The sequence below is a fragment of the Coregonus lavaretus genome, assembly GCF_964263955.1.
Source record: "Coregonus lavaretus genome assembly, chromosome: 13".
NCBI lineage: Eukaryota > Metazoa > Chordata > Actinopteri > Salmoniformes > Salmonidae > Coregonus > Coregonus lavaretus.
The window spans coordinates 47,055,986-47,116,933 of NC_140000.1; the positions used below are offsets into that span (position 1 = coordinate 47,055,986).

Consider the following 60,948-nt stretch of genomic DNA (forward strand, 5'->3'; position numbering starts at 1 on the left):
CCCTAATTGACCTGTGTGATGTCTCTCAACATGGTGACCCCATCCCCTTGCTCAGTGACAGACTCTGTGATGTGGCCCCCAACCTCCAACCTCAGTGTGAGACCCTGTGATGTGACCCCCAACCTCCAACCTTAGTGTCAGACCCTGTGATGTGGCCCCCAACCTCCAAAGTCAGTGTCAGGCCCTGTGATGTGACCCCAACCTCCAACCTCAGTGTGAGACCCTGTGATGTGACCCCCAACCTCCAACCTCAGTGTCAGACCCTGTGATGTGGACCCCAACCTCCAACCTCAGTGTCAGAACCTGTGATGTGACCCCCAATCTTCAACATCACAGGGTCTGATGCAACCAGTCAGGATGCTCTCGATGGTGCAGCTGTATAAGCTTTTGAGGATCTGAGGACCCATGCCAAATCTTTTTGGTCTCCTTAGATAGGTTTTGTCGTGCCCTCTTCACGACTGATGTGGCCTGTAAACCAGGAGATTCCTAACACGACTGTGGTCGGATGGTCGGGGGGCCGGAACATAATTACATTTAATTTGTAGACCGCAAATTGACCGCAAGAACCCCAAACACATATAATATTTGACTAAAACATCATTTCAAACCTTGCACACAGGAAACGGTTGACCTTGAAAAACCCAGCAGCGGTGCAGTTCTTGACATAAACCAGTGCGCCTGGCACCTAATACCATACCACGTTCAAAGGCACTTCAATCTTTTCTCTTGCCCGTTCACCCTCTGAATGGCACACATAAACAATCCATGTCTCAATTGTCTCAAGGCTTAAAAATCCTTCTTTAACTTGTCTCCTCCCTTTCATCTACACTGGTTAATAAAGGGAAAAGAAAAGCATTTCACTGTACTTGTGCATGTGACATAAACAAACTTGAAACTTCATTGAAGTGGATTTAACAAGTGACATCAATAACGAATAACAGCTTTCACCTGGATTCACCTGATCAGTCTGTCATGGAAAGAGCAGGTGTTCATAATGTTTTGCACTCTCAGTGTACATCAGTATACCATTGATAATGTCTAACTCTACTTCTCTCAAAAATACAGCCTAAACATATCGCTTCCAAGTCATGCTGCAGCTTATCACAGCTATCGATGCGCTACAGCCTTAGCTATGCCAGCATTGATGCTGCTCCACCACCGGCTCTGTCACAGCCAAAGCATGTCATTAACAGTGTTGAGGCAGGGGTGGGAGTGTTGCCTCTGTGTTGTTGCCTGAGGTGCCACAGAAGCAGATGTCAAGGTTTGGAACCCAGGGTCTGGCGTTAATGTAATCATGATTATGATCCTGATGCCAATTAATAGGACCTGTGTCAGGGCCAGTCAAGTAACTTTAGTGGGGCTGAGGGGGGCTGTGTTGTGACGGGGGACGGTGGGGTGAGGGGGACGGTAGGGTGAGTGGGGTTGGTGGGATGACGGTGGGCAGTGGGGTGAGGGGTACGGTGGTGTTTGTTCTTTACTGGTTGCCCTTTTCTTGTGGCAACAGGTCACAAATCTTGCTGCTGTGATTTCACACTGTGGTTTTTCACCCAGTAGATAAGGGAGTTGATCAAAATTGGGTTTGTTTTCAAATTCTTTGTGGATCTCTGTAATCTGAGGGAAATATGTGTCTCTAATATGGTCATACATTTGGCAGGAGGTTAGGAGTGCAACTCAGTTTCCACCTCATTTTGTGGGCAGTGTGCACATAGCCTGTCTTCTCTTGAGAGCCAGGTCTGCCTTCGGCGGCCTTTCTCAATATCAAGGCTATGCTCACTGAGTCTGTACATAGTCAAAGCTTTCCTTAATTTTGGGTCAGGTATTCTGCCACTGTGTACTCTCTGTTTAGGGGCAAATAGCATTCTAGTTTGCTCTGTTTTTTGTTTGTTCTTTCCAATGTGTCAAGTAATTATATTTTTGTTTTCTCATCATTTGGTTGGGTCTAATTGTGTTGCTGTCCTGGGGCTCTGTGGGATCTGTTTGCTCTCTCTCTCTCTCTCTCTCTCTCTCTCTCTCTCTCTCTCTCTCTCTCTCTCTCTCTCTCTCTCTCTCTCTCTCTCTCTCTCTCTCTCTCTCTCTCTCTCTCTCTCTCTCTTGCTCCCTCTCTCTCCTCCTCTGGTGATTTGTCTAACCTTAGGGCTGTCGTGATAACAACAGCTCGCTTTGCAAATTAGAAAAACTCCCCCATATGAGAAAATCTAAACTCATATTAATGCAGTGTCAGGGAAGCCTGATGGTGCCCGATAAGCGGCTGAAAGATTGTCGCTCTCCGCGCTACTTTATTTAAATGTCACCCACAATGTTATCTACCCAGCCGCTGCCACACACTGTGAGTTTAGAGTTTCACAGTGTTGCTCTCATCGGGTTACAATGCCACAGCACTCGGGGAAAGCAGACCTTCTTAGTGGCATCTGTCATCTACTACAGTATGGCCAATATCTCTTACCTCCGGAGTCAGGGTGTTCTGAAAACTTCAGTGTCCATGCTTGGGAAAAAAGGATTGTCTATAATCAAACAGTTACAAAGATGGGAATTCAATGCAATAGCAAGATGAGTCTGTGGATATGATCATGTTTGTGGATGATGTGGATGTGTGTAATGGATCCTCAGTATACAGTAGGAGAAACATCATGTAACATGTTGGATCCTCAGTATACAGTAGGAAAAACATCATATAACATGTTAGATCCTCAGTATACAGTAGGATAAACATCATGTAACATGTTAGATCCTCAGTATACAGTAGGATAAATATCATGTAACATGTTAGATCTTCAGTATACAGTAGAATAAACATCATGTAACATCATGTAACATGTTGGATCCTCGGTATACAGTAGGAGAAACATCATGTAACATAATGTAACATGTTGGATCCTCAGTATACAGTAGGAGTAACATCATGTAACATGTTGGATCCTCGGTATACAGTAGGAGAAACATCATGTAACATAATGTAACATGTTAGATCCTCAGTATACAGTAGCAGAAACATCATGTAACATAATGTAACATGTTGGATCCTCAGTATACAATCGTGGTCAAAAGTTTTGAGGATGACACAAATACTAATTTTCACAAAGTCTGCTGCCTCAGTTTTGATGATGGCAATTTGCATATACTCCAGAATGTCATGAAGAGTGATCAGATGAATTGCAATTAATTGCAAAGTCACTCTTTGCCATGAAAATTAACTTAATCCCCAAAAAACATTTCCACTGCATTTCAGCCCTGCCACAAAAGGACCAGCTGCCATCATGTCAGTGATTCTCTCGCTAACACAGGTGAGAGTGTTGACGAGGACAATGCTGGAGATCACTCTGTCATGCTGATTGAGTTAGAATAACAGACTGGAAGCTTTAAAAGGAGGGTGGTGCTTGAAATTATTGTTCTTCCTCTGTTAACCATGGATACCTGCAAGGAAACATGTGCCGTCATCATTGCTTTGCACAAAAATGGCTTCACAGGCAAGGATATTGTTGCTAGTAAGATTGCACCTAAATCAACCATTTCTCGGATCATCAAGAACTTCAAGGAGAGAGGTTCAATTGTTGTGAAGAAGGCGTCAGGGCGCCCAAGAAAGTCCAGCGAGCACCAGGACGTCTCCTAAAGTTGATTCAGCTGCGGGATCGGGGCACCAACAGTGCAGAGCTTGCTCAGGAATGGCAGCAGGCAGGTGTGAGTGCATCTGCACGCACAGTGAGGCGAAGACTTTTGGAGGATGGCCTGTTGTCAAGAAGGGCAGCAAAGAAGCCACTTTTCTCCAGGAAAAACATCAGGGACAGACTGATATTCTGCAAAAGGTACAGGGATTGGACTGCTGAGGACTGGGGTAAAGTCATTTTCTCTGATGAATCCCCTTTCCGATTGTTTGGGGCATCCGGAAAACACCTTGTCCGGAGAAGACAAGGTGAGCGCTACCATCAGTCCTGTGTCATGCCAACAGTAAAGCATCCTGAGACCATTCATGTGTGGGGTTGCTTCTCAGCCAAGGGAGTGGGCTCACTCACAATTTTGCCTAAGAACACTGCCATGAATAAAGAATGGTACCAACACATCCTCCGAGAGCAACTTCTCCCAACCATCCAAGAACAGTTTGGTGACAACCAATGCCTTTTCCAGCATGATGGAGCACCTTGCCATAAGGCAAAAGTGAGAACTAAGTGGCTCGGGGAACAAAACATCGACATTTTGGGTCCATGGCCAGGAAACTCCCCAGACCTTAATCCCATTGAGAACTTGTGGTCGATCCTCAAGAGGCGGGTGGACAAACAAAACCCCACAAATTCTGACAAACTCCAAGCATTGATTATGCAAGAATGGGCTGCCATCAGTCAGGATGTGGCCCAGAAGTTAATTGACAGCATGCCAGGGCGGATTGCAGAGGTCTTGAAAAAGAAGGGTCAACACTGCAAATATTGACTCTTTGCATAAACGTAATGTAATTGTCAATAAAAGCCTTTGACACTTATGGAATGGTTATAATTATACTTCAGTATACCATAGTAACATCTGACAAAAATATCTCATAACACTGAAGCAGCGAACTTTGTGAAGAGCAATACTTGTGTCATTCTCAAAACTTTTGACCACGACTGTACAGTAGGAGAAACATCATGTAACATAATGTAACATGTTGGATCCTCAGTATACAGTAGGAGAAACATCATGTAACATAATGTAACATGTTGGATCCTCAGTATACAGTAGGAGAAACATCATGTAACATGTTGGATCCTCGGTATACAGTAGGAAAAACATAATGTAACATCATGTAACGTGTTGGGATAATGGGAGAGAGAGAAATAAATAGGGATATTGAGAGAGAGAGAGAGAGAGAGAGAGAGAGAGAGAGAGAGAGAGAGAGATTGAGAGAGAGAAAGAGAGAGGGTGATTGAGAGAGAGAGAGAGAAAGAGAGAAAGAGAGAGGGTGATTGAGAGGGAGAGAGAGAAAGAGAGAAAGAGAGAGGGTGAATAACAGAGAGAGAGAGAGAGAAAGAGAGAAAGAAAGAGAGAGAGAAGGCAATTGACGGAAAGAGAGTGGGGGATAAGAGGAACGTTGAAGCCACAGGCAGTCCAGCAGCACACTGCATCACTCCTGACATGTGTCCATAAACGTCAGAGGACTGGAGAGAGAGCCACAGGAGGGAATGCCAATGACCAATCCGGCCCTCTTCCTCTCACCTTCTGTTCCTTTCTTATATCATACCTTCTTCCATCTGTCTTTCACCTTCTCTACCTTTCTCTCCTTGTTTCTGTTATCTTGTCTGTTTCTCACCTCTCTCTCTCCTTCCCTCCCTCATCGCTAATCTAACCTATCCTTCATGAGAGAGCCCGCCACAAAATGTCAGATCAGTGACACATTTGAGGATTTTTCTTTTTTACATTTTTGTCATTTAGCAGACGCTCTTATCCAGAGCAACTTACAATTAGTGAGTGCATACATTTTTCATACTGGCCCCCCGTGGGAATCGAACCCACAACCCTTGCGTTGCAAGCGCCATGCTCTACCAACTGAGCTACAGGTGGGCCAGATCAGATCAGGGTGTTATTTGTCACCACCTAATCACCCTCTTGCACTGTAGCTCTGTTGATGACGGGTGAACAGGCTGTCAAAGGCATGCATGCACAGTGACAGGACAGCTGGATGACGCTCACAGTTTCCATGGAAGAAATTATGAGGCACCATGGAGGAAGTAAGGTGGGGGTGAGGGGGGGGGGCATATGTTTGGGAGGTCTGGTGGAGGAGAGACGTGAATTCAGAACGGCAGTCCGTCGAGCCAGCCTCTTCGTAAGTGTCAATTAGATTCAGGGACCGTCGGAGGACAGAAAACAAACTAGCTCCCCGTAAATGTATATCTAACGCCCTTGGACAGATGATGTTTAGCAACCCTGCTCAGACACACAGGCATGCACACGTGCACACACACATGTGCAGGCATACACACACACACACATTACACACATATAAGCACACACAGGCACACACATAGACTCGCATACGCACACACACGTACAAACAATTACGTGTGCGTGTGTACCGAATGTAGGCGAGGCAGAGAGCTTAGAGGGGTGTCTGTTTGTGAGCTAAATTAACAGCTCGGATGACATCTCTCTCGACACGGGTGCCACGGAAAATGACAAACAGCGCGCTGTCAACATGTTCTCGCCGCTGGCAGCCAGGCAGGCAGTGTCGCAAAGTAACTTTTGGAGCACTGTGAAGGAGGATGGAACCGTTCGTTCCACCTGGTGCCTGATCTTTAACCAATGGAACAATGTGGTGGGGGTAACTTTCTGTAAACGCCTGATTGGTTGACAGTATCCATGACTGGGTGCAGTACCAGGGGTGTAGAGTTTCTATCCTACGTCACTGCTTGTGTAAGCCGAAGTCAGACACTGTGGGAACTGGGAATAGGGAATGTCTCTAGGCGTCAGATCAGCTCTGATTCAATGCATTTAGACCTCAGGGTTGAGGAACTGGGCCCGTCTCCACACACCATCTCAAAGTTGGAGTGCTGATCTTAAATATGTCCATATAATCTTATTCATTATGATCTAAAAGGCTAAACTGATCCTAGATCAGCACTTCTACTCTGAGATGCTTTGTGGATACGGGCCCTGATCTGACTGCAACTGACAAGTCTGAAATCCCCAAATTATCTGTGTGTGTGTGTGTGTGTGTGTGTGTGTGTGTGTGTGTGTGTGTGTGTATGTAGGAAGGAAGTGTCCCTGTCACAAATGTAACACTGTTTAGCTTATTATACCATGCTTGAGTTGGTGTGTCATTGGGTTCCCTCTACCTAGTCTGTCTGGTCACTTTGTTTTATTATGTAACGTTCTTCAAGATCATGCTTTGCTAGACCTTGTCACTTGTGATCTCTGTGGCTGAGCCTTGTGGGAGTCTGGGTACTGCGGGGGAAGTGAGAGGGAGGAGAGGGAGGTTAGAAGAGGAGGGAATTATGTTAGCTATTGCTTCCCTCTCTCACTTTCTTCTCTCTCTTTTTTCTCTTTCTGTGTCGAGTAACACTTCACATCCAGATTCAGTCACTTCTGTCCACCTGCACAAATAGAATAGAACTTGACAGGAGGAATCTCTCTGCACAGAAAAAAAGACCCAGTTTTTACAATATTTTAGTAGAAAAATAGAGAGTGAACAAAAGTGAATGATGATGAAGGCCAGTGATGAAGATACGTCTAGCGTCTTGCAGGTGCCGAGGCCCAGCATGATGACTCAATCACCATATATGATATATCCTGCCTGTCTGATCACTTCATACAATACTGACTCACTATGCATGCTTCAAGACGGCGCTGACAGAGATCCTCCTCCAGGTGATGCCCTCTCAGAGACCCCATGGAGTCCATCACTCCTGCCCCCTCTCTCAAACCTCTGGCTGGAACTCCCCCAGAGAGGTCAGTCTAACTCCTTGACCATTAGAGTCCTGTCAATCACTCCCCACTATTCTCTCACCGTGTCACGCCTCCAGTGGTCGTCGGTCGCCGGGCAGATTTCCCAGTGGGGTGCTCTCGGCCCGGGCAGTGTACTGAGCAAATAAGCCCCTCTTGACCGTATGACTCACCTGTCTGCATGCAGTCCCTTGCCCCCTGTCCCTCTCCACCCCCTGGCCCACCCTCCCCTCCCTTCCTCCCACATCAGCCTGATTCCGACGGACACCAGTCTCCACAGGGGCTGTCTATATTAACCCAGGTCCCCAAACACCCCCAGCCACCTCCTCCCACCGCCCAGCAAGCCTCGCATGCAACCAGAGGTAGTAAGGGGTAGCATTGAGGGGGTGGTAGGAGACTGGGTCTATCCTGTCTCTCCTATAGAGAGGAGAGTTATTCAGCCACCCAGACTGCTCATAATCTCTTCCTTCTGCTCTATATGAAAGCGGGTAGCGGGGGTGGACAACCCAAAAACAATGCACTGTCACGGTTTTAAAAGCAGAGTGTGAGTAATGGAGCCTAATGGTCCAAAATGAGATAATCCCAGGATGGCTGATACACCAGACACACACTGTAATACTGTTGTGTATTTAGGAGTATTACAGTGCAATACACCATGTTATGTTGTTGTATGGGGGCATTTTTCCTGTGAAAGCCCTGTTTGAAAACATACAACTAATGGGAAGGTGTAAAAGAGTCATCTGGCCGTAGAGAAAGGACAGAAGAGAGGTGTGAATCCCACAGCTCTAAGAGCTCTACTCTGACAGCTGGAGAGAAAGGAAGAGAATGTGACCCTAGGGGTGGTAACCACTAACATCACTGCTGCTCTGTGACCGAGCTCAGCACAGGGAGATATGTGCAAGTTGGAGTGGTCTTATCATTAGCCAATTAGACCTGGAAACCTCCAGATTGTACCAGAAAACCAACATCGTAAAAGGCTCACATCGACCTCTGGTGGCTCTACCCAAACACCTCAGTCCATCCAAGCTTGGCTACTGGCTAGACTCCTCCTAGATCCCCTTAGGACTCTCCTCCTCACCCCAACTCTAGTAGGACTCAGAGCCATGCTTGGCCCCTAGCTGACAGGCTCATGTTTCAGGGTGCACGAGACACAGACATTCCAATATTAGTGAGATGAATAGGACCAGGGGGGTGTCTGAGGAATGAGGCACCACTCAGAACGGGGAGGAACTGGATTGAAAGATAACAGAGGGAGGTTTTGAGGCCAACTAAAATCCTTCTGTCAGTTTCTGACCAACACGACTGCCTGTATTTAAGGCCTTCTTTTTCCTTCACAGACCTTTCCTCTGTGCCTTTGCGAGCAGTAATTGAAAACAGGGGATCTTTCTGCATTGGCTTAATAGAGCTGTCCCGGCCTCCCCACAAAGCGGGGTTAATCACTTTTTCCAGTTCCATTACCCCTTGAGATTGCCTGCAGATGAGTAAAGACCCATGCTGGACAGGGAGGGAGCTGGGCTCTGGGCTTACTACTCACACTGCTCTTATCTCCCCTTGCTGCAGGCTGAATCATTTGCATCGCTTATTACATATACAAGAAACTCTCAGAGTGTGACTGTGTGTGTGTGTATGTGTGTGTGCATACCTGTGTGTGTGTGTGTGGGTGGGTGGGTGGGTGGGTGGGTGGGTGGGTGTCATCAGTCCATCCTCTAATAAATGAGGATCCTTCCAGTAATCCGTTTTTGACTGGCAGCTTGTCCATTACTCTGGAAAAAATAGCAATTGGCAACTAATGTTACACTCCAATGGCCCAGTTCATAGGAGTCAGAGTTCAGAGCACTCCAAGGCCTGGCCCCCTCAAGTGTCTCTCTGTCTGCGCCGCATGTCAGCTCTCCAAACAGGCCTCCAAGGAAATGTCTGAAACCGTTTTAAAGGCAAATAGCATAATCCAAGAGACAGACTTTTCATGCAATTCTCTAATGATTAAACGCCAGTTAGGATATTTACCATCAATATTTAGTAGATGGCCATGTTATGTTTCCCGTTCACTCAGCCCAAGTGGTAGTGAAAACAGTACATGTATCTAAAGAATGAAGGGGGAAATGTATGGCACATTGAATCAAAGTGAGCAGTAATCAGTTGTTTATAATTTACTTTCTTGTATTAGCAAAGCTTCCTCTCTAGGTGGTAATGAAGCCTTGGATGAAGTAGTACTCTGAAATACACAACATTTTGTTACATGTCCCCCTGTTTCCTTGAAGATAGCACTAAAACCCATTTGTTGTTTGATTATACAGGCGAGCCTTCCACACATTAATGGAATGGGTTTTGAAGAAGGGGCATTACTTTAATATTTTTAATTGGTATTTTCCAGATGAATATCTCACTGATTTAATATAGTGGACTTAATTGTTTGATGTGGCGCCACCTGTCTCTAGCTTATTTGTGCACACAAACACAGGCTTTAATTGGGTTTATTTCATTTCATTTCATTTATTGTAATTACATTGTTAATGTTCCGTTAGTGTTCCCTTCAGATCAAACAAGTGTTCTCACTCTGATTATTCGTTTAACCGTGTCTGTAAAACAATTTCAAGTGTCTCGGTGAGGATTGCTTTAAATGGTTGGAATGTCCTGAGCTTTCAACTGTAATCAAAACAGGAATTAATTTGAAACTACCGAACACCTGTTGTTAGCAGCGATATGATGGAGAGCTGCACAGTTGGACTGTGGTTAATGGGTGTTAAGAAGCACTGCAATAGATGGAAAAGTGGATTCATACAGTAGCCATCAGAGTTATATAAAGTGAGTCTGTAGGAGCTACTCTATTTGTCACTTCCTTCGTCCACCATAACAGACAGACAGACAGACATCAGACTGAAGAGCCCTGGGTCTCTCTCCTCTGTATAGGTGTGTAGTCAAAGCACTTTCTCCCATTGATTCAGACTATTGATCCCGGCTGGAGCATTTCTTTCTCTCTCTCTCTCTCTCTCTCTCTCTCTCTCTCTCTCTCTCTCTCTCTCTCTCTCTCTCTCTCTCTCTCTCTCTCTCTCTCTCTCTCTCTCTCTCTCTCTCTCTCTCTCTCTCTCTCTCTCTCTCTCTCTCTCTCTCTCTCTCTCTCTCTCTCTCTCTCTCTCTCTCGCTCTCTCTCGCTCTCTCTCATCTGTTCTTTGACAAAACAATTACAACACTATTAGTGCCTTCCTGCTTACCAACAGGCTCCAAGACAGCTTCTACACCCAAGCCATAAGACTGCTAAATAGTCAATTAATGGTACCCGACCTATGTGCACTGACTCTATCTTGCACTGACCTTAAGCACACTCACTAGACTATATATACCAGTGGTTCCCAAACTTGGGGTCCACTGAGAAAACCTGTAATCTTATCAAACAAATTTCAAAACATTTTCTTCAAATTAGTATAAAATACAACCATTTAGTGTCAACTAAGGACCTTTACTAAGCTGTCATGTCATTACTTTGATTTGGGACATCATAACAGACCCAAAATTGAGTGAATATGATCAAACAGCATTAACTAGGGAATATCATTTTTCCAATTGGGGTCCCCTGCAGAAAAAGTTTGGGAACTCCTGTAGCTCAGTTGGTAGAGCATGGCGCTTGTTGTGGGTTCAATTCCCACGGGGGGCAAGTATGAAAAATGTCTGCACTCACTAACTGTAAGTCGCTCTGGATAAGAGCGTCTGCTAAATGACTAAAATGTAAATGTAAAATATACACTCTCACACACTACATTGACAAAACCCAAACAGACACACACACATTATGCACACTTACATTCACAAACTTTCACACTCATCATTTGCTGCTGCTACTCTGTTCTTTATTTTACTCGTATTATTATCTATCCTGATACCTAGTCACTTTACCCTGCCTTCATGTACATATCTACCTCAAATACCTTGTACCTCCGCACATTGATCTGGTACTGGTACTCCCTGTATATAGCTCCATTCTTCTGAATTTTATTTTATTCCTTGTGTTACTATTTTATTTTGATTACTATTTTTAAACTCTGCATCATAGGGAACGACTCGTAAGCAAGCATTTCACGGTAAAGTATACACCAGTTGTATTCAGCGCATGTGACAAATAACATTTGGTTTGATTTCCACCCTAGCAAAGCAGTCATTTCTGTCAAGTGCTCTCTCCATCTCCAGTGGATGATAGGTTTTAGACAACTTTCAATTTAATGATTCAACTTCAAATTGTTTATTGTGTTCCTTCATCTTTCAATACACTAAAGTTCCTTCATTCTTGGATATGGCAGCACAGTTTACATTTTGCAATCCAGTGTTTGGATGTCGTTCTAAAATGGCTTCCCTCTACATGCACCTCAAATACTGAGTGAGTGGTTTTAAGCTACCCTTTTTAGGAATTAAATCTGAAGCAGGTTTTTAATCGGAAACGGGGATGGATGACAGTAGTACTTCAGTTGGAGTGTCTCTCTTTCTTCCTTTATCAGAGGTTATTAAGTTAACCTACCAATCCTCTGCCTGCAGCAAAATTACTTTATAGTATATGGTTCGAAGTAAGATCACTTGACTCAATGTCCCATGGTGCATCCTTGAATGTAGTCAGTGATCTCAATTAGATTGACAACAATGACATGTAGTGGCTGCTGAATTGTTTGTGACAATTAGCAGTTGACATTTAACTCTTCGCTAAATGGACATAGTTAAACATTAACTGGCTAGTTAACTCATGGATTCTACACATAAGGTGTACTGTCATTGGACATTCCTCTCATTCTCTTTCATGTCCTTCACATGAAAGTAGACTTTTTGATTCCTCTCTGATGAAATGGACTCATCTCCCTGGCTTCCCTGGCTTCAGCTTTCCCTCTCATCTCCAATGGATTTAGAGTTCGGCTGATTTGGCAGCCTTGTAATTTCCTCAAACAGCACGGTAAAAAACACTCTGCCCGCTGAGAGTCCTGGCAAAAATTGGAAACCTGCAGGAGAACAAACTCGGAATGAAAGCAGCACACTTTTCAAACCTAAACCTTGATGGTAGCTTAAAGAACATGTTTCTAGTAGTAATAACTCTACAGTATCTCTATATCTATCTTTCTCAACCAATACAGAGAGAGAGAGAGAAAGAGAAAAACAGCATCGCCAGTGTTGCACCTGGGAGGGGGCAGAGTGTGGAGGTTTTGGGCATGAAGGGAGGGAGCTGACCCAGTTAGAGTGAGTCGGGCTGGGTAGTGGGGAGGAGTTGGTCTGGTCTAGGGTGCCGCCAGCCAGGCGCTGGGTGTGATGGGGGCCCTGCTATGCCATCTGGTCGTCCTGTAATTAGGTAGGGCTTTTACACCTGCATGGCACACATCGGGAGGGATGAACTTTTGGGATGTAAGAGGGGAAGTAGAAACTCAGACTCTCTGAGCTTCCTCAGGTGTGCTTAGAGGAACATGACTGAAAGCTAAAAGTAGCTGGTCGTGTTTTAATCTGTCCACTATCCCGACTCCATTATCCTCCATCTTTGTTTGGCGTGTTGATTTGAGAGATTTCCAGGCTTTGGCGTCCTGAGATTTTAGCTGTCCTTGTATCTCCCTTGTAACTGACAGATTAGGTCAATTTGACGTGTGGCCTCAGCAGTGGAACTGGTGCATGACTGTGAGAGGAGGTGCTCTCATAATAACATAATTGACACTTTGTGGTCAAAGGGCATTTCTGAATTTTATCGACATGCATCAGTATACATGCCCTCTGTGATGTATTATTTAGCTTTGGCTTGTAGTTGGTTTATAATAACGGCTATTGAAAGGGCAGGTATTGACTTAGTGTTGAAATGGAGATATGATCGCTATGGCGATGACAACCCATGGAAAGGGGAAAAGGTTATAGAGGCAAATGAGCTGCCATCCAGCCAGAACAGAATGCTACTCCATGTTCAAGTGGGTCACCTGCCACACAAGGGTGTTCAGCCTCTATACGAGACTTGTTTATACAAGTATACATATAATTTGAGACAGAATAACCCTTTAATATTCTGGGATGATCCTTGAAATGAGAAGCATCACTGTCTCCGTGGGTGGTCTCCAACTCACAGTAGGCCTGAGAACATTCTCTCTCCAAGCATAATTGATCCAAGGTGTTTTACACTTTATATGTGAACACCTACTCATAGAGAACATTGAAATGGCCTCCTTGAGCCAGACCCAAGCTAGTAAATCCTTTAAGCATTTGATGATAATTTGTTTATGAACGTCTTTCTATAACACATCAGTGGTGATTCATTAATATAACATTGATATCAACCCTATATACTATATAGTTACCACATCATTGTCACGATCGTCGGATACAGAGGACCAAGGCGCAGCGTTGAAGGCGAACATACTTTTATTATTTAGAATGAACACACGAACAAAACAACAAACGATAACGTGACGTCCTACACAAAACCTATACGGAACAAGATCCCACATAACACAATGCCAAACGGCTACCTAAGTATGTCTCTGATTGGAAGCCAACGAGCTACAGCCGTCTCCGATTGGGAGCCACCCTGGCCAACATAGAAATACAAAACTAGAACAAACAAAGAAAACTCACACCCTGGCTCAACATACAAGCGTCCCCAGAGCCAGGGCGTGACAGTACCCCCCCCTAAAGGGGCGGACTCCGACCGCGCCAACCAAACACCACAGGGGAGGGACCGGGTGGGCACTCCGCCTTGGCGGCGGATCCGGCTCCGGGCATGATCCCCACTCCCTCTCTAACCCCCCAAAGTACCCCTGGTCCGGTCTGGCCCTGCTGGCCGGAGCTGGACTGAACACTGGTGGAGCGGATTGCTCTAGCTCTGGCGTGGAGCAGCTGACCGGTGCCGGACCAGGCACCGGTGGAACAGGCACGGGCTGTGCCGGACTGACGACGCACACCACTGGCTTGGTGCGGGGAGCAGGAACGGGCCGGACCGGGCTGACGAAGCGCACCACTGGCTTGGTGCGGGGAGCAGGAACGGGCTGGACCGGGCTGACGAAGCACACCACTGACTTGGTGCGGGGAGCAGGAGCGGGCCGGACCGGGCTGACGACGCGCACCACTGGCTTGGTGCGGGGAGCAGGAATGGGCCGGACCGGGCTGACGAAGAGCACCACTGACTTGGTGCGGGGAGCAGGAGCGGGCCGGACCGGGCTGGCGACGCGCACCACAGGCTCGGTGCGAGGGACAGGAACAAGCCGGACCGTACTGGGAACACACACCACTGGCCCTACGCGGGGATCAGGAACGGGCCGGACCGGACTGGCAACACACCCCAGTACCTCTCGCCGTGCCTCTACATCCTCCTTCCCCCTGGTGACCAGTGACTCCCGTAACCTGGCGGCCTCCTGCTGCCCCGTCGTCCACGGCGTGAGCCCCCCCCTAAAAATTTTCTGGCCGTCTCTCCTCCCCGTGGGCCAGGCCTCCATAGCTCTCACCAGACTTTCGCCCTTCTGCTTCCAAGTCCAGCCTCTCTCCTCCTCACACGGCTTGACCCAGTCGAGGTGGCAAAGGAGATCCGCTAGAGATTCCCCTGGCGATGGCTCCTGGACACGCTGCTTGGTCCAGTTTTGGTGGGATCTTCTGTCACGATCGTCGGATACAGAGGACCAAGGCGCAGCGTTGAAGGCGAACATACTTTTATTATTTAGAATGAACACACGAACAAAACAACAAACGATAACGTGACGTCCTTGGTTACACTACACAAAACCTATACGGAACAAGATCCCACATAACACAATGCCAAACTGCTACCTAAGTATGGCTCCCAATTAGAGACAACGAGCTACAGCCGTCTCCGATTGGGAGCCACCCTGGCCAACATAGAAATACAAAACTAGAACAAACAAAGAAAACTCACACCCTGGCTCAACATACAAGCATCCCCAGAGCCAGGGCGTGACAATCATGTAGCCTGTAGTCACTCATTCTCCGAGGCATGTCTATAGGCACAGAGCCAATAGCATCCATCACTTGGTGCTTTGACCTTGAGAGAAAACAGAGGAACAAAACGATCTGATCACGTCTCTGCGTCTCGGCATCAGCCGCTGCGTCTCTTTGAGTAACTGGGCATATGAATAAGAAATACACTGACAGCAAAAAGATAAATGACTGGTTTCAGCTCTGTCACTTCAGCTTAGCATCTAGGCCTTAGGTGCTTTGGGCTGAGGACAAAGTGGCTATATGGGTCATTCGCCTGGTAGGTGGGTGTGTACTCTTCACAGGGGCCCAACAGGGGGGTGCCACCAAACGTCAGGGTGTGTCACAAAGATCTCCCTAATGCTCCAGAGTGTCGGATGTTCTCTTTAATGACGGCCCCGCCGCGCTGATCTGGCCACTAAGTGTATAGATTGTCTCTCTTGTTCCCACAATGCAAATGTGCTTCTAAATGGGGCTGTTTTCTGCTCAGGGTTTCGAGTAATTACAGCCCTTTGGTGGAGCTCCTTTGTTCAGCCTTTCTCTCTGACTCACTCATGCCTGTTAGGAGAGCGGGAAACTTTAGCAGGTGTGCATTAGCGCCCTTCGGATTGGAGTCTGACGTGGAACGAACATTAAAACATCACGCCTGAGGCCTACAATACATTACATTCCCTTCCCACAGGATCAATCCTATCTGCAATAGAAGAGAAGATGCCTCCTCCCACATAGCCTACTCTCTCCTGAGAGTGGCATTATGCTCTGAAAAGTCCTCTCCCTGCCTGCGCTGAAGTGTCTCTGTCGTGGCCCGTCGTGCCTTTCAATGGCTCAGCCCCCACACTAACCTCGCTGCTGCCTTTCAAAGGGAGACAAGGAAAGACAGAGAGAACATGAAGGTGTAGGCGGAACCTTGAATTAGAGGGGAGATTCAAAGGGCTTACAGAAGCACTGATTGCTGTGTTCATTCATAGCAATTAGCAAAGATTTCAGGGAGGGGTTTCAAGGCAAGCTAGAACCTGCATTAGAGCACCTCAAAGCAATTACATACCCTTTATATAGTAGCCTGTAGGTATACTATATTATGGTATAATTGTCATTATCGTTGCTTGTGTTCGACACCCTAAAGCATGTCTTTGTCAGATCTGCCAGGGTATTAAATACGTGTTAACAACACAGCTGGAGAACACCGACCTCTTGTTCGTTCACAGCGTGTTCCCATGCAACAGCTGGCAAACCCAAAGTGAGTGAGCAACACCACCTCATGCTAACAGGCTTGTCAATGCCTGAAAAGTCAGTGAACAACACCGCCTCATGCTAACAGGCTTGTCAATGCCTACAAAGTGAGTGAGCAACACCGCCTCATGCTAACAGGCTTGTCAATGCCTGAAAAGTCAGTGAACAACACCGCCTCATGCTAACAGGCTTGTCAATGCCTGAAAAGTGAGTGAACAACACCGCCTCATGCTAACAGGCTTGTCAATGCCTGCAAAGTGAATGAACAACACCGCCTCATGCTAACAGGCTTGTCAATGCCTGCAAAGTGAATGAGCAACACCGCCTCATGCTAACAGGCTTGTCAATGCCTGAAAAGTCAGTGAACAACACCGCCTCATGCTAACAGGCTTCTCAATGCCTGCAAAGTGAGTGAACAACAGCTAACACTCTAATCCTGTGAATACACTGCACTCTAGATTTGATATGTTTTCTCCCATAAACACACTCAGTAAACCTACAAGGCAATCGGATCACCTTGCCATCTAGTGACTCATAGAGTATCTATACATTCTTCCATCCACGGGATTCGGAATCTAGTATCATTAAACAGGGCACGTTGGAAATACCTTTTGTTTCACAAGCTCATTATACATTTTATACACTGTAGTAGTATGGGGCAATATATATATATATATATATATATATCCATATATCCAACATTATATGGTGACAGCAGCGGTTGGTGACAACCTGCCCTGCACCTCTTAGCAAACGCACACCCACACCACTTAACCACTGTAAAATGGCTGTTCCTAGATCCTGTAACAGAGACATGAATCTAAAGTAAACACATCTGGCTTCCCGCTGGTTGTTTATATGAAGTAGACAGTGGGGGTAATAGTGGGTTATCCCTATGTCTTGCATGCTATAAAGGTTAGCAATAGTATATTTGTTCTCAATCCGATCATATGCCTGGGAATCCATTTGCAAGACTAGAATAGATAACAGCATAAAACCCCACACTTAAAGTAGAAAGTGGAGGTGTTAGAGGCTTGTGTGTCCCAAATGGCACCCTATTCCTTTCATTTGGGACACAGGCTTTGTGTAGTGTGAAAGCCAGCTTCATCTGCCTGGGGCTGTTGGTAGAACCCAGCAGGATCATTTCATTGTGGGATCCAGGTGTGTTTACGCAGGCTGAGCCAGCAACTGGTCACACAGAGGGAGCTCCACTCACTCATCTATAGCAGGGCCAGAGAAAACTGTCCCTGGCAGGCATCTGTCACAACCAGCTAATCTTACCTGACTCTCTTTCTTTCTCTCTCTGTCTCTCTTTCTCTCTTCTGTCGATCTGCCTCTCTTTCTGTATCTATTTATTGTATGTATAGGGCAAGCAATATTAAATGAGGTGTGTTAGAACTCAACTCTTTCTCCATCTTTCCTCCAGCTTCTGCCTGGCTGCCTGGCACCACCATGGCTGAGAGTCGAAGGGAAGCCCTGGCAGCGGCCCCGATGTCCACCACCGCCTCCACGGTCGGTGGCAACGCTACTGACATCTCTGGCACCGGATCCAGCGAGGACTTCTCCAAGCTCAAGGACAAGTTCATGAATGAGCTCAACAAAATCCCACGTGAGTCATGTTTGTGGTTGGTGGCCCCTAACCTGCCCAGTGACAGAGTGGTGATTGGTTGAGTAGCTACCTCCTGTAGACAAATGCATCCTTGGATATGTCGTTTAGCGACAAATTGCAAACAAAGTACAAGTGGCCATTATCACTGATTGTGGTTTCTAAAAGCACCTACTTTTAGAAACCCATTTGGCATTTGAGGTGACAAGAAAACAAACAGCGTTGATTTTAAAGTTTTGTTTGGAAAGTATGTGTAAGGACAGACGATAGGAGACGAGAAGCAAGGACAGGGAGTGAACATTTAATGAACAAACAGACAGGAACAAAACACTGACAGCGTCTGGACAAAGGAAACGAAACAACATTAATGCCGACACGGGGATCAAACTGAGGAACTGACAGATATAGGGGAGGTAACCAAGCAGTGATGAAGTCCAGGTGAGTCCAATGAAGCGCTAATGCGGGTGTGCGTAATGATGGGCAGCCTGGCGCCCTCGAGCGCCAGGGAGGAGGAGCGGGAGCAGGTGTGACAGTATGACTATTTTCCAAGATTGTTGGTTTTGTCAAAGCAAAAGTGTTCTCTTCCATCCAGGTTGTAAATAAGAAAGCAAATTCACTTTTTCAATCTCCAAGGTTGTCTGTATTGCTGTTGTTTGCCTGGGCACCCTGTGTTTCCTCCCACCATCAACACCCTCCCCTGACAGGAGACACAACTACAGCATATTGGAATCCTGACCAACTGTCAACCCATCACTCCTATACAAATGTTCCGCCCAGTGATTCTGGAGTTGACACTTGTCTTTGCCTGTAAAGTCTGTGGAACAGTAGCAGTTAGTTTGGGACAGCAGCATCCTTTGTTTATCCCAAACCCCAACCTACTTATCCAGTTGATGTTGTTGCGTTCAGCCTCCCAAGTCCTAAATATAGACATATCCACCGGCTCATGTGGAAGTAATTCTCGTGTCAGGAAATGGCTCCCATGTAAAAGAGAGGTTCTATTGCTTTAGTTCCAACGTGAATGACGCCACTTGTCATATTATGCTGTCCTAGATTTATAGCGCAGGGACCCTGATAGTGGTTAGAGATTTCTCCTGCGTCTGGAGAGGCTAATTTAAAACCAACAACAGATTTGCTTTGGGAAATAAAGCCATAGAAGCTGTAGACAGTAGTCCGTGGTCAGTATGTGCAGCCCTGGACTTTACCCCATCAGTCCAGAGATGGACTTTCATTGATTGACAAGCGACAAACACTTCCTGGTCTCCTCATAGAAGTGTGTTGGAGCCGTTGGGTGCTCCAATGAAATTAGCACCACTGAGGAGCATATGGAAGCCATAATGAAGACACTGTGGGGAGGTGACTCTGATGTCCCCTGTGCCTCAGAGTAATGGTCCCTCATATTAGAACTGCTTCACCGTGAGAGGGCTTGAAGATACGCCACCTGCCACATGTAGCTACTAAACCACACCCCCCAATCCTAGCCAGCAACAGCTAACCTGGTGCATTAGCCCTCTCACAATGGAGTTGCGTTACCTTTCCAAAACACCCTGCCTTTCCCTCATTTCACTGTCTGTATTTGGCAATGACACGGTGGCAACCAGCCCATTAGGCTTTGTAACAACCCATGTACCACCTCTCTCCCTAATTATCACATTGTGTGATGTGGACAACGACTAAATAAGGGGTTGTTGGGTACGCCTCAGACAGAAATGCTCTCCGCAAGCAGCCCACGAAAAAAGCCACTCTATTATAGTAGAGTTTAAATTACAGTTTTTGCTCCAGCACTCAGTCAGAACTAGAAAACGAGCGACTCCGCACCGAGCGCTGCCAGCCCACCGACGTGTTTGTGCCAGGGAATATCGATCCAGCTACTCCCAGGATGGGGACAGGGCATTAATAAGGAATATTGATCCAGCTACTCCCAGGATGGGGACAGGGCATTAATAAGGAATATTCAAGGGGAGAAGGCAGCATGAAGAAGACAGAATCAATCCATTGCCATAGCAAATTCTTCCTTGTGGCTATTTCTACAAAGAAATAGATGGTTATCTACAAGCCTTGGCTCCTGGAGGTAAAGCTGAATGCATGGTGTTGTCAGAGTTGAGCATCTTGTGCTGTATCTCTGGTATAGCTCAGAGGAATGCCTTGTGACATTAACAAAGTTCCATGGATTCATCTCCAAGCCAGAAGCTCCTCTTCAGCCCCATCTGTTGGCTGACGCTGCTAGAAATGGCTGTTTTTCAAATGGAGTTGAATTTCATCCCTACAAAAATATTCTGTGTCTTCTTGATACATTTTCCCCTCTCAAAAGTATTTTAAACCAGCAACACCTCTCCCCCATGTGACCTACTTGTTATGTATATGTACTGACATGTATGTGGAACTGAACATGTTCATTCCTTTTTGTATTTTACTCCTCTTTTTCAATCTTGTCTCATCGCTGCAACTCCCCAACGGGCTCGGGAGAGATGAAGGTGGAGTCATGTGTCCTCCGAAACATGACCCGCCTAACTGCGCTCCTTAACACCCGCCAGCTTAACCCAGAAGCCAGCCGCACCAATGTGTCAGAGGAAACACAGTTCAACTGGCGACAGCCTGCAGCCAAGTCAAGCCCCACCGGCCAAACCCTCCCCTAACCCGGACAAATGTACGCCGTCCTATGGGACTCCCGGCCACGGCCGGTTGTGGCACAGCCCGGGAATGAACCCAGGTCTGTAGTAATGCCTCTAGCACTGCAATGCAGTGCCTTAGACCGCTGAGCCACTCGGGAGGCACACATATGATAATGTTTTTAAATGTGTGTAAATTAAAAATATTTTTTTCTGTAATGTCTTTTTCGTTATGTGTAAATCCCATTAAGACTATCTGTCGCCATTGACGTTGGCTAATGGGGATCCTAATAAATCAAATCAAATAATTTCTCATTCGCTGTCACAAAACTATTTCCCACCAAGGAGGACCTACTACAAAGAGGATGTTATTAAAAGCATTACTTCCTCCATTACCTGATGTAGTTACATCCGCAATCCCAGCATGCATTGCAACCACCAGGATGGTTTTTAGAGATTAATGCAGACTGTCCCACTTTTCTCTCTTTCAAGTTTACCACTAAACGTTTGTGGTCAGACCACTGACAGTATTGGCTTGTATGAAATCATTTGTATGGAGAACGCCATGTCATGCCGTAGCAAGCGCTACATAAAGCTCACGACCATGCTCAGAGGGGTGTGTCCGCTGCAGCTGTGTCTATTTGTGTTAGGCCGAACCACACCATGCTCAGGGCCTTGTGGCCAAGAAGGAGGCACTGTAATGAATTTTCCAGCACTCCCTCTAAACACCCAAGGGTTTTTGTTTTCAGTGACAATAATTAACCTCTCAGTGTTAGAAACGCTTTGATCCATAACTGCTGTCTCCACACTCGCCGCCAATAACACAGACAACCGTATCCAAAAATACATTTCCCAAAACATTTATTTTCAAAGGCAGTCGATATTAGTGTTTTTCACACCTGTTTCTGTGGGTATTAACCTAAAAGCAATACATACTCATTGCGAAATTGACTGTTTTGGATTTTAAAAGAAAATTTGATGTACAGGTGACTGAAAATTCTAACATTTCAAAAAACATTTTACAATAATTACTGAGTAGTTTATTTAATTTAGATTCTGCTCAGAAATGACAGCACCCTTGAGGATTAGACTGGTGGTAGATCAGCAAAGACAAACTATTTTCTCAGTCCCTCTCTGTCTGGCTCTAGTCCTGGTCCTCTCCCGGCCCTTGGACTGAGCCAGTAGGTCTGCCATGAGGCAGCAGGAGGCGACTGAGGGACCAGAACTTTGACCTAGCAGCTTACAGATGGGAAGAACAGCCCTCCTCGAACCAAACTTCTTGCCCCCCATCCACCTGGGCCCGTGTCAGGAGGGTGCTCCATCGGAGGGCAGGGGGAGATCACCCCTCATCAACAGCATGATGCTTGACCCCTTTTGACTACCAGGCTGCTGATGTCATGCAGCCTGTAGTTTTTGTGTTTATACCGACAACGACAAGTTTGATGTCGGACGACAATAGAATGTTCATGATGTTACTGCGACAACTGTTGATAGACGTAGTATAAACCTAAGGCTTAAGAGGGTGTGAACGATGCTGAATGGGTGTAGACAAAGAAGAGCTCTCCAGTAGTTTAACCAAAACCTCCAAGGGCCATTTTCTCAAAAGTGAGGTTACAAGTTTATCAACTTTCAAAGCAGAATTACTTTCCCATTGTTCCTCAACCGTAGTGTATGATATACAGTTTTCTAGCCCTGAGTCTCTACTTTTATCCAATGTAAAAACCACAATTTCAAATGTTGCTACATAAGACCGAATCGAGCCGGTCAGTCACAAATAAAGTTGTGGTCCTCTGTAGCTCAGCTGGTAGAGCACGGCGCTTGTAACGCCAAGGTAGTGGGTTCGATCCCCGGGACCACCCATACACAAAAAAAAAAATGTATGCACGCATGACTGTAAGTCGCTTTGGATAAAAGCGTCTGCTAAATGGCATATTATATTATTATTATATTATATTATAAAGTGCTTCCCCCCCACCTCACCCACCCCCAGAGTAGCCTTTCAAAGAAGGGAATCAGAGGCCTGGTCCGAAACTAAATCTCTTTCTTCCTCATTAGTTTGACATAAATCTTAACACAAATACCAGTTTGTGTAGCTAGTAATTTTTTTCTGTTCACTATTCCTCCTACCCCATTTGCAGCTGTTGTTGCACTGTCACTGTTGTTGTTCCCACAGCGGGAAAGGACAAGGACCGGGGGTGCTGCTCTTGTTGGCAAAACAAGATGTAATGTCAAGGTTAATTGACCAACAGGGTGCTGTCACAATATATTAGTTTGTGTTGCCAGCATGCTGCCTATTACCCTGATATATCATCACACACCACCCACCCCCCACCCGCTACTGTTGCCAGTCTATTGGATCCTCTGTATAAAGATGTAAGGATGCACAGATCTCCTCAGAGGACCATGGGTAAAGTGATAACAAGCAGCAAGCTCCCCCCGTGCCCCGCGGCAGACCACAAGTGACTGATTACTATGCGCCCGTCCCATCAACCTCACCCGTCGTGGGAAATCTAACCGCTCCAACTCCCTCTCCCTCTGCCCCGTGGCCGGAAACATTGAGCTAGTATGGAAATCTGCCCCAAAACTAGATAATGAAATATAGCCCTTTAGCTCTCATGATTCCTATTCTGTGTCTCACAGATTTGACTGATCCTGCACTATCTATTGTCACACTGACAGTGGTCATCTCTCACTTGAGCATCACTTCAATACACATCAAAAACACATAAATGTACACTATACACATCAATAATATACACTATATACATCAATGTTACTTTTTAACTGCATTGTTGGGAAAGGGCTCATAAGTAAGCGTTTCACGGTAAAGTCTACACCTGCTCTAGTCGGCGCATGTGACAAATACAATTTGATTTGATTTTAACAATACTCATCAATATACACTATACACATCAATAATTACATCAATATTAAATTAATATTCACATCAACACTAAAAGCAAAACACAATCATAGAAAACAAACATTATTCAATAAAAAAGGTCCTCAATCAGCCTTTTGAATTGTCCCAGAGGCACCAATTCATCCAATTTTAGAGATCTAAAACAGATGTACCTACCTGTAACTCAGTGGAGATCGAAGGGATCTCCAGAGGTAGCCATCCCTGTGACCAGGTCTAGTATCTCGTACATCTATAAGTTAACAATTAAGTAACAATGAAGTAAGGTACAGCGGAAGTTTATGCAGGAGAGCTTTATAAACAAAAAGAGTGCAATGCATTGATTTAAGAGATTTCAAAGAGGGCCAGCCTACTTTCTGATACAGAATGCAGTGATGTGTACTGAACCTATCGTCTGTAATAAAGCCTAGTGAGCTATGATAAACTGCGTCCAATGGCTTAAATACTTTGGCAGCTGCATTCATATAGACAATATCCCCATAGTCTATAACCAGAATGAATGTCGACTGAATGATTTCTTTTCTGCTATTAAATTAAAGGCATGGCCTATTTCCTTAAAATAAACTGTAGTTAAATAGAACCAAGAGGTCTCCTTTTCTTCTCCATCCACAGAGTGTATGTCTGAAAATATGTTCAAGGACCAAAAGACCCTCATACTGTTTGCATTGTTCCATGTGTCAAGATTTCCATAGACACGAGTTCCATAGCCTTTGGCTGTCTGCAAGGTTTTGTTAAAAAACCCTGTCTGATAACTCCGCTGTCATATTTCAATGGTCCCCATTCCAGACGGTTATCAGATCAATTCTGTCTGGATGAAAAAAAACATGAATTTGATAAGAAAGCGGGAGACTCGGAGCGCCAGACAAATGCAGCTGGAGCCTCCTGGTTCGGAGCAAGTGAGCCAAAAGGCCCTGCTGTGTCCTTGAAGGCATCCAGAGGAGAAAAGATGGCAGACTTATCCGGCGGACTTATTCACAGCTGAAAGCCAAGGAGGTGTCTCATTGTGTGGCGTCGAGGAACATTGGCTGCCACTCGCTGGATGGTTTTTGACTACAGCGGCAGAAATGTGATTTGCGCCTCTCCTCGGGAGCTGTGAACACAACACGCGTTCCATCATCCAGCGCCTCCACCATTTTCCGTTCGCCGCTGTGTGTGCTGGAACGAGAGATAACTACTGCTTAAAGTTTAAGTGTGGTACACCCGCTGGCGTCGCGTTCTCAAGAGAGAATAGACACACCGTGTAGTTAATTAGGGAATGCTTTTATTGCTTTCGGGGACTAAGGTTATTTTAATTAAGCAACACAAAGGTGTCTTTCAGAATTAGACACATGCCCAATGAAGTAGATAAATAAAGGCTGGGTTATTGCATTGGATTTCACAGCAGTGGGCTGTGCATTATAACAGTCACGTACCGCTGATGTCAACACATTGTAAATAACCACAGAGGATGGCAGTACCATTTAAAAATATTATATTTCATGATGCACAATGGAATCCAATTGCAGTGCAGTCTGCCTCGTCAAAATAATGCCAAATTCCACTGTTATATCAGTTCATTTATTTAGACTCCTGCTGTGTCAAATTATTTTATTGGAGCTCCCATTAGAAAAAGTGTCACAGCTTTGCGGTTCCTTCAGTGGGACGATGACTTATCATCCCAGCTTAGGATCCTGCCATATCTCTGACACTTCCATTAAAAGATAGTCTGCTCGGCTGTGTGTGGAAAAGCGCGTGGTGGTATCCCAAAGGTCTCAGACCACTGCACCTACTTTGGCAAAGGTATGGAGCAGATGAGAGGTTTCAACTCAGCCCTAAACCTGTGACTTTAGGGTCAACCGAGGATGCAAGAGGAAATGGAATTGAAGATGGACAGTGAGGTGTTATATTATATATTGGAATCGATAATTACAATACTAATGCAAAGTGACATGGCTTTACCACTAAAACAGTAATAACAAACAAGTTTCAAAACAATATTTAGTATTTTTCAAAATGTTTCTTGTTTACCGTTCAACAAATTTGTGAGCAGCAGCAAACCAGTTTTTAGGAGACCACAGCTCAAGAGGGCAAATTCAAAATGGGGTGCATCGGGGGGGGGGGGGAGATTATCACTTCCATTAGCACACCACTGTAGCAAGGCCAAGGCTGTAGATCCCAAAGTTATTTTAGGACATCACTCAATGATTTTCCTTAAAGGAGAGTGCTTATCGATTTTGTCAACAGCGCATTGATTTTCTTCTCTCCCCCTCCCCCCTCTCGGACGGCGTTGCGGTGAAGGAAATGCAGTGAAACGCTGGCGAGCCAAAGCCCCAGGGAGAGAAGACCGTAATATACTTTTCCTGTGATGGTTCTTTCTAGTGGCCCGCAGATATAGAGTCTTCAAAGTAGCACTGAAAGTTGACAAACGTTGGATTTACAATGAAGCCAATTGCCTCCCAGTGCTCCATACGGTTAGATTTAGTAGTACAATAACAGGTTTCTGGGTGGTGTATAGAGAGGAAATTTCATATGTAATCTTTACTATGGTCGTAATTATTCTGTAATTATACAGAACAAAAATATAAATGCAACATGCAACAATTTCAACGATTTTACTGAGTTACAGTTCATAAAAGGAAATCAGTCAATTTTAATGAATAAAGTAGGCCCTAATCTATGGATTTCACATGACTGGACACCATGGGTGGGCCCACCGGGAGCATGCCAATTTGAGGGAGCATGCCAATTGCACGCTCCCTCAAAACTTGTTTGACAATACTGCACATTTTAGAGTGGCCTTTATTGTCCCCAGCACAAGGTGCACCTGTGTAATGACCATGCTGTTTAATCAGCTTCTTGATATGCCACACCTGTCAGGTGGATGGATTATCTTGGCAAAGGAGAAATGCTCACTAACAGGGATGTAAACAAATTTGTGCACAACATTTGAGAGAAATATGTTTTTTGTGCGTATGGGAAATTTCGGGGATCTTTTATTTCACACTTTACATGTTGCGTTTATATTTTTGTTCAGTATAGCTTGCTTGAATTTATACAGGTGGGAAAACTGTTCAATTATCAGATCCTTCAGTGGTAAAGTAAATCAAACCAGCCTGAATCTACCATATTGTGCACGGTAAATGTTGACAAAAACAAAAACATGGTTTGTTTGCTGATGGGCATGCTGGTGGCCCTCTCTGTTGAAAGGAGGTGTGGATTGCAAGGTGTTTGATGTTTTGTGAGCGGCAGCTGTAATTATCCCTCCAGAATGGAGGAGTCTGACACTGTGTTTCTGTCCTCATTATTTACAGCACGTCTGGCCACTTTACCATTCCTCTGATACTTTTAACATGCCGTGCATAGCTGATGGCTGTGTGTGTGTGTGTGTGTTGTGTCGGGGAAAACTGCCTGACTCCTGTTTTTTAGATAGGCGTCCCTGTTTGTCAGCAGGCTGTTAGAGTGATCACTGTGCTGTGGAGCTGAGTGGCTCCCTGTCTGCCTGTGACAGCAGTGACTGGAGCTTTCAGCTGGACTGTTTAGTCCATTCATTCTTATATAAAATTACATGTCATTACATTCTCAATTAAATTAACAGTCCATGGCTGTTTTAGTGTTCTTTGCAGAGTAGGTCACATCCTAGCAATGCTATGAAATTTACTGTCAACTTGACAAAAGCTCTCAAAGAAAGTTCTCAGAAACTGGTTAGTATGAGATGAATCGGATACAAAAGTGTGAATAGGAACTCTCTTTGAGAGAGAATTGTCAAAACCCATGAACATGATGAGTGGTCATGCAATCACTGACTCGACACGGTCACGCTACAGTTGGTACCTCGCTCTCCAACAGGCCCTGCAAATTACCTCTACACCCTGACCTGTGTGCCCGTGATTGGTGTGAAAGTATCAGTTGTCAGAGAAATGTTTTGTTTAAATGGCAAGTGGAAAATGCCAACCTCTGTTATTTCCACTAAATTGGCCGAGGATGCTCAGTGAAGCGTCGGGACGCTTAGAACGTCTCTGTTCGAGGGCAATCGTTAGGAGTCCATGTCTAGACTGCAGATTGGGGCTGCTGCCACCCACCACCGTTGATCAAAGTCTTCCGTCTGCACATTACCTTTACATTTGAGTCATTTAGCAGACTCTTATCCAGAGTGACTTACAGGAGCAATTAAGGTTAAGTGCCTTACTCAAGGGCACACCAGCAGATTTTTCACCTAGTCGGCTCGGGATTCAAACCAGCGACCATTTGGTTACTGGCCCAACACATCCTTATGTCTTTTTGTATGTCCTCATTCACTCCAGCTGCTACTGCAGCCGCTATATTCAACAAGTAGTCTCAACGTACCTTCATCAGAGTTATTCGTTAGATGCAGGGAGATGGTGACCAGGCATTTCTTGTCAGCTCGTGCCTTGTTTGAAACAGATAACAGTGCCATATTCTCGACGAGACACTTTTGGTTGTTTGAGAAAAAAAGAGTGAGAGCAATGGTGTGGTTTTCTTCATCCAGGCATGGCCCCATCTTTGACATATAGTCGTCTAACCTGTGTCCCTCTCCAGTGCCAAACTGGGCCATCGTCTCCATCGCCTTCGTGGCCGTGGTCCTGGTCCTCTCCTGCTGCTTCTGCATCTGCAAGAAGTGGATATTCAAGAAGAAGAACAAAAAGAAGGGCAAAGACAAGGGCAAGAACGCCATCAACATGATGGACGTGAACGACGGGGCGAAAACCGAGGTAAAGGCTTTGTGCTACTGCCATTGAATGTTATTGACTGGAGTTAACAGTTTGTTAGTCAACGGTAGTATTTGATAATGCCAAGTTGTTCTGTGTTTCCTATTGTGTTATATATACTGTATATAACTGACTTTTTACTTCAAGGTTAGAAAGAAATAGAGTTATATACATTTTTATACATTGCGATTACATATTATCTGTGACTGACTGTAGCCAGAAATTACATCACTGACTTTTATTACACTTACCTGGCATACATTGATGATTGCAGCCTATACATAAATGTATATACAGTATATTTCAGAGTAATAATCTTCACATAACAAAGCGATTTCACTATAGAATTTATCGGACATACACATAGTTTAGGCCAGGGGTGAGCAAACTTTTTGGTTCGAGGGCCACATCGGGATTTCCAAATTCAACAGAGGGCTGCACAGATTTTTTTGTACATACTTTCTATCTAGTTTTAAAGGTTCAAATGTGGCCCAAAATAATTGAATGGGCCCGCGTGCCATAGTTTGCCCCGCCCCTGGTTTAGGCCAAACTCTCCCCCAAGAAGACCAGTGGACACACATGACACACGACTTGTGTTGACATTGTTGCGTCTGCGATGACTCCTCACCATTCACTCTGATTGCAGGACTGTTAAGGAAGCCTGCCGTTTATAATCGCCTCAGAGAGAGTATTCAATCGCTCTTTCTGTTCCTCTCAGTATTTGAATGTGTTAAGAACAATGAGTCCTGAGTATGGTATGCTGTATTGCCAGTGGTATCAACCCAGAGAAATGACATTAGCTAATTACCAGCAAGGGGAGTGAATTCATTCCGCCCTCCCAGAGAGAATAGGGAACACAACTGTTTAACCCCTGTTAGAATACTAATTGCATTAACGAAGGTTCTCAATCCCGCCCCCACCCCCCTCTGACAGTCTGTTTAATTTGCGGTCTGTCCACGCCAACACCGCTCACATCATCAATCAGGGACATTGAATTGGGGTGGAGGACAAAGCCCTGTGAGATGATGTAGGAGTAGGGAATTCAATAGCTACATACTGTAGGCCAGAGATGCAGAGGTGTTACACAGTCTGATAAGGAGTGAGCTCCACAGGTTTCATCTGATTCATACCAAAGAGCTTATTGTTGAAATGCTTAAAATTCTTTGATTTGTAGAGGCCTCTGCCTTGTGTCCTTGTTCCTAGTGACAGTTGGTAAGCTTTATAATAGCCCAGATATATCTTAAGCTGTAGTATGATACACCCATAGAATTACAATGACTGTAATCTAGAATGAATTCTATTTGGATAGACCACCTTTCCTGTACTGATTTAGGAACTGCTACAACTACACATCAAGCGATTAGGCTACACACTGCCACTACAACACTCCTATTGGTTACTTATGCAACACACCTATTGGTTAGATATTCTAGAGGCGGGGCCATGGGCTCCCGAGCGGTCATTTCTCCTGGTGTGCCCAGACTCTTGTGTTAACTCCTGTGTGTGGTTGTTTTAATGTGTGTTTCTTCCTTCTATGTCCTCCTTATCTGTGTTGTGTCTGATGACTGTGCGGGATTGTCACTGGCGGTAGGTTCCCAATTGTTGTTGGATCCTCCTTAAGCCTGCTGCTCTGATGTTTTGATAGCCTCTTGACAACAACTTACTCCTGTAGAACCAAATATATGTAACTATGCATACAGTACATGTATATCTGCTCTATATATGTGCGTAGTCCTGCACATGCACATATATATGTATGAAAGATGCACTGGACGCGCTTTAACAAGGTTGAACCACATTGATTCCATCTGGCGCCTTTTCAATCTTTTCTTTGCATTTCAAAACAAGATGTGCTAAGTTGCTAGGTTACTGCTTTTGAAACCTGTAGTAAGGTTTAGATATACAGTAGCTTTATGTTTCGCATACATTAACCTGAAGCCAAAAGGCAGATTGACTTGACTTTGACTTAACCTAGTAAAATATCCAATACACATTGTGGGTGTCGAACATGAGTGTCTATTCTGCTATACTCCTCTCCTCTCTGTGTGCAAGCAATAACAAACAACCAATTTTATTTTTTATAGTTTTGCCTAGGGAAAAATTGACAATATATTTGCTTGCATCAGGAGGAGACTCAGATGGGCCGTACAAATTCCAAACAAATCAATGTTGTTCAACCTTGATGCTTTCACACCAGCAACCTGACCACTAATAGGGCAGGCCCCCATCACCATGACAACACCTCTTACCAACACCTACCTACCTACTGCTGGCATGATGCTTATAGCTTCCATCGGCGTGGGGGTAACACATGCAGCTGAGGGTTCTGACAATGCGATTGTGTCTCCTGATGGGTGACTGATAAGTAGACTGAGAATGTGGGGGTCACAACCAGAGTACTGTTCTGTTTAAAGAGAATGCCCTGCATGCAACAATGACGGTCTGACAATGTCTGACCTTTGGAAGGCAACTTTGACACTGAATGTACTTGAGAGCTAGTTTTTGCCTCTTTAATCGCATGCTTACCAATAACAAACTGACTGCCCCCCTGCCTCGAATCCGCCTCTCCCCCACCACCACCAGCATCCCCTCAGAACCAGGCTAGCGAAGGAAAACTCACTCTTCTTCTTCTTCTTCTTCTTCTTCTTCTTCTTCTTCTTCTTCTTCTTCTTCTTCTTCTTCTTCTTCTTCTTCTTCTTCTTCTTCTTGTTCACTCTCGCCATCTCTTGACATTTCGCTGTTGATTTGTTTTGCACCAAAGACTGATCTGCTTGAAATAACATCAAAGGAATTGTCGTTTGTGGTTTGCAGAAGCTCTCTCTCTCTCTCGCTCTCTCTCTCTCTCTCTCTCTCTCTCTCTCTCTCTCTCTCTCTCTCTCTCTCTCTCTCTCTCTCTCTCTCTCTCTCTCTCTCTCTCTCTCTCTCTCTCTCTCTCTCTCTCTCTCTCTCTCTCTCTCTCTCTCTCTCTCTCTCTCTCTCTCTCTCTCTCTCTTCCTCCTCTGCCTGCCCATTACTCTCATCTTTTGGCTCTATCATTTGATCTCTCTCCCCCCTCGTCCCCTCAGACCAAAACACCCACAGATTGATTGAACCGCATCAGGGGTCCCGGCCCGAGGCTAGCGCATCACCGAGCATGTCCTGGTGTTAACTGCTGTGGTGTTTTAGTGCTTGCTCCCCCCATTATAATCCCCCAAAAGAGAGGCAGCTTTTTTCAGGAGACGGGCCCGCTGGCACACCCGCTGGCAGGCCCGGGGCGGGGCAGGGCGACAGCCGTCTAAGTGGGCTGGCACAGGCGGCACACGGAGGGCACTGACTGTTGGTGGGTGTCTCCTTCAGGCCTTGAAGGATGAGGATGACGCTGAGACAGGCCTGACCGATACAGAGAAAGAGCCCGAGCCCAAGGAGGAAGAGAAACTGGGCAAATTACAGTTCAGCCTGGATTACAATTTCACGGAGAATACGGTAAGGGTCCGCCTCTGATATCCACTCTCACTGTCGTTGTTATCTGAAACGTCTCTCCTTCGTAAGTATGGTCGCCCCAATCTTCCTCTGTGGTTGGTCCATCGACTCATCAATCCATTAAAAAAAACACTGAGAAAATGTTGCCTACCCAGGTAATGCAGAGCATACTCCTACTGTTCATTTTTGTATCACCACTGTTTATTATTATTGGCAACATGTTAGCCGGAGCTTATCAGCTACACCTCACCAGAGGATTTTGGGGTTTACCGTTTTTTTTGTAAAATAAGCTATTTCGGCCTTGACGGGAACACAGTCCCCTCTGGAATCCATCTGCTGTATTTTTCTCAATGTCAGGGTTTTAAAAAGCAGAGCGACTTGAGGAGCAGATCAACATCCAGATGTTGTGTGACAGATCATAGAGGAGGGTGGAAGGCAGCGTGGAGAGGAAGCTCTGCTGTTCCTCACTGGGGCCCTGCTAACTCCCTGTCATTAACGGAGCTGATGGACAGCCTGAGATTAGCCACTCACACACATCACTGTCTCATCCACATGGCCAGGTGTTTTCAATGGCTCAATGGGTTAGAGCATGGTGCTAGCAACACCAGGGTTGTGGGTTCAATTCCCACATGAGCTGAATGTACAGTATGTCTCACTGTCACTGTTGACAGTTCTCTGTGGATTACTTTGGATGAAAGCGTTTGCTAAACCGCCATATTATCCACACGTTCGGAACATTAGAGATTCTCCACATACATCACAACTTTCCCCTGAAAGACCCTCAAGCACTCTGTTTGTCCTAAAATGAAAATGCTTTAGCGATTGTAGTGATGGTAACAGACAGTAATGATGCTAATCATGAGGATAAATAATCACAATATTCACTCACACACTCAGTTGTTATGGCCATAATAGCTATGGTCATTATCATAATATCAGTCAAATGTATTCTGATAAAGAGCCTTATTACCATTTAGCACTAATGCACTAACTGAATACTAATCACATTACTTATTTTATATATTGCATCCAATATAGCTAGCGCCATTCCCGGTAGTTGTGAAACCATGCTAGTCTGTTCTGTTCTGTGAGACTCTGTGATTACAGTGGTCCAGTAATAATAAGCACTGTGACTCCATAATGGATCCATAATGAATGGATGGCAGTTGTCACTGTGTGTGTGACAGCAACTTGGAGCATTGGGCCCCTGCGCTCACTGACAGTACCCAGCTCTGAGGCTGAGAGACAGAGCCAGGGAACCAGGGACTGTTGTCAGTCTGACCCACTTTCAGTTCAGCAGCAGCCACAGCAGAAAGCCACCGAGCCCCCTACTCACTCAGCTCCTGTGTCTTCAGATCAGGTCCACAGAGTAGAAGCAATCACGGTGAAAAGACTGCCCTAGTCTGAGGAAGAGTGGCTGACACAGGTGATTGTTCCACTAGTTGTTCTCTTGTCCTCTGTTGAGGACGTTGGGGTGGGAGGAGGAGGAGGAGGAGGAGGAGGAGGAGGAGGGGGAGGAGGAGGAGGAGGGGGGGGGGACAGGAGACAGGAGGGCTAAGCTCTCGTTTTGTTTAAAGGTAATCAGCCCTTCTCAGCTCAGTAGAGCAGGGACTCTCTCAGAATGGAGGAAAGAGAAAGACCTGTATGGCCAAATGTCTCCGCCTGTTTCTGTTAGTTAAGCACCAGTGATGGCTACTGCCCCAGGCCTCGACTAGAATGGCGTTTTGGGGGTCTAATGAGAGCACAGGTTAATAAAGGATTCGGTACCCAGAGTACGGTGGCCGTATCAAGCAGCTCCTCCACAAACGATCCACAAAGGAGCCAGAAAGGGAAACATAATATGCTATTCCCACTTTCAACATCATATTAATTTCCCTTTTAATGGGTCGAAAGGAGACCCTCTGCATTCATAACAGAAAGTCTACCGTCTACATTATATTAGGTAGGAATAATATCCTTAAAACCACCGTTTTTTCCAATTAACTTTCTCTGTCTCTCCAAATGTACTTCTACCATTGACCTGTGAAAGAGAATATATTCTCAGAGGCTTCAGCGAAAAGCAAGACAAGACTGGAGGAATATGACAGCTCCTTTCATATCCCCTTGGGGCTTTCGCTTTCTCCTTTGAAGTGTGCAGTGTTTGTGTGGCTATGTGGAGCCGTGATGGTAGGGAGGGACCAGGGAGGGAGTATCAGAACAAATCCCTTCAGGACGTGCTGCACAGGGCTTAGTCACAATTGCAGGTGCACGCCGTTCTCCAGCCTCCCGTCAGCGGCTAATATCACACACACAGGGAAGGGTTATGACCCGGCAGGCCCTCCTCTGTGACAGGACGCTGCTCCTCCGTTAAACACACACAGGTTTACAGACCTGGGGAATGTGAAAGAAGCCAGATCAGTATCGTGATGATCATATCAGAACACAAACACAGATTGGAATAGTACCCTTTAATAATCCAGTTTAGTAGTACCCTTTAATAAAACAATAGAGGTGGTTTCACAGCAGAATATCTGATTTGAATTTCCTCTGAAATGTTGTAATAGGTAAAACCTAGTAAGCAAACAGTCTTTGTCACAGACCTCCAGTCCCATCATCCTCTTAGAGATGATGAGGATGAGTCCAGGTGGGTGGTGGCTCACAGTAAATACAGTGTGACAACGTGTAGCAGGACATCTGACACTGCTCCTCTCTGGACGACTGTGGGGAAATCTAATGGACAGCATGTCAGGATTAATAGACACACTTACAGTTGAAGTCTGAAGTTTACATACACTTAGGTTGGAGTCATTAAAACTCGTTTTTCAACCACTCCACAAATTTCTTGTTAACAAACTATAGTTTTGGCAAGTCGGTTAGGACATCCACTTTGTGCATGACACAAGTAATTTTTCCAACAATTGTTTACAGACAGATTATTTCACTTATAATTCACTGTATCACAATTCCAGTGGGTCAGAAGTTAACATACACTAAGTTGATGGTGCCTTTAAACAGCTTGGGAAATTCCAGAAAACGATGTCATGGCTTTAGAAGCTTCTGATAGGCTAATTGACATCATTTGAGTCAATTGGAGGTGTGCCTGTGGATGTATTTCAAGGCCTACCTTCAAACTCAGTGCCTCTTTTCTTGACATCATGGGAAAATGAAAAGAAATCAGCCAAGACCTCAGAAAAAGAATTGTAGACCTCCACAAGTCTGGTTCATCCTTGGGAGCAATTTCCAAATGCCTGAAGGTACCACGTTCATCTGTACAAACAATAGTACGCAAGTATAAATACCATGGGACCACGCAGCTGTCATACCGCTCAGGAAGGAGACGCGTTCTGTCTCCTAGAGATGAACATACTATGGTGCGAAAGGTGCAAATCAACCCCAGAACAACAGCAAAGGACCTTGTGAAGATGCTGGAGGAAACAGGTACAAAAGTATCTATATCCACAGTAAAACGAGTCCTATATCGACATAACCTGAAAGGCCGCTCAGCAAGGAAGAAGCCACTGCTCCAAATCCACCATAAAAAAGCGAGACTACGGTTTGCAACTGCACATGGGGACAAAGATCGTACTTTTTGGAGAAATATCCTTTGGTCTGATGAAAGAAAAATAGAACTGTTTGGCCATAATGACCATCGTTATGTTTGGAGGAAAAAGGGTGTTGCTTGCAAGCCGAAGAACACCATCCCAACCATGAAGCACAGGGGTGGTAGCATCATGCTGTGTGGGTGCTTTGCTGCAGGAGGGACTGGTGCACTTCACAAAATAGATGGCATCATGAGGAAGGAACATTGGAGTTGCTTGCCAAGACGACGTTGAATGTTCCTGAGTGGCCTAGTTAAAGTTTTAACTTAAATCTGCTTGGAAATCTATGGCATGACTTGAAAATGGCTGTCTAGCAATGATCAACCACTAACTTGACAGCTTGAATAATTTAAAAAAGAATAATGTGCAAATATTGTACAATCCAGGTGTGCAAAGCTCTTAGAGACTTACTCACAGCTGTAATAGCTGCCGAAGGTGATTATAGCATGTATTCACTCAGGGGAGTGAATGCTTATGTAAATGAGATATTTCTGTATTTCATTTTCATACATTTGCAAACTTTAATAAAAACATGTTTTCACTTTGTCATTATGGGGTATTGTGTGTAGATGGGTGAGAGAAAAAAAGAATGCACAACTCGTCATACCTTGACACGAATGGGGTATGGAAGCCGACGACGTCACTGCGGTTGCAGTAGGCTAAGGAATGAAAACACTGGACACTGGAGAATTGGAAAATCATTGCCTGCTCAGATCAATCCCGGTTCCTGCTGTTTCACGTGGATGGGAGGACTAGGGTATGGGTACATGCATCCATCATGCCACGTGTCAACATTGCAGGCTGGTGGTGGTGGTGTGATGGTGTGGGGTGTATTTTCATGGCACACATTGGGCCCATTGATAAAAGTTGAGCAACATTTGAATGCCACAGGATATCTGAACATCATTGCCAATCAGGTGCATCGCTTCATGGCAGCAGTGTACCATCTGCAAATTGATTTTTTTCTGCAGGATTATGCCCCATGCCACAAGGCTAGGATTGTATAGGAATGGAGTCCCCTGTAGCTCAGTTGGTAGAGCATGGCGCTTGCAACACCAGGGTTGCGTTTCCCACGGGGGGCCAGTATGAAAATGTATGCACTCACTAACTGTAAGTCGCTCTGGATAAGAGTGTCTGCTAAATGATGTAAATGTAAATGAATGGATCCACGAACATGACAGTGAATTCAGATTACTGCAGTGGCCTGCCCAGTCACCAGATCTCAATCCAATTGAGCATCTGTGGGATGAGATGGAACAAGCTATTCAGAGTAGAGATCCACTACCAGCCAACTTGACACAGCTGTGGAAAGCATTGGAGTCAACATGGACCAGCATCCCTGTGGAACGCTTTCGACACCTTGTAAAGTCCATGCCCCGACGAATTAAGGCTGTTCCTTCGTAGAAGCCGCTCCTCCGTAGGGCAAAAGGGGGTGGGTGCAACTCAATATCAGGAATGTGTTCCTAATGTTTTGTACACTGTGTCAGGAGTTGGAATCAAAATTATTTTCCAATCATTTCGTTCTGAGCAGATCCATATTTTTTTTGGTTCCAATCCACTGTTCCGACCAGCAAAATAAAGTTCTGAACCGGTTCGAACTCAACAAAAGTAACAGTTTATATCGTTCCTTTCTGTTCCTTTTAAAACCTCTGAAATCTACAGTTCTTTTAACATTTAGCTCGACATTAAATTACTTCACCAATGGATAGAGCAACTTGCTATGGAGGGGGCAAGCTATGTGCATGCATTGTAGGGTGCGACATGCGACTGAAATTTTGCGGGTGAGGAGAGTGCTGGGCATCTTGTTGTTCTGACATTATCTGAATTAGGCCCACAGAATTATACCTACGGAGGAGCGGCTTCTATGATGGAACTTTGAACTTCAGAGAGTTGGCTTAACTAGCGTTGGACCAGAGCTAGCCCTTGATCATGACTCTCAGTTCCATTACATTACACATAATGCCGCCTGGAGTTTTCGAGAGCAGAAATAATATAAAAAATAATTTTGTAGGTAATAAATTCAATGTGAAACCTGATAACTACAATATCATTTACTAGCAATGAAAAAGTGAATCCATTGTTCTCCAATTAAAAATCTCTCTCCCTAGTGTCGTATCGGATGAATGGTGGCCATTATTGCTGTCAACAAAGAGTCCGTCTATGCTGCATCGTGTTAGAGGCTTTTATTAAAATCACAAGGTTACAGCATAAATGACAGGTGACATGACACCCGGAGAGCGACGCCTCAGAATGGCTGCTCGTTCTGCCTTTCTTCTTCGTTTTCCCCCCTATTTATAAACACTGATGCTCCCTCTTCTGACCAATCACCAGTCTCCCCTGTCTACAACACACTTCCGGTCTGGTGTATGTGGCGTTACACCTAAAACATTCCCTCTTGATACTAACATAAACAACATTCCATTTCTTCATGAAAAACATTTAACAAAGGCATAATCTTCAGATACGATACTAGTTTCTGAATCACGCCTGTAACGTCTGTAGCTACAGTAGACTATGCATGCTTCGAGGGGAGGGGGAGGGGCAGGCAGCCTACACACTGGCAAAGATGTTCATCTGGCAGTCAGGCAGACACTGGAATACGTTTCTGATTGACAGTGAAGGCACTGTGTTGCATTTTCTGTCGGACCTGGAAAAAATGCCCGGAACGTAAAATAACATTATTAACCGGTTCCCATTCTTTTAAAATAACGGTTATTTTCTGGAACAGTATAGATCACTTTTGTTCTCGGTTCTGGTTCTGTTCCTTGAAAAATGTCATTATGTTCCGGATTTTGGTTCTGTTCCCTGAACCGGTTCCAACCTCTGCTCAGTGTATATAACAAGATTATAACTTTTTTAGTATTACAACAATTTTGTGAGAATGTGATGCATTAGCATGGGTGCATTTTGGCACAATATCACCCCCATTGACGGAGGGGGTTCCATCTATGTTCCTTTCATATTGTGTTCCTGTGCGGTGTACTTGTGCTGTACGTGGACAGTGGGCTGTGTGTTGAGTATTTGCTTTGGCCCCTGTATCGTATCGTCACACAGTCATCCCCCACCCCCATCATCATCCTCTCATCATGACCTTCCTACAGCTGGAGTCCCATCACCATCTCCCCTGAGCCTTGCTTTAGCACTCTGATCTGATCTGCGAAAACACGGGTCTCAAAATATAATGAGATCCAGCATCCGTTGATACACCGATCCATGCGTTTTGATGGCAGAGGGTAGCCTTATTTCTCCGCTCCAATAATCCATGCTGGCTGGCTGACTCTGACAACTGCTGGAGAGCTCCATGGCTGAGTGCCCTGGTCCCCCTCCAGATTGCTGGTTGATGGCTGCCTGACAGGAAGTTGATTGACTGACTAGGTGGCCCCAATAGGCCTTGGAGGAAGCAGCTGTGACTGGCAGGTCAATCAGCCTCCCCGGCCCCCCAGCATGGTTATCAATTATCAGCCTGATGTGGCCGAGAGCAGGCCTCTCACTGCTCTGACAGGTCCTGACCTTGACTGCTGACTGCCTTAATATTGCTTTGGCTTAAACCACAGTGGCTTTCACAGCAGCATTACTTTAATATCACCTATGGCCTGCCTCCATGATTTGGAATGTAAAGAGTTACAGATGAGAAGGTATGGATGAGTCCCTTTGAAAGAGATGACCGATGGGCTTCTTTCGCATAAGAAAATCTAAACTATAAAGGCTCTTGACTTCAATTCTGCTGGTGATCGTTTTAAACCCATGCCATGTAGTATCTCTCCATCCTAGTGTTTTGCACCAGTGATAAGACCGGGGTTTATTCCAATTGAACCAAAGCTTGGTGCTCGGTTAGAATGTTGGTGGGATGACAGTCATATCAATGCGCTGGAATTGCTGTGGGTAGGACTGTAGTGCTGACTAGCCTCTGTTGTCTCCCCTCCCCCTTCCTCTCCACAGCTCATAGTAGGGATCATCCAGGCAGCGGACCTTCCAGCCATGGACATGGGCGGCACCTCTGACCCCTATGTCAAGGTCTACCTGCTGCCTGACAAGAAGAAGAAGTTTGAGACCAAGGTCCACCGGAAAACCCTCAACCCCACCTTCAACGAGCAGTTCCAATTCAAGGTACTTATTCAAGGTATAAGAGTAGACTAGACAATACTTACCCATGCTACTCTCAAAACCTTGGCCTGTGCAGCAGCAGCAGCAGTAGCAGTAGCAGTAGCAGTAGCAGTAGCAGTAGCAGTAGCAGTAGCAGTAGCAGTAGCAGTAGCAGTAGCAGTAGCAGTAGCAGTAGTAGTAGTAAACGTTATTATCCATAATAGCAACAACAGACATTTGTCAAGGAATAGGACAAATACACAAACCACACATTGCACACAGTAGTTTAAGCAGGTTGTGTTTATTCGTTCTATACTGACAAAGTCATTTGCATCCTGTGGTGTGATCGCTCGGTAAGGTGTGTAGACACGGAGCAGCTGGCCCAGTAACAAGCTGCTGACAGACTGTCTCTCCGTCCACACAGCCTCTGTATGATTAGGATTCACACAGGCAGATGCAACGCTCCATCTCACCTTTTTCTCTCTCTTTTTCTTGTTTTGAGTTGGCCTAAATTTGAGCAAACGTTTCTCAGTTTCAGATATGTGATTGTAGCTACAGTATCTCAGCTGCGGAGGAAGAGTTGTGGCATTCACCCAGCAGTAAAAAGAGCACAGGTGTTTGTCTGCAGCGGTTGCCAGATTGGTTAACCAGTAGCATCATTATTTTAGAATTCAGAAAACATGGTAGATCTGTGAAGCTATATTTATCCCACCGGCGCCTAGTTGTAATCACAAGTGGCTCCAAATATTGAAATGAAGGAGCTAGGAGTGTTCTTTGGTCGTGGTGGTGATAGTGTCAAGGACAAACTTCGGAAGACTTATCTCTTTTCTAGCCAATCAGGCAGTCCCGGTGTATAATGAGCTTTGTCTGGAAAACAGCTCAATTGGAGGCAATCAAGAATCAAATCCCAGACACCACCCTTCTCCCCCCCATCCTCTCTTCACCATCCCCTCCACCAGCACCCCTTCCTTCGCCCCGGATCTCTGGCAGATAAGACTGACTGCCGCCTATCCGTCACAGACATGACTGGAGGAGGAAGGAGAGGGGGAGGAGGGGGTTTGATTGATTTGTAATGCTCTAGACCTAGAACTTCCCCAACTCGAGATGATTCCTCTCTATTCCTTGACAAGTAATACCAGTGCCTGGGAGTAGCAGGACAGATACAGTGCAACCTGCTTTGATGCAGCGTGCCAATCTGGCAGCCATTTTGGAAAGCACCACTATCACCACTATGCTAGTACAGTTGTCAACAATAGACTACTTCGATTTATCCATAGTTTGAGATCAGTAAGTTCTACCAGAAGTCACTTCATTAGAGATAGGTTTCAAGTTCGGTCAGACTCTCTTCTCGTGGTTCTATGCATCATTTCAGTCCTCATGGTTCTCCCCAGGTGCCCTACGTCGAGCTGGGAGGCAAGACGCTGATGATGACGGTGTATGACTTTGACCGCTTCTCCAAGCACGACGCCATCGGAGACGTGAAGCTGCCCATGAACAAGATTGACTTTAGTCACGTGACAGAGGAGTGGCGGGATCTTGTGAGCGCCGAGAAGGAGGAGGTAAATAATAACTCTAAAAGTTTACACATCAGAAACTCCTGATATGTTCTTCCCCAAAGTTACGACAGTTGACTACCAGGATGTGTTAGCACCAAGGTAACAGTACATTTCTAGAAAATCCACGATCCGGCATTTTAAATGAAACATTTTATCACACGACAATCGTATGACTATGTTAAACATGTTTTACCTGGGATTGAAGAGTGAGCTCAGGGCCATACAGTGGTTGGGGGTATTCCATATCTCTTGGAAAATGTCACTTTGTCATCCCTCCATGCTTCTCATTCTGTTAATAAAGTGTGATTTCCCAAGCAGTGGTGCAGGAGATTAAATGTTCAAGGTAAATGTCATGGCGTACAGCATTTAAGCGTGGGTTGCTAGGGGAACCTTGTTTTTAATGGCATGCTTGGTTCATGTAAATGTACATTTTCACACCTGTGGTGCCAGAGAGTGGAAGGGCATCTCAATCTGCAGCGTTATTCCAGAACCAGACAAGCTACACCTGATAATTTCACGCAAGGCTGGAGACACTGTCTTAACGCCCTTAAAGTGTTACAGTCACTCACTTGAGTGGGTTTTTCTCTGAAAGACCTTGAAGTGTTTTGATTTGATTTGAAATGGCCACTTTCACCATCATGAGCACCATCTTAAATACTATATGATTATGCAAATGTTGAAATGTGATCATTATGCGAAAACTTTAAGGATAATGTGACACACCAAGCAACTTCTGTGGGTGGATAAGAGACAATAGGGTCAAGAAGAAATTCCTGTCCTCATTGAAGGTGTGTAACAGTGACTGAAAGGAATGTTTCACACATCAGCTATGCCTCAGTGGCTGCAAATTACACCCAACGAGGTCCTAGCGGCTAGCCAGAGATCCTCTGAACAGCCCAACCACTAGTCTGGTCCCAGATCTGTTTGTGCTCTATAGCCAACTCCTATTTCTCCCCATACATGTACATGTTTGGCACAACCACACTAGACTAAGGGCAAAGTAGGTCCTTCAGAATGGTCCCAATATCCACTCAGAAAAATGTATGGACACATTACCCATATCTATTCAAATATATGCATCCACAGATGCCCCTCTGGGGTATTATTTAAACAATAAGCAATAAGGCCTGAGGAGGTGTGGTATATGGCCAATATACCACACCTCCTATAATTATAAACTGTGTGGTTCAAGTCCTGAATGCTGATTGGTTGACAGCTGTGGTATATCAGACCGCATAATACGGGTATGACCCCAATTATTTTTTTACTGTTCTAATTACGTGTGTAACCAGTTTATAATAGCAATAAGGCACCTCGGGGGTTTGTGGTATATAGCCAATATTCCACGGCTAAGGGCTGTATGCAGGCACTCCGCGTTGCGTCGTGCATAAGAACAGCCCTTAGATGTGGTATATACAGTAATGGCCATATACCACACCCCCTCTGGCATTATTGTTTCATTATACCATGGTATTGTTGAATACTCATTTCTGATTGGCTTGAAGGGCATTCTAGAGCATGCATTATTTCCCTATAATGCACGGTATATTAGCACTGTAGAATTCAATGGCTATTTCATTCTTATATGTTCTATGTTTGAGCTGCTTTTGAAAGCAGGTGTCGAATTGAAAACATTGTTGAATTCGATTTTCATAATAGCAAGCTAGGACTGATGGTTTGGTTAGCTAAACTAGCAAGTCTGTTTGTTTGGTTACCAAGGCAACTACTGTCGCTATCTAGTAAACTTGCTAGCTACTTCAGTGGATGTTGAACAAATTTCTACCTGCAAATGAACAATTTGTATTGGCAAATGTGTGAAATTATAGCCATGGTATGAAAGGGATAATCAACTCAGAGCTCTATGCGTTCTCTGGAAAAGAATGCAACTCAATGGAAGGTCAGTTCCACGCCGCTAGCACGTCGTGGAACACACCTTCCACGTCTTTCATCAGATGGAATCCAATGTTTTTTAAGCGACAAATGGTCAACATATCAGGGTGTTTCATAATTTGTTTGTTTCCATCGTGTATTCTTCTAGAAATAAAGGTTACTTACAATGGCGTCCGTTGTCGAGAAGAAAAGTGATGCGGTGACAATTCGATTTACCTGCGAACGTGCTTTGAAATAACACACCCATATTCACTGACCATGCATTTTATTAGCTACAAAATGTTAGACTCATCCTCGTAGGTTGTGTGACAGTGTTAACATAGCGAAAACAACCTCATCCTGGCGGGTCAAACATGGAGCACTCTCAGCAGTAGAGGGTCTAGCAGCTCAAAAGACAGTGCTGGCCTTTCTCAGTTAATTATGGAATATATTAGACTGTGTCATGATGTCTACCGAGGCTGCCCCTCCTCCTTGGTCGGGCAGGCTTCGGCGTTCGTCGTCACCGGAGTACTAGCTACTGCCGATCTCATTCTCATCACTCCACTTGTCATGTCTTGTCAATCACACACACCTGGTGCTCATTCCCCTAATTAGTCTGTGACGAGGTGAAATGAAGGAGTCAGGCGCAGGAGGTAAAATACCGAAGTCCAGAGTTGAATGCGTTCACATATATCAAACGCCCCAAGCGTCAAAAGGAACAAGCTCAAGAGAAAACATCCACCTTGGTATAAATACAATGTTGAGTAGCTCAACCAAGCTAACATGCTCTCACAATAAACTATCACTCACAAAGACAAGGGGAACAGAGGGAACACTTATACACATACTAATTAGGGGAATGAGCACCAGGTGTGTGTGATTGACAAGACATGACAAGTGGAGTGATGAGAATGAGATCGGCAGTAGCTAGTACTCCGGTGATGACGAACGCCGAAGCCTGCCCGACCAAGGAGGAGGGGCAGCCTCGGACAGACATCGTGACAGACCGTGATGGCTTCATACAAGCATGATTTATATCAGTGTTTTTTTCTCTCAGTCTCTCTGCCCACGACTCCCTGGGAGGAGTGTGTATTTATGTTGATGAATCTGGAGCCTCAGTCATTAAAGTGAGAGTCTATTTAGTCCCGTCGGCTCTGGGCTGAGTGTACAGGCCAGGCACAGCTAGACACACTGACTGAGTAATGGCAACCCAGGCTGAGAAGAAACCTGCCCCATATACAACTCACATCTGGCAACCTTATTACAATCTCATCACATATAATTAGTATTAGGGAATAGATCTTGATTGTAATTTGATGAAAGACCTCTGGTATATAAAGCAAAAATCAATCTTCAGGCCTCCTTGGCCATTGATTTATGATGTGTATTCATAATGGCTGTCTCCAATCATCTGCTGGTTAGACCTGGAACACTTTATTGAGCGCCAGTCTGTTCTACTTGTTAATATGGGTAATGACAGAAATATGTATCCCATTTTTAATCTGTTCACTCTGTGATTACCATTATTTATTTCTATGTTGATGTGCATGACACAAGGGAATGATTGATGAAGTTCTGGCTCTCAACCGCTATAACCTCAACCAACTACCCCTACAACAGGGGTGCCCCCCAACTACATTCAGCCACAGCCCGTTTTTTTCTTGAGCGGATGGTCGTGGGGCCAGAATATAATTACAAATAATTTGCTAAATTGACCGCAAGAAGCCCAAACAACTGTATAATATATGACTAAAACATAATCATTTCAAACCTTGATTACATTGGGATATGATCACATTATGCGTATGAATACTTGGGAACAGATCTCCTAAAGTAAAATCACTTGGAGCTGATTTCCTGGTGTTTTGTTACAGTATTTTATGTCCCCCCCCCCCCACAAAAAAAAGAAGACATTTGCTCAGAAAACTTTGGGGCGAAGTAAAATCACCCACGGGCCAAATTCAGCTTGGGGAACCCTGCCCTACAAAGATCCAAGAAAACCCATATAGGAAAACAGAATCCATGTGAAAGCATGATAGCTTTTAGACAGACAAGACAACACTCCCAAACCATGTTTCACTTCAGCAGACAACTTCATTCTTATTCCTAGCTATGGTAATGACTCCTCTCTCTCTTCTCTCACAGCAAGAGAAGCTGGGTGATATCTGCTTCTCCCTGCGATACGTGCCCACCGCCGGCAAGCTGACCGTGGTGATCCTGGAGGCCAAGAACCTGAAGAAGATGGACGTGGGAGGCTTGTCAGGTAAGCAGAGCAGAGCTGAGGGCCACAACAGACGCCTGAGGGCCACAACAAGAATGGCTAGGCAGGATGATTGACAGCCAGGGGGCCTAAGATGGTAGTAAGTCATTTTACCTCCAGACCTGTGGTCCTCTGTAGCTCAATTGGTAGAGCATGGCGCTTGTAATGCCAGGGTAGTGGGTTCGATCCCCGGGACCACCCATACATAAAAATGAATGCGCACATGACTGTAAGTCGCTTTGGATAAAAGCGTCTGCTAAATGGCATATTATTATTACCTACTCTCACCTGTGTCATGTCCACTCAATAGGAGGGGCTGTCATTTTGAAACCCTCAGTCAAAGCCACACTCTCTCTCTGGTAATGAATGCTTTCAGGGTGTTATGTATTAGAAACCATTGTTTTGCCCTCTCCCCTCTCTGTGCTGTTCTAATGTTTTTAGCTGAAGGCTTGGTGAGTCATTGTGGGGCCCAGTGTTTTGTCAGGGTGGACTTTGGGGAAATTGGTGTCTGTTGGAGACATTGAGCTCTGATTGTGCGGTGCTTTCACTCCCCGCTGGCTTTCCACACGACAGGCTCATCTTTTGTCTAAGAAAATGCATCTTCGGCAGCAATCACTTTAGTCTCTCCTATCTTCCTGCAGCTATTTCTCTCAAACAATAACAGTCCCCTACCAATCATTGCCCATCCTTATATCGGCAGTAGAAAACAGATAACATCTGAAGTGACTAATGTATATCTAAACTCTCCCTCCAAAATGTATTACCAAGCCAAACATGTGCTGTGGACATCAATAGAAATTGCATTTTGTCCTCCAGAATAATGCCAATGTGAAGGCCGCGGGTGATGCCAACAGAACACGTGTTTAGACCCAGGTACTCCAGGGATCAGTGGTGTGGGTGGTGGTTAAAGGGCTCCACTGTGCAGACCTGCTGTTGTGTGGGAGAAAATCCACATGGACAGTAATGATCGCAGTGGGCAGTAATGAACACCCTGCTTTATGTTGAGGGGAGATCCCATAGGGACTACAATAAAAAAAGCTTTGGAAAGTCACCTGGCCATTGTGGCCATTGTTCACTAATGCACCTGTAGAGGCTCATAGATAGAACACATTTCTAATGAATTTACCAACTATGAAATGCAAGCCTGACGCCATGGTAACAGAATGTTCCATTTGCGATTGTGACAACGAATGCACGCACGCACACACACACGTGCAGGTGTGTGTGTATTACAGAGAGTAATCCATCTAGTGTTGAGCAGCTTCCCATCCATCAGTGAGCAGGGGGCAGAACTCTCCCTGAGGGCCAGAGAACACCATGATGGATATCAGACACTCTCCCATGACGCACCCCTCGGAACACCACACAACCACACCACCAATACTGTTCTACACAGAAAGGCTTTTTTTCGGTGGACAGGAGAAAGTTTTCGTTGCTGCACTGCTCAGAGAGAAGCAAAGAAATCTCATTTTCTTACCCTCTGCTCTTTCCTCTGGGAAGGAGGGCTATGTGGGCGCTGGCCCCTTCTAGCAAGCAGAGCCAGCTGTGTGTATTTCCTGTATGGTCCTGGCAATTTGGGCCCTTCAGGAGTTAGAAATAGGAGCCCACCTGAACCATTCATCCCTCCACCCCCACAAATCCCCTATCCTCCTCTTCCTCCCTGTCCTTCCTCCTCACCTTAACCCTCTCCAGGCTGCAGTTACCATGCATCTAGTCCATTCTCCCCACCTCCCCGTTCCTCACAGCCTAGCAGGCCATCAGTGCCTGACTTACCTAACAGAACTGCTACCTCACTCTAACAACCCTGGACCTTCCCTCATCTGTCAGAGTAGTGTGCCTGGAAGCCATTAGCCAGAACCCATGCCTCCCCGCTGGTATTTTCCACTCGTCGCATTAGCTCTCATCTGTCGTCATTTGCATCATGGGATTGGCCACATCCTAAACTGTCAATCAAGCTGATGAGGTAATAGATGGGAGGCAGTTTGAAGGCCAGGCGGTTACTGTGGGAAACTAATTCAGAAGGAAAGTGGTTAAGAAGGATGGCTGGGCTTGACATGCAATATGCCATAGGTAATTGGTGCATGGTTTATCTAGTGTGTTTAAAAGGTCAAAGTGGAGCCAAGTCTGGGGATTTCAGGTTAAATTATTAACGTATGGTAATAGCATGTTTTTCATCTCAATTGCCATTGGATTCAGGCTCCGAACTATGATTTCCATTTTAATAGTGCATTAGACTGGCTACACTGTTGTGTGTGGGTCTGTGTGTATGGATATGTCTCTCTTTGCATACTCAAATGAGCATACTGTATCATAAAACCTGTAAGGGGATAACATGATTTCTAGCCAATGGCTTCTAGCCATCCCAAGACCCTATTGGCACATCATTGTCTATCTAATCTATCCAATTGGTAAAGTACATAACACTCTCACCTGGGTTTTCTCTGTTTGAAAAATCCACAGAGGGAATGAGAATTATAGGAGCTATTGTTCGACTTTCATGCTCCCCATTGAAGTCCCAAACAGTAGGCTAGAAAACAGGCATCTCGTTCCCACTCACACAGCTTATTTGGATGTTCATGTTTTTTAAGTCAAACTGAACAATGAACAAGGTAGTGAAGCTGAACACAATGACAGCAATTTTACCTTTTCTGTTATCAGATAATTGAATTGAAGAATAGCTTGTGCTTGGGTTGTTTTGTTCAAGTTTTGAAAGAGAGTGTTGTCGTTCCTTTTGAAAGGAACCAATACTCTGGTATCTCTCTCTCTCTCTCCACCTCTGGGTTTGACTAACCAAATAAACAAATACCAAACAAGCATTAGGGCAGAAAATATTGTTTTTAGACACCTGTATCTGACAAAATGTTGTTCCAATTCAGTTTTTCTAACAAGATATGGCAGAGGACTATATCTCAGTTAGCCCGTTGTTTGAAGAGGCAACTTCTCCAGAAGTGTCTTTCTGTCAAGAGAATAGACGTCAAAGCCTGGCAGATAAATGAAATAACAGGCATGTATATAATAACAATAATTAGTGACTATATCACATCGTGACACAGCCAGAACTGGAGGAGGAGGGCAAGTAATTGATGGCCTGGGATTGGTCCTTTTCTCCGTTGCTGTCCTGTTTATCGAGCCTAATTATTGCTCAGCAAACGAGACACCGCTATTTTCATTAAAATATGTATAATTATTCATAATTATTCTGATTGCCCCAAAGAATCGTAACAGCCAGAATCGCTGTATCATGCTGTGCAGCAAATCTTGTTTCAAACAGTTTTAAAAGAGCACCTAATCTAATCATCGACAAAGGTTCTCAGCTGAGCCGCTCCTGAATCACAGTGGAAGGTTTATTTTTTGGTCAACAACCTCTTCTTTATCATAACAGAACTACACTACCGGTCAAAAGTTTTAGAACACCTACTCATTCAAGGGTTTTTCTTGATTTTGACTATTTTCTACATTGTAGAATAATAGTGAATACATCAAACTACGAAATAACACATATGGAATCATGTAGTAACCAAAAAAGTGTTAAACAAATCAAAATATATTTGAGATTTGAGATTCTTCAAATAGCCACCCTTTGCCTTAATGACAGCTTTGCACACTCTTGGCATTCTCTCAACCAGCTTCATGAGGTAGTCACCTGGGATGCATTTCAATTAACAGGTGTGCCTTCTTAAAAGTTAATTTAGTGTATATCCCAGGAGGGAAAAAAGTATTTGATCCCCTGCTGATTTTGTACGTTTGCCCACTGACAAAGACATGATCAGTCTATAATTTTAATGGTAGGTTTATTTGAACAGTGAGAGACAGAATAACAACAAAAAAATCCAGAAAAACGCATGTAAAAAATGTTATAAATTGATTTGCATTTTAATGAGGGAAATAAGTATTTGACCCCTCTGCAAAACATGACTTAGTACTTGGTGGCAAAACCCTTGTTGGCAATCACAGAGGTCAGATGTTTCTTGTAGTTGGTCACCAGGTTTGCACACATCTCAGGAGGGATTTTGTTCCACTCCTCTTTGCAGATCTTCTCCAAGTCATTAAGGTTTCGAGGCTGACGTTTGGCAACTCGAACCTTCAGCTCCCTCCACAGATTTTCTATGGGATTAAGGTCTGGAGACTGGCCAGGCCACTCCATGACCTTAATGTGCTTCTTCTTGAGCCACTCCTTTGTTGCCTTGGCTGTGTGTTTTGGGTCATTGTCATGCTGGAATACCCATCCACGACCCATTTTCAATGCCCTGGTTGAGGGAAGGAGGTTCTCACCCAAGATTTGACGGTTGTCACGCCCTGGCTCGGGGGACTCTTAAATGTTTAGCCAGGGTGTGGAGTTTCTGTTTCATTTTCTATGTTTTCGTTCTAGATCGTTTAGATCTATGTTGGCCAGGGTGGTTCCCAATCAGAGGCAGCTGTAGCTCGTTGTCTCTGATTGGGGACCATACTTAGGCAGCCTGTTTTCACTAGTTTATTGTGGGATCTTGTTCCGTAAGGTTTTGTGTATAACCTAGGACTTCACGTATCGTTTGGTTTATTGTTTTGGTTTGTGTTGTGTACACTAAATAAAGAATGTACGCTTATCACACTGCGCCTTGGTCTGCTTCATCTGTCGACGATCGTGATAGAAGATCCCACCACCAGAGGACCAAGCAGCGTGCCCAGGAGGAGAAGTTGGCGATGTCCCAGGTGGGCGAATGGTGGTCTTGGGAGGACATATTCGCGGGCAGAGGGCCATGTGCAAAAGTAAATGCCCAGGCAGGAGAGGAGAAATGGCGCCAACCGTGCCGACGACAGACACACGAGAGGCAACCCCAAGTAATTTTTTTGGGGGGGGCACACGGCGTGGACGACGGGGCTGCTGGAGGCAGCTACAGGACGAATCGGCAGACTAGGAGAGGAGGCCACCAGGTTTGGGGGGCTGGAAGGGTGGTTGGCGGAGCCTAGAGGTAGAGCAGAGCCAACTCCCCGTACTCAGGCTAGGCAGCGTGAGACTGGGCAGGTTCCGTGTTATGCGGAGCCACGTACTGTGCCGCCAGTGTTCCGGCACAGTCCTGTACGTCCTGTGCTAGCACCACGCATGTGTCGTGCTAAGGTGGGCATGCAGCCAGGACGGAGTGTGCCGGCTCAACGCTCGTGGCCTCCAGTACCCCTCCTCGGTCCCGGATATCCTGCGCCAGTGCCACGTGCTGTAGTGCCAGTACGAGTGCACAGCCCTGTATGTCCTGTGCTGATGCCTCACACAGATTGTGTGGAAATAGGCATTCAGCCAGGACGGGTTGTGTCAGCTCTCCGCTCCAGACCTCCAGTCCGTCTCCACAGTCCAGCCCGGCCTGTTCCTGTCCCTCGCACCAAACCAGTGGTGCGCGTCGCCAGCCCGGTCCGGCCCGTTCCTGCTCCCCCCACCAAGCCAGTGGGGCGCGTCGCCAGCCCGGTCCGGCCCGTTCCTGCTCCCCGCACCAAGCCAGTGGTGCGCGTCGCCAGCCCGGTCTGGCCTGTTCCTGTCCCTCGCACCAAACCAGTGGTAGTGTCACGCCCTGGCTCTGGGGACTCTTAAATGTTGAGCAAGGGTGTGGATTTTCATTGTTTAGTTTTCTATGTTTTTCGTTCGTTGTCTCTGATTGGGGACCATACTTAGGCAGCCTTTTAGCATGTTAGTTTTGTGGGATCTTGTTCCGAAAGGTTTGTGTTGTAACCTAGGACTTCACGTATCGTTTGTCTATTGTTTTGGTTCGTGTTGTGTACACAAATAAAGAATGTACGCTTATCACGCTGCGCCTTGGTCCGCTTCATCTGTCAACGATCGTGACAACGGTACATGGCCCCGTCCATTGTCCCTTTGATGCGGTGAAGTTGTCCTGTCCCCTTAGCAGAAAAACACCCCCAAAGCATAATGTTTCCACCTCCATGTTTGACCGTGGGGATGGTGTTCTTGGGGTCATAGGCAGCATTCCTCCTCCTCCAAACACGGCGAGTTGAGTTGATGCCAAAGAGCTCGATTTTGGTCTCATCTGACCACAACACTTTCACCCAGTTCTCCTCTGAATCATTCAGATGTTCATTGGCAAACTTCAGACGGCCCTGTATATGTGCTTTCTTGAGCAGGGGGACCTTGCGGGCGCTGCACGATTTCAGTCCTTCACGGCGTAGTGTGTTACCAATTGTTTTCTTGGTGACTATGGTCCCAGCTGCCTTGAGATCATTGACAAGATCCTCCTGTGTAGTTCTGGGCTGATTCCTCACCGTTCTCATGATCTCCACGAGGTGAGATCTTGCATGGAGCCCCAGGCCGAGGGAGATTGACAGGTATTTTGTGTTTCTTCCATTTGCGAATAATCGCACCAACTGTTGTCACCTTCTCACCAAGCTGCTTGGCGATGGTCTTGTAGCCCATTCCAGCCTTGTGTAGGTCTACAATATTGTCCCTGACATCCTTGGAGAGCTCTTTGGTCTTGGCCATGGTGGAGAGTTTGGAATCTGATTGATTGATTGCTTCTGTGGACAGGTGTCTTTTATACAGGTAACAAACTGAGATTAGGAGCACTCCCTTTAAGAGTGTGCTCCTAATCTCAGCTCGTTACCTGTATAAAAGACACCTGGGAGTCAGAAATCTTTTTGATTGAGAGGGGGTCAAATACTTATTTCCCTCATTAAAATGCAAATCAATTTATAACATTTTTGACATGCGTTTTTCTGGATTTTTTTGTTGTTATTCTGTCTCTCACTGTTCAAATAAGCCTGCCATTAAAATTATAGACTGATCATTTCTTTGTCAGTGGGCAAACGTACAAAATCAGCAGGGGATCAAATATTTTTTTCCATCACTGTATAATACAGCACATACCATGCAATGCATCGCAGGCAAGATACTTGCATCTTTCTCATAATCTCTGCTGAAGATGTACAGGTAACCCGTATTATAGACTCAAGGTGAGTCCCTATATTTAACTACAGTATATACTGTGACAATGGATCAACTCTCACTAGTATGACTCACCACAGGAGAGAGCTCCAGTACCAGTGGAATTAAAATAGTTGTCACTTCTCACGGCCGCAGGGCTCTTCACTGGCTGTGTGCGGCACTGTGATAACGGCCTATTTCTATGGGTGAAGTATGTTTGGAGGCAGGTAGACCATGTCCCCTCACATAAAAGGTGTACAAGTGTGTAGAAGCATGGAAGAGAACTCAGCGCCACTGCTGCCAACCTACATACAGTGACGTAAATCAAGAGCCAATCAAATCTGTGGTGGTAAATAACATAGTACTATAGAATAGTATCAGTGTTACATACAGAAGCACAGTGGAGGTTACTGGAGGATGAGTACATGCTTGTTAAGATAATGGATGTACTATCTTCACTGTGTAACACTCAGTGGCGCAGTGGTCTAAGGCACTGCATCGCAGTGCTAGCTGTGCCACTAGAGATCCTGGTTCGAATCCAGGCTCTGTCGTAGCCGGCCGCAACCGGGAGACCAATGGGGCGGCGCACAATTGGCCCAGCGTCGTCCAGGGTAGGGGAGGGAATGGCCGGCAGGGAGGTAGCTCAGTTGGTAGAGCATGGTGTTTGCAACGCCAGGGTTGTGGGTTTGTTTCCCACTGGGGGACCAGTATGAACAAATAAAATAATGTATGCACTAACTGTAAGTCGCTCTGGATAAGAGCGTCTGCTAAATGACGTAAATGTAATGTAAATGTGCCACCTCTCTCTCAGTCACAGGGAATACTGAGGCTGTTCATAACAGGATAATGGACCTTCTCAGTGAGGAGTTTATCACATCAACCAGTCCTCTAGTATTAATGAACCTGCACTGTCCACACCCAGTGCTTCTACACCGCACCTCAAGCCTCTCGGCTGGAGACCATATTATTTGTTTTGTTTCTCATGCATACTGCCCGGCTGTTTAAGGGAGCTCCAGGTTCACAGTGCCACTCCAGTTACTTACACAGCCAAGGTGTGGAAAGCAATGAGGCCAGGTGCTATTATAATGATGAACGAATGGAAAACTCATTTGGTGGTGATTAGGGAAATGCAGAAGTTTGGAAGTGTGTATGTGTGCGCGTGTGTGTGTGCGGCATGTGTGAGTTTTCCGTGCTCTGTGTGTGTCTGTGGTGTGTGTGCGCTGTAGTGGAGTTGTGTGTGAATGATTAATGTCAAATCCAAGTCTGTAAAACCGAGATGACAGTGGGGCCCTGCATGCCCCTCCTCCACGGCCCATCCAGAACGATGGGAGGGAAACTAAACTAAGATGACAGCTAAGCTATATTTAACCTGCTTGTGTTGATGTTCGTTCAACATCTTGTACACAGCCCCCTCAAGCCAACACACAGCACACTCGAGTAAGCAGCCAACGTGCATGTTTACTAGTGGCTTTCTGTTTTCATTGTTTGGTCTTCTTACGCTCAGTAGACTAATTATGATTGGTATTGATTGCTATTCTCTTTCACTTAGGCCTATCATCCGAAGTAAACAGCAATGACTAGCTATCGACAGTCTTAAAGCCTAGATCTTAGAGCTTCTGTTGAAACCGACGGGTGAATACACAGTAACGCTGAAATAGTCTCGTAGCGGTAGGAATTAATAAAATGTATTTGTTTTGGATGTACACACTGTCATGTTAAAAGGTCCTCTGTCATATGTTTGTCACAGAGCCAGCTGGGATAGAGAAGGTCCTGTTGTGGCTGCTGCTCTGACAGATCGCATGGGACAGGTGCCTGCATTGTCTCCTCCACAAACACCTGCAGCCGACGTTGCTCATGTCCTCCCCGTTAGTCACTTCTCCACACATCTGCTACTTCCTGTTCACGGGGAAGGGAGGGGGAGCCTTTATAAATGGGCACAGCATCTTTTCATAATACCCCGGCCCATTGCCAGTGATCCAGATGAGTGATCTGCCTCCGTATACCAAAGTGTAGACAGACACAGCGAACAGGTGCATCACATCAGCTGCTGCGGCCACTCATCCACAAAATGGGCAGAGATTAGAGCTGTCTGGGACGAGACGCCGAAATGAGCCGGATATGAGTTGGGGTGCGTCGCCCGCCAAAACCCAATAATACTGGCAGCGAGATAAGAAGAGTCTGGGTAGAATAGGGCTGAAAGCCACGGGACACCACAGGTGTTTTTCTAATGGTGGAGGGATAGGTTATCTGTGATAACCCTGTCTGGTTGTTGTTGTTGTTGTTGTGTGTATTCAGCCTCAGTCTCTAAGGATAGGGGGATTCATTTATCCAGTGCTGGTCATTCAGGGCCAGGCCCAGGCCTGTGTGGATGGTCAAGAGGAGGGCAGAGGCAGCCAAATATATGCTTGGAATGGGAAGGAGTTGGAATTGATCTACATGGTTGTGAATGTGAGGTCTTTTTTATATAGAGATAAAAGATTTCTGCACAGGTTCAAGACTGATGATCATGAGCAGGGTTGAAGAAATACAGGGGGGTGTGAATGACTGCCTGTGTGCGTTACAGCTTTCACAGCCATGTATCAGAATCTGAAGCAGCAGGATCTGTTATCAGTCTGCTGTGACAGTCCCAACCAAGGCGATTGAACCTAACCTCCACAGAGACCTTGGGGACCATACTTAGGTCATCCACAAACTTCCCCCATTAACTTCCAACCATTACCTAGTAGAAAAGCTTCCTATCAGTGTCAACAGCAAAGGTGTAGAAGTCTGATTGTTTGTAATCGGCTCTCTCATGACACATCTTTAGTTTCCTACAGGGACATTAGTAGAACCTATAAAGGAGGGAACTTGGCTGAAAAGAATTCATTGCACACAACAAAGAAGAAAGAGAAAAAACTGTAAAGTGGTTGTTGATAGAAGAGTCTGATAGAAAGTCCTAATACGGCTGTGTGATGCTCACAGTCCGACACTGAAGAAGATTCCCATTTAGATACTGCTGGGCCTATTCACTAACACACACACCTCTCATCCTACTGATGGGCCTATTCACTAACACACACACCTCTCATCCTACTGCTGGGCCTATTCACTAACACACACACCTCTCATCCTACTGCTGGGCCTATTCACTAACACACACACCTCTCATCCTACTGCTCTTTTATCATTCCATAGCCCTCACCGCACCGCAGGAGAGTAATAAACGTCACAATGGACACCCGCTCTCGAGGCTGCATTCTCTTTTTCTCTCTCTATTTCTCTCTCTTTTTGTTCTTTCTGTTCTCTCCATTCTGGCCTCTCACTCTCTTGCTCCGTTCACTCAGTTCTCTCTGTCTTTCTCTCTTTCCCTCTGTCCATTGCCTTTCTTTCTCTCTTTTTCTTTCTGTCTGTTCTGCTTCTCTTTTTCTCTGTCTCTTAATGTACACTGCGCGCACAACTGTGGGATGAGCCTGCCAGTGAGCAATCAGCTCTTACAGATGTAGGATCTTCATTTGAGCCAGTTTTCCACAGCTGGAAAATAATCCTGCAGCAACAGGAAATGTGGATTATAATTAATGAAAATTTTTGTAGGGGTTGATCCATTTTTCGTTAAGGCAAATCAAGTCTGAAATTTCAAAGTGGAAATTACAAACTTTTTAAAACTCAAATACACTACAAGTTTGCATTTCCTGCTGTGTAGGAAAATTCTCAGCAACAAAAGAGTGATCAAATTAAGATCCTACATCTGTAGTCTATCACTCTTAATTAGATAACAGATGTTTGCCATTGCTTTCCCAATGTTTGCCACTACTAGGAATCCCACAGATGTTCCACAGTCAAAACTGTCTTTTCCAGCCAAAAACACAGCCTACTAAAGGCATCTGGGAGCCACAGATACATCTAGATTATGGGAACCAGCAGTATTTTAGAACAAGAGAGCATTATGAGGATTGATACTGATGCCTTGCTTCATTGATCCATTACCATGCTGGTGCTCAGTTGTAACAACCATCCTTTCCCTTAATGTTATTGGTAGTTTAGCCCAATTACCATGCCATATCCTATCCTATTTATTTGTGTTTGTTGATCCTAGAACCAACAAACGCTGTCTCGTCTTGAAAGATAAATGGCGTAACCTGTTTTCATTAAGATAAGTCTGTCTACTATCCAGCTCGAATTGGTTTCAATGGCAGTCCATTACCAAGGCTCATTAGCTCTCCAAAACTCAAGCGTCTTGTCTCAAACAGGGTGCCACTCCTCCTCTCCCCCCTCCACTTCCCGCTTGTCATTAGCATTCAGGAGGAGTAAACAAATCCGGAGTGCGAGCCATGCTAGTCCAACGTCCTGATTGCCAATGATAAAGCAGGAAGGCTGATGGGTGAGTCTGCATCTTTTACTGGTCCTCTTGACCTGATTACCAGAGAGAGGGGGGCCACAGGGCTGGCCACAGCAGGCCCACTCTGGAGAGGCTTGAGTCGTCATTATTGGGGAACGGAAATTAGGCCCTCCAGTGAAAGTGCTTCTGTAGGTGAAAACATGAGCCACTTGAAAAAGCAGCGAAATTCTATTCATAGAAATTGTGCGCAACTCTGTTTCTCTTGCATATGATTTGAAATGGGTTTGTAAGTACGGTGAACGTTATCAGACTGTGTGATTCTTCTCCGTGTTGATAAATCTAAATAAACGGACGGACAAGGTGTGACTAAAACAAATGAGTGCATATTCACTAGAAAGGGAGGGTGTATATGCCTTGTGGCCCTCTTCTTTCCTCAGATCCCTACGTGAAGATCCACCTGATGCAGTAGGTTCTAACTTGGCCCTCTCTTCTTTCCTCAGATCCCTACGTGAAGATCCACCTGATGCAGTAGGTTCTAACCTGGCCCTCTCTTCTTTCCTCAGATCCCTACGTGAAGATCCACCTGATGCAGTAGGTTCTAACCTGGCCCTCTCTTCTTTCCTCAGATCCCTACGTGAAGATCCACCTGATGCAGAACGGGAAGAGGCTGAAGAAGAAGAAGACGACAATCAAGAAGAACACCCTCAACCCTTACTACAATGAGTCCTTCAGCTTTGAAGTGCCATTTGAACAAATCCAGGTAATGGTGTTGTATATCCCCATGCACGTCTTGGGAGTTCTCCATGTTGTTGAAGCTTTAAGAGTAGATCTAATTGATCTCAGTCATAAACCACCAAGTCAAGTTTTTTTAAAGGATACTTAAACTAAGACTTTGAGCCGAGACAAATGACATTGTGTTCACAGCTTGTGGCTACTAAGAGTGATTTGGTGGCTTAAAATTAGTTTGTGAATGTGTGCTCATTGGCCTGTACAGATAATCAGTCTCAGGCTCTATTCATCATGGGCCCGATTCAGACGTAGTAAATGTATGCCTTTCCTACGCACTTCTCAGTCGTTGGTATTCAGACTTACCTAATGCAGGCACGTAATGCGCTCTACAGGTGTGTCTACCTTGCGCACACTGAATAAATGTAATTCAACTGCTGAAAACCCTCCCACTTGCTGGCCAACAGATTTTCTTGTGGAGTTTTCATTCAATTTGGTTTCAGTACATTTACTTTAAGCCATTCCTTTAAATACGCTGTACCCTTAATTCAAATTGTGTCGACAAACTAAAATACATCGAAAGAACGGGTTCAGAATATAGGGATCAATTAAAGAAATCCATCTAAATATATGCATATTCGTCTCCATTTCAGCACCAACTGGTAGTTAAAAAAATACTCTGATCTTGTAGATTAGTTAAGCAAATGTAGGGTTAGGAAAGTATGAATGAATCATATAAAACAGGTTTGGAGAGCATTTACGACCCAAATATATTGATGAATTAAAGATACTGTGATTTGATTCATCCTGAAAGTTGAAATATTCAAGTTCCATCCATGAAGTATTGGAAGGTGGAAACAGGTGTACAATAAGGCTTGAACAATAGTTCTATAAATCTACCCTGATCCTCACTAATCATGGAACTGTATGATAACTGTCCAGTCATGGTGAACCGTGCTGCCAGGCTCCAGGTTTAAACTGCTACATGTGGTCTGAGTTCCATAATGACTCAAATAGGCTACATGTCCCAAATTATTGCAGAATGTTAGCCTAATATGATCCACTAATGCTAGCGACCCTCAGGAACAACTACACGGACATGGCAGAGGAAATAAAGGTAAATGGAATGGAATGATGCAAACAAATGTAGGAAACTAACACTCAAGTGACAGTTATAAATGTATGTGGGTATTACTGACGGTGGCTCCCAATAGTGACTAATATTTAACATGATAGAAATTGTAAAATAAAACTGCAAAAAGTTTTTATTTTATAATTAAAACATTCTAAAGCGCATACATCAACTCGGCAGATTCGGCCCTACAAAAAGCCTATAGCTTGGTTCTCATATCATGTTGATATGATTTTCAGTTTGCTTCCATATGACTGGTTTAATATTCGTCTCCATGAATTATAAGGACAAATCATCTAAAACAATTGCTATGTGTATTTACAACCCCCTTCTCCAAACGGATTACTCATTTACCTAGCTCTTATCAATAGCTCTTATCCATTTATAAATTACAGTGCATGGAGAATTCTGTTATTTCTATCAGAAAAAATAAAGTACATGCTTTTCCCACTTGGAAGCGGCAGGTTCGATCAACCTTATTCATGGTTTCTTCGCACACAAAGGTGTTAGAATTATGAGGGAATTAAGTCAAATTCAGAATGCAGCGTATCTGTAGACACACCTCCGCCACACCTTAATTTCGTTGATCTCCACTCCAAACGAATAGCGTGTGAATAGCATGCTGTTCTCATGCTTAAGTTCAAGGTCAGAATACTAATAGAGAGAAAATGCATAAAAACGTGGGTCGGAATTCCCCCCCATTTGTATTCTCATTAAATGCCTCAATTTCACAAGTTTACAAGACAATTGCACAGGGGAGTGGTGAGAAGTAATGCAATTCTCAACACATCACTGATTACATGCCTTTGGCGTACGATTACATTTGAACATTGAAATATCTCTTCTTCACAGTGGAATTCAGTACATTTTTGATTCGGTGCAATGAAATGTATATAGAGTACTGTTTAGTATGGCGCTCACACTGTTTGACCACGATTGAGGATAAATGGCATTATGAGAAAGCACTTTAAAGATACTAGGTCCAGAGAATTATAGAAGATAAAGTCCATGCAAATTGTGCCAAGGGGGAATTATCTGTGAGCGGGCGTCAACACGCCAGGCATAAAAAAGTAATTACCTCAAATTGATTTAGCACTTCACAGCTCAGAAACCACGAGTTTGGTACCACGTGCCTCCATTTCAATTCGCAGCCTAACCCTGCCTTGCCTGTGAGGATGCCAATCAGAACATCCCATACACACTCATTGGAGAGAGAGAGGGGAGACAGTGGAGGAAGCCTATACTGCTAAGTACACCCTGCCGCCACAGAGTGGCCTTCTCCATAAAGGGATAGAACAACCAAATACAAATGTCTCTGTCATTGTGAAACCTCAAAAGTGATTTTGGGTGGTCAACTATCTCTTTAAAAGCCACCTGACCCCAAGTATGAAAAAAAAAAAGATAAGAGCGTCTGCTAAATGACTAGAAATCTAAAAATCTAAAACTGACAGTCTGAGGGACTTGGTGCAGCGCTTCATTACATGCTTTGGGGGAACAGTGACTCGGCACCTACACAGGTAGAGCAGCTCCTCTCTCTCATGTGGATCGAAACTTAATCAGAGCTCTTAGTGTGCTGATTCATATTCCCTTCCAGCAGATGACGCACGGGTCATCCCTCGTTGCTGAGACACTTTGAATAAACACATGCTGAGGCTGAATGGTTGACCTCTGAGTAAGCTTACAATCTGTTATGCGTTTGACTCTGGAATGATTCAGGCCCGGTCTTCAAATGGTATCAGCTGCTAATAAGCACTTAGGACTGGCTCTTCGAAGGAGCATATCCCTCTTCACCCAAATAGGCCACTCTGTTAGTCAGGAGCATTTGACAGGGTGGCAGTTACACCCACTTGTCTTCTAATGGTACTGCTTTTGGTATTTGAGAAATTAGCCAAGGTTGATCTGTAGGTCGCCGAGCAGAGCCTTCATCGTTGTGCTCAATAGAGGAGGTAGGTTGTCTGGGGCCTTGACACATTATTACCTACACATTCTCTGTTACTTTGGGTGAATACTGGGTGCTCAAGAAAACTTCTCAGCACTACACAAATCATAGAATTTCCATGACTATAGTCTGTGAGATTGAAATGTTACCAGTACATTACTTTAGTTACCTGTACAGTGTGTGTATCCTCCAAACTCATCATTTCTTCCATTCTCTTCCTTCCCTACTTTTCCCCTTACAGAAAGTTCAAGTTGTTGTAACTGTTCTGGACTATGACAAGATCGGCAAGAACGATGCCATCGGAAAGGTCTTTGTGGGCCTCAACAGCTCGGGGACGGAGCTGCGCCACTGGTCAGATATGCTAGCCAACCCCAGGAGACCAATCGCCCAGTGGCACGTGCTGAAGGTGGAGGAGGAGGTGGACGCTCAGCTCTCCACCAAGAAATAGGCAGGGCCCTTTCAGCACCTGCCCCATAGGGCTCTTTAGCCAGTATGTGTAAATATCTCAGTGATATATGGGTCCATCCACCGTCAAACCAATCCCGCCAACACCCTTCTTTCCACCAACTCCATACTACTTGTCTTATCGCCCTCTTTTGTAACTGTTAATGGTTCTTTCAAACCCCTAGGCCCTGACATTCAGATTTGTGTTTCTATATGTCAGGTTGGGAGTCCCTGCCCCTGACTATGTTGTCCATCTCTACGCCCTGATTCCCCCTAACCAAATGCCCC

The 60,948-nt window shown here is 45.1% G+C and overlaps 1 protein-coding gene across 1 annotated transcript; it reads left to right on the forward strand.

The window, feature by feature from the left end:
* Positions 1-18,012: 18,012 nt before the first annotated feature.
* On the forward strand, positions 18,013-60,664 carry LOC311139672 (synaptotagmin-1-like; the record flags this gene model as incomplete). The annotated part of the gene is made up of 8 exons (XM_084174593.1): positions 18,013-18,169; positions 28,229-28,401; positions 31,735-31,860; positions 39,375-39,542; positions 40,910-41,077; positions 45,089-45,206; positions 57,046-57,179; positions 60,458-60,664. 8 exons carry the CDS (start codon positions 18,013-18,015, stop codon positions 60,662-60,664), a joined length of 1,251 nt encoding a protein of 416 aa, XP_084030719.1.
* Between the last annotated feature and the right edge of the window lie 284 nt (positions 60,665-60,948).